Raw genomic sequence first — 69,594 nt, forward strand, 5'->3', positions numbered from 1 at the left:
AGAGCCGATGCAACTTGGTGGGCGTATCTGGGTGAAAGGCATAATTAATCACGATGGGATAGAAAGCTGATGACGGTCGAATCTGAATTAAGTTGACAAGCCGCTAACGATAACAAGTACATTCAGCTTTTCGATGACAAATATTCGGCGCATCATTCAGAGAATTAAAACCATCCTATCTGTTCAATCATAAGAGAGAAGTCGCCTTTCACCCCAAAGCTCTATAAATACCGAAGGCATCCTTCAGAAAAGAAGTTCAGCAAGTTCGGAGAGTTAGAAAATTTTGCCATAGTTAGAGTAGCTTTGTTCTTAGATTTCCTTTTATTTTAAGGCAGAAGGGAGAGAAGGAGGTTGTGCCGATAGATCGTTTCAGTGAGCTCGGGAGAGTGTTGGAAGCATCAAGATCAGAGAGAGGGCCAGCTCCTGCGGAAGCAGGAATATCTTTTGAACCGAATAGAGTTGCTAGTGTAAAAGCCTTGGGCATCAAGGGATTGCTACCAGGCTTTCTACCTTTATCTTCCATTGTCATTTTGTATTCAAACTCGTTTTTAGAAATGGAATTTACTTCTCTATATCTATTCCTTCCTTGTTTATTATGCATGAGCAGCTAAATCTGTTGAATGGGTTGAGAGGCACTTAGCCAACATAACTAGGGAGGTTAGCATCTAGGCTCAAGAGAGTCAGATTAGAACGCATAATCAAGAGATAGAAGCTTAGGAATAAGCACTCTTTGCTATTAACGCATCGCATGCATCCTAAAGATAGGATATGATTGTCTGCTGTCACCATGTCTTTGTGTTCATCTTGCATCATCGCATAGGAAAAGAGTAGAGACTTAGGAATAAGCTCTATGGACATTTTTGCATTCAACACATGTGTCCTAGATTTAGGAGCACTGCATTTACATTGAAAAATAACTTGTTGTGCATGAGTGTAGCATGATCGCATAGTCTGATGCATTGCCAGGTAACGCTAGTTAAAGACTTTCTCAACCCATTCCTCCGCATACTCAGTGCATCTATCGCATACTAAAACTTTTCTCAAATCCGCCGCATTTATTTATTTCATTACCGCAATCAACAATCACAACAACTATTGATTTATTTGGTTACCGCAAAGTCTTTATGAGAAATTACCATCGCATATAGTTTTCCCAAGTCCCTGAGTTTGATACTAGACTTACCAGGAAACTCAGTGGGATTTACACTTGGATTCCAATGAGAAAACTTGATTGCTCAACACAACCCCATTACACCATTTCATTCCATATTACCACCTCATAAAATAACGCATCACGTGTCACCCTAACGGATGGTTTTTGTGTAGGTTAATATCAATGTGGATGAAGAGAGTGTTCATAGTAAGTGGGACCGGGAAGTGTTACAGCATATCCCTCGGTCTCCCTCATTGGATTGAATAAAGTTACTGCACATCGCCTTGAGGCACCCTGGGCATCACCCAAATCTTTCATTTGGAACTGTGATGCTAACCATCTCTTTATGTCAGCAAGAAAGCTTGTCTCATTCCCAATGAGCAAGATATCATTAACATACAGAACTAAGAATGCTACAGTTTTGTTGACTATCTTCTTGTATACACAAGGTTCGTCAACGTTCTGTTCACAGCCATAAGATTTGATCGCAGTGTCAAATCTTATATTCCAGGATCTGGACGCTTGTTTCGTCCATAAATGGATCGATTAAGCTTACAGACTTTCTGTTCCTAATCCTGGTTTCGACAAAACCCTCTGGTTGAGACATAAAAATACTTTTCATCAAGATGCCTTCAAAAAAGCTGTCTTGAACATCCATTTGCCATATTTCATAGTCATTAATATGTGGCAATTGGCAAGAAGTATTTCCCTTATTGATATTTAATTCATGGCAATAGGAGAAAAAGTTTTCATCATAAATTAATCCTTCTTTTGGGTAAAACCTTTTGCCACGGCCTGGCTATTATAGTCTGTACCTGCCAGTTTTGTCTCATTTTCTCTTGTAGATCCCTTACAACTATAGGTTGTAACACCCATTTGTGGTTGATGCTACAAGTTCCTAGACTGAGTCGAAGTTACATAAACTCCATTTCATCGTCCATGGCTTTTATCCTGTTCCCTATTCAAACATCTTCCATTGGCTTTCTTGAAGGTTAATGGATCATCTAAACATCATCTTGTATGATGTTTTGAGTTTCTAATTAAACCCATGGTAAGCGTTCAGGTTGTTTGAATAACCCTCCCACCTACGACGAGGCATCCCCAACTCTTGCAGGATGGACGTGACAGGACAAACAACGCGTTGTTGATGGTGACGACCCGTCGTTGATGAGCTAAGCTATTATAGAACTGTCCAGCTTGATCAACAACTCTTGTTGATTTATCTGTAGTATCTTTAGAAAGTTCTTGCAATATTAGTTTACTGCGAGTTAGATGATTCTTAATATGATCCTCTTCCAAGAAAGTTGCATTTGTCGATACAAACACTTTATCTTCTTGGGGATCATAAAAGTATCCTTCTTTTGTTTCCATAGGATATCCTACAAATAGGCATAATTTCGAACGTGTTTTCAGTTTTTTAGGATTCTGTACCAACACATGTGCTGGACAACCCCAGATGTGGAAATGACGTAAACTTGCTTTGCGTCGTTTCCACAATTGATATGGTGTTTCTGAAACACTTTTGGATGGCACAACGTTCAGAATATAAACTGCAGTCTGTACTGCATATCTCCAAAAGGATTGAGGTAATTGAGCATAACTCATCATAGACTGAACCATGTCCAACAAGGTTCGATTTCTTCTTTTTTCAACACCGTTTTGTTGTGGTGTTCCAGGTGCTGTGAGTTAGGATTGAATTCCCTGATCTACTAAATAGTTCTGGAATTGTAAATCCATATACTCACCACCTCGATCAGATCGAAGTGTTTTAATTCTTTTACTTAACTGATTTTAAGTCTCAGCCTTAAATTCTTTGAACTTTTCAAGAGTTTCAGACTTGTGACTGATTAAGTAAATATAGCCATATCAAGAGTAATCATCAATAAAACTGACGAAGTACTGATATCCTCCTCGAGCTTTAACATTCATCGAACCACAAAGGTCTGAATGTATAAGTTCAAGAGGTTCTTTGGCACGAAGACCTTTGTTAGAAAAAGATCTTTTCGTCATTTTTCCCTCAAAACATGATTCACATGAAGGTATGGAACTATCTTTTAACTGATTTAGATGACCATTTTTTACCAATCTCTCAATCCTGTTGAGATTAATGTGACCAAGCCTGAGGTGCCAGAGATAGGTGTTAGGAGAAATTTTCGCTTTTTATTATGAGTTTCAGCTGTTTTAAACATCTCTATATTTAAAATAGCTTTTGCTTCTGTTGGTTGTAATATGTATAAGTTATTTGCAAGTCTAGTAGAACAAATATGAACACCTATTGAATAAATAAACACTTCATTATATTCAAAAGATACACTGTACATATTTTCTAAAAAACAAGAAATGGAGATCAGATTCCTTTTCATCTTAGGTACAAATAACACATTCTTGAGTAAGATAAAAGAATCTCCAAAAAATAACTTCACATCTCCCATTGCTTCAGCTGAAATGACTTCACCTGTGCCCACCTTGAAAGTCATCTCATATTCAGAAAGTCTTCTCCAAGAACTAATTTCCTGTAGAAAAGTACAAACATGATTAGCGGCGCCTGAATCTAATATCCAGGTAAGGTGAGAATTTTCCACTATACATGTTTCAACAACTAGTAAATCATATTTACCTTATTTATTCTTTTCTGCTTTCTTTTCAGCCAGGTATTTTGGGCAATTACGCTTCCAATACCCAACCTCTCCACAATGGAAACATTTTCCTTTGAGAGTTTTGTTTTTGTTTTTCTTCGCAGCGGTTTTCTTTTTCCTTTTTCCTTTCTTTTTCATCTGTATGGTTTTATCTTTAGAAGAAGAAGAAGGACTAACTTTCTTATCATCAACGGGTTTCGTTGCAGACGTTGACCCTTTGTAAACTTTTTCGGTTTAGAAATAACATTTATTTCCTTTTCCTTGAGTTTTATCATCGATTGATAAGTTTGTAGTTCATTCAACAACGTCGTTAAGTTATAAATGATTTTGTTCATGACAGCATTTGTCCTGAACAACAGATGGCTCAGAAAGAGATTCCAGTATCATGCTCACTTGACTTGTTTCGTCTATCATAGCCCCGTGAGCCTCTGCGATGTTAAAATGGACCATCATGTTGAGAACATGTTCTCTCACGTTGGTCCCATCCTTCATACGTGTCACATACACATATTTGATAGCTTCATGTCTAACAGACGATGACGGTTGCCCAAACATCTCCTGTAATGATGCCACGATCTCACGAACTGTGGGCATGACCTCATGTTTCTTGTTGAGTACATCAGATATACTCGCCAAGATATAGTTCTGGGATTTTTCGTTCGCCCTTACCCACCTATCATAAACATCCCAAACATTTCAGATTCTCGTTGAACTGGGAACTGGAGGACACTCCTCTGTTAACACAAACCTCAAGTCATCTACTACTAATATTGTATTGATATTTGATTTCCAATTGGAGTAATCCTCTCTGTTAAATTTATCAGAAGCAAGTAGTTATATAATCGAGTTTGACATTGCTGAAACATTTTAAACAAATTCTATTAAAATATGCTTCTAAATCCATTTTAGAAAAAACTAATAAAGTACCCAATAAATCTTTATTTATTTGCAACGATATTTAAGTGATTTAGAACAAATGCTACTGTAGGGCAGTCAAGAATTCCTTCACAGAAGCAAGACAGTTCTTGACCAAATACTATTATCTAGAATAACTCATATCCCAATAGTTCTTTTGGTTATCATTTTCAGTCAAGATCTTTATTAACACTTAGTAATTCTTATAAGTGTGATCCGCCATTTTTCAGATCTTATAGGACGGTATGAATATGCCTCCAAGAGAGAAGACCATATCCAAGACGGAACTATAAGACCCTATTCATTTTACTGATGCTTGGGTTATTCCGAATCCTATGTTACAACCCTTCGTAGGTATCGCCGCAATTAACAACTAGCTAGTGCCACATAAAAACGACAGCAGGCGCAACATAAGAATCTCACGGTTCAAACTAATGGAGGAGACCATGGGACAATGTTGTTCCTTCACCCACTTACTATGAACCACTTCCCTCATTCACCTTGTTATTGACCCATGCAAACGCTTTCCTTATAGAGCAGTCGAGGTAAATCGACAAGAAGCCGAGCATGGATCTCATGTGTGAACTCTTGAGGACGTGAGAGCTAACAACTATATATCAAATATATTGTTAATCTCCCACTAAGTGTTCTAAATGTTTGGGTAATTTACTTAGACATGATAACTAATTTCATACAATCTAAGTCTAAGTGGTTTATCCAAATATAACTCGTATAATTGGATTTAACCTACAATGTTTAGGTGATAAACCATTTTATTACCTCACATCACTCATGCAAGCTCATAAAATTAGTTAACAACTCTCAATTTTCGGTCATAATCCCCAGGTAGGAGGTGTTCTGTAAACCATCAACTTAAGCACCCCCAACCTTAGACAGGTTTATGAACCGATATGAGTTTGTAACCGTATTTTATAAGGCGACAATCTATTTTAACGATTAAAATTAGTTGTTAACCTAAGTGAGCATGCAGCTGTTCTTTGTTATGGATTTTAAACGTCTAATCAATTTTATAACAACTTACAAAATTTAGACATGCTTAACATCCACAACATTCAACAAAGGTATCTAATATAACTATTATATTAAACATAACCCTAACATGCATACTATATATTATAACAATTATAACATACTGTCAATGCATGTAACATACTTCCTATGGTGGGGTTTTCAATCCACATAACATACTGTATGCATATACATGAATTTATTTAATTATCACATATATCTCATGCATAAACAATTAAATACTAACTCTTATGGTTTTCATTTTGGCATAAACAAGTAAACAGACAGCTAACTATTACAAATAGCTTCATAACCGTCTTTGAACCACTTGAACCGCTCCAAACTGAACCCAAAAAACCTTGAATCGGGCTGGACGAGTTTGAACCGGACCAACAAAGCCTGAACCGGACCAACCACAACCATTTGAGGTTGAATTAGATTGAACCTTGAGTAAACCGGTCGAACCGGTTGCTCTTGGTCCAACCTTAATATGCTGCTAAGGCCGATCGTGTAACACCTGGAGGTAATCGTCTAGTGTCATCGCCTGGGATTGAGAGGAAGTACACGATCGCATAGTGTTTCCTGAAACCTGAATGATTGTTTAGCTCTATCGCATAGGATTAGACGATCGTTTAGTTCCATCGTAGTGCAATTACTTAGCTCCATCACATAGTACTAAGTGATCGTATAACACCACCGCCCAGTGCATTCAAGTCGACGTTTAGTATCTACCGTAGCTAAAACGATCGCATAGCTTCATCGTATAGAACATCATCGCATCACATAGAATTTATCTACACGATCTCTTAGCTCCGCGACCAAACGAACGCCCAGTGCTATCGCGTAGCACTTCATCGCATCGTTTAGCATGCATTGTTGCTGAACGATCGTATAATGCCATCGTTTAGAAAAATCAACGTATCGTCTGGTTCCCACGACAAAAGCTAAATGATCACGTAATGCTATCGTATAGCAAATGAATGCATCGCTTAGCTCTCGATGGTACATGATCGTTTAGCGTTCAACATCACAACGACCAGTGAATATTACTAAATGATCGTCTAGATTTTCTTCTCATCGTGTAATGTCTAGAGCTAAACGATCATTTAGCAACTGGACCTCAGCAACAAATTTAAGCAAAAGCTGAAAAATCTCGAACAACAGTTGAACCTCCTTTGCTCCTTTCTTCAATTACATCTTAATTTCAACTCTAATGACTCCAAATAAATTATAAACTCTTGCTAACACATAAATGCTCATCAAACAAGAGCCAATTACAAATTTAATTGAGAAATTAAAGAGAATTAAAATGCCAAAATAGAGAAAACTATAACAGTGCATCAGTTTCATATATATCATGAAAAAATCCTACCTTGGCAAAATTAGACCGAATTGAAAGCTTAAAAGATGCTTGGTGACTTGAAATTGGTCGTATGCTGTGCATGCATGATGATGTGCTACAAGCTCATGTTGCCATAAACTTGTAACACTAAATGTAATCTTATGCTATGTTAATGCTCATGCACATTTTTATGCGATACTACTTCTAGATATATGCATTGTTAATTATATGTTTGTAGTATGCTATGGAGTAATGTGTTGTCACAAGTTTCCTTGAGCTGAAACCAAGTATAATTCCAACGCAAGTTTCTTAGAGTAATTCGAGGTGGAACATAGGGATTGTTTTCGTTAATGTGCTACTTTCGTGATATATGCGACCGGTTTTACAATTAATAAAAGATTTGGTGTATACATGAATTTAAATTGCGATGAACATAAATTACGTTGATAAAATAAAAGTGCGTTAAAAGTAAAGTTGCGTTAATAAACTAAATTGCGATAAAGATAAACCTAAGCTAATGTGATACAAGATACAAGATACATGGTATATATGATGCTGAGTTCAAGACTGGCTGTGAAGTTTATACAAAGGATCGTGATATGCGATGGCAAGTCTTTATGGATGAATCAAAAGGAGAGAGAATAATTAGTACAAACATCGCAGGTTTGTTAATTACGTTAAAGATGCAACTAAGGTTCCGCTTTCCCTTGGCGTACTCCTCTCAGTGATCGGTCGCGTTCCCATATCTCTATGGTGAAACAGGAATGAACGTGGTGAACGCAAGGTTGCTTCCATCTTTGGAAGTAATCCTCGTTTTAGTTAACGCATTCTTCTAACCCTCTCTCGATAGGCAGAATAGCATCTTCACTTCTGCTTTCACAAGTGAAGATGCCGTCTAGCATGCCTTGACTAAACTTAATTATTTCCTTAACCCAATTACTTTACTTGCTTAATTCTTGTGAATTACCCATGGGATTAAGAAAACATCATGGAGAAAATGAATTATGGATGAACGAAAATAGACAGAGAAATGATAATGGAAATGATCATAACAATCAATACTAAGATTAAGCATCTGATATATGGTGTGAATGATAGACTAAGGAGATGAATACAAGTGATGATAAAGAGATAGAAAAAAATATAGAAGAGTGTCAACGTCCTGACACAGATCTGGACGGTGGTTATACTTGCCCGCGTGTGGAATAGATGAACAGAAGAGCTTCCCTCTCAGGCTTGCTCATCTGGTAGAGGTGACCTTCGTACAGAGCTTCGATGGCAGGGATCGGAAGGATTCTTTGCCCGGAGACTCATCTCTCGGCCTTGTCTCTTAATTCTTCCCGGATCTACTCTGATTAGTCGCTCAACCAGTCTCTCTTTCAAATTAGTATATACACTTTTTCTCTCGTATCCATTATATATTTCAATGGAATTGCATAAGCTATTTAAAGGAGAAGCTTTGACTCTTTGCATTGTGGTCCCTACTTTATTGTTAAGTTAGTTTCTGAAATGGTGGAGTGAATATTCCTTCTGTTACACAATCAATCCCGTCAGAAATGCATAACTGACAGCTGTACACGCGTCTGAATCCTCCGCAATTGTGTTGCTCTTTACATCTTCGATCGTTTGCCCGCATGCGGTGTTGTTTTTTATTACCGCATGCGGTTGAAGTTGCGTTGATCGCAAAGCTCTTGATCGATTGTTGCATGAGCCGTCATTGCATTGATCGTCTCTTCATTATTGAGTGACGGGCGTAATGCGACGTAGATACGTTGTTCCGTTTATCTTTGAGCCATGAACGCATGCGGTGACTTGATTTCCTAAAAAACAGAACTGAAACATTATTTTCTACCATCGCAATGGTGTCAGTGGGTGTATTGACGACAATTTATAATTCTCGCATTTCTTAGCCAATTTTCATACTATCGACGCAACTTTTCTTCCTTTTGGCCGTAATATCTAAATAAAACGGTATAAATAACCTGTATTTCTACAAGTTATCAATGCTCTGATACCAATTGAAAGAGTTAAACAACATGCAGTGGAAGTATCAGAGATTCATAAGCATTCTAATTCACTATATTTGGTAAAAACTAAAGCATACTCTTCTCAAAAAGTGGGTTTTTAGAACATTTCTTTGCTGAACTCTCCAAGAAAACGTATGTTCAGCTGCTGTCTTCACTTGTTATCAACATGAACCACCTCAAATCCTTCCCTACTATGCTCTTGGAGCTTTAGAAAGACTAATGGGACTCAAGAACAGCTTGAAGATATGAAGAAACTAGAAAATTCACAGCAATCCGACTGAAGAAGACAACTTCTTCTTCAGAAAATTTTCTCTCAAATTCTGTATTCTCTTCTTCTCCAAAAACTCCACTCTTCTTTATATATAATAGATGAACATGCAAAGAGATGGAGTGCATGGCTTGCAGCTCATGCTTGGAGAATCAAAATAGAGAAGATAATGCATTTTGTGTGAGCACAAAGATGATGGTAATGGAGAAAACCCATTTTCCATTTTTGTACAACATGCAAACAAATTTCCATTTTCTTTTTAAAACATAAAATGACTTTAACCATTTTAATTCAAAATTTGATTTTCTTAAATTAATTTTTGCACAATAATCATCTTTATATATTTAAATATATTTAAATATTTATTCTCTTGTTTCTTCTAATTTGAACGTTTCAAATTAATTTCTCAAGCTACCTTAAAGCTTATCCATTTACGAGCTAGTAGGGGGACCTCGCGGACCTACAAATCATAGGCTCCAATGATTCGAGATTAATCGGCTAAACTCATTAGTCTAATCTAACCCCCATTCGTTAACTAATGGGACACTCCACTATAGCCTATAGTTGAACTCCCCTCACTATAGATATATTATGTCCACTTAATAACCATAATCAGTAAGTCGATCCTTCACAGGTTGTTCGTAATCACAACTAGGTCAAAAATACCATTTTACCCCTGTGACTACATCCTGTTCCTTAAGTTCCTACTGATCCTCTAATAAAAAATTCTTATTCATAATCTCTATGAATCAAATCCTTTCTCTATCATGATAAGGCGGGGCTCCAATTGTTCAAGACTTGGAGTCAGAACAACCTATCTAATAACCTTAAATAGGGTAGGAATGAATTCCATCTTTCAAGGCTATGTCCCCAGCTATTCATCCGGTCTTATCCTTAAAATAGTAAGCTTATTGAGCAGTGTTGTTGGACTACTCTCAATGTTTGCCGATCAAAGGATAATCCCAAACAAATAGGAGTTCATAGCTAGCTCAAGATTAAGATCGAGTTAACCTAGGTTATATAATAAATGAAATAGTTAGTTTTAACAGTCAACGGTCGTTATAAAGAAAAGTGACTTTTTTCGTGGTCCACTCTATATGCAAACTCATTGCATAAGATGCCCTCACTCTCATGACTTAACATGAACGATTTCTGGATCACATCGTTTGTAGCACCTTACAACTTCTTGTAACAACTACAGAGTGGGTCGCATCCCATATGTTACTAGGATGAGATACCCAATTTCATCCATATACATATTAGACCATTTAGGCTATATACTGTCAACTTGATCCTGTTTATGTCACTACATAAAGTTATAACATTCAGACTATAGCCAAGGATACGTTTATTGGATTTTCATAATAAGATGCAAAATCAACAAGTCATTGTTATTGATAAAATAGAACGTTTAACATGAACTGCGAGTTCTAGGACATTCTCAACACCTCTGTTCGTGAACATGTATTTAATATGATGGTCCACTTCAATGTGGCGGAGTTGAATGGGTCTACCATCGATGAGGGCAGCCAGGTTAGCATAATCTTGCATTCTTTGCGGAGAGCTTTCTGCACTTTGTTAGTAATGTGATTCTTAACAAAGTGAAATATAACCTTACAACTCTCCTCGACGAGTTGCAGACCTACCAATCTTTACTGAAAAGTAAGGAGAGGAAGAAGGATGAGGCAAATGTTGTTTCATCTTCTAGGCCGTTCCATAGAGGTTCGACCTCAGGAACGAAGTCTATACCTTCTACTTCTAACTCTGAAAAGGGGAATAAGAAGAAGGGTGGTAAGGGAAAAGGAAAGGCGCCTGCTAACCCGCCGCCTATCGCCCTAAGAAGGGTCCACCACCTGTTGAAAAGGAAAAGTGTTTCCACTACAACCAGAATGGACACTAGAAGAGGAACTGTCCTCGCTGGCTGAAGGAAAGGAAGGTCGCCAAGGCTAAGGCCAAGGCAGATAAGGTAAATATGATTTACTTGTACTTGAAACTTGTTTAGTGGAGAATGATGATTTTGCCTGGATAATTGATTCGGGCACCACTAATCACGTTTGTTCTTCTTTTCAGGGGATTAGATCCTGACGATAGCTGGAGGCTGGTGAGATGATGATGCGAGTAGGCACTGGGCACGTTGTCTCAGCTGTGGCAGTTAGCTTTACATAATAGGTTTCTAGTTTTAAATGACATATATATTGTTCCCGAACTTAAGAGGAACCTCATTTCTATAAAGTGTTTGTTACAATGTAAATACACTATTTCTTTCAATGTGGATAAAGCGTTTATTCATAAAGATGATGTTACTATTTGTACAGCATATCTGGAAAGTAATTTATATATGCTAAGGCCGTTAGCCATTAATTCCCTCCATAACATAAAATTGTTTAAACTGCCATAACTCAAACAAAACATCAATGTATTTCTCCAAAAGAAAATGCCCATCTTTGGCATCTTCATTTAGGGCACATCAATCTCAATAGGATTGAGAGATTGTTGAAGAATAGACTTCTAAGTGAGTTAAAAGAAAATTCTTTACCGGTGTGTGAATCTTGCCTTGAGGATAAGATGACTAAACGACCTTTTACTAGAAAAGGTTATAGAGCTAAAGAGTCTCTTGAGTTAGTACATTCTGACCTTTGTGGTCCTATGAATGTGCGAGTCTGAGGTGGCTATGAGTATTTTATTAGTTTTACTAATGATTATTCTAGGTATGGGTATGTTTATCTTATGCAACGAAAGTTTGAATCCTTTGAAAAGTTCAAAGAGTTCAAGGCTGAAGTTGAAAACTCATTGGAAAGTTTTTGGACTCAACATTCCAGGACTATTTGATAAAACATGGAATCGTTTCTCAACTCTCAGCGCCGGGTACACCTCAGTAGAATGGTGTAGTGGAGAGGAGAAATAGAACCTTGTTGGACATGGTTCGCTCGACGATGAGTCACGCTTCCTTACCGGACTCATTTTGGGGTTTTGCAGTGGAGACTGCGATATACATACTCAACTGTGTTCCCTCCATGAGTGTTGCGAGAACCCCTCTGCATTCGAGGTTGCCCTGCATATGTGCTTGAGGCTAATCCTAAGAAGTTGGAAACACGGTCGAGGTTATGTCTCTTTGTAGGCTACGTCAAAGGTACATGAAGGGGTTATTTTTATGATCCGTCGGAAAATAGGGTATTTATTTCAACGAATGCTACTTTCCTGGAGGAGGATCATATAAGGGAGCACAGTTCACAAAGTAAAGTCGTGTTGCGTGAGCTTTTAAATGAAACTAATTAAACATCAACAAGAGTTGTTGGAGAGTTTGCTATATCAGCAAGAGTTGTTGCTGGGAGTTCATCTAATAGGTCGGTTCCACCTCAAGAGTTGAGGGAACCTTGACATAGTGGGAAGGTTGCGAACCCGCCTGTTCGCTATTTGGGTTTCATGGAAATCCTTGCTATGGTAGAAGATGGTGATGTTGAGGATTCATTGTCTTATTATAAGGCAATGGAGGATGTTGATCGGGATGAATGGGTCAAGGCCATGGATCTCGAGATGGAGTCGATGTACTTCAACTCAGTATGGGATCTTGTAGATTAGCCTGATGGGGTAAGACCTATAGGTTATAAATGGATCTACAAGCAAGGGGTGTTGATGGGAAGGTACAGACCTTCAAGGCTTGACTTGTGGCAAAGGGTTATACCCAGGTAGAGGGAGTCGACTATGAGAAGACTTTCTCGCCTTTTGCCATGTTAAAGTCAATCTACATCCTCCTATCCATTGCAACTTATTATAATTATGAGATCTGGCAAATAGACGTCAAGACGGCCTTTCTAAATGGCAATCTTGAGGAGATCATTTACATCGTGCAACTCTAGGGATTCATAGCCCAAGGTCAAGAGCAAAAGGTTTGAAAGCTGAATCGGTCCATTTATGGGCTGAAACAGGCGTCTCGATCTTGGAACATATGGTTTGATACTGCGATCAAGTCGTATGGCTTTACCAGAACGTTGATGATTCTTGTGTCTACAAGAAGATCATCAATTATTCAGTAGTCTTCTTAATACTGTATGTCGACGATATACTACTCATTAGGAATGATATAGGTCTACTAACTATAGTTAAGAACTGGCTAGCGACCCAATTCCAAATGAAAGATTTGGGAGAGGCTCAGTTTGTTCTAGGTATACAGATTTTTCAGGATCGTAAGAACAAAATGCTAGCACCATCTCAGGCATCATACATTGACAAAATGTTGCTAGAGTACTCGATGCAGAACTCCAAGAGGGTCTACTTCCTTTCAGGCATGGAGTCACTTTGTCTAAGGGCATGTGTCCTAAGATGCCTCAAAAGGTTGAGGAGATGAGACAGGTCCCATATCCATCTTCCGTTGACAGTTTGATGTACGCGATGCTCTGTACTCATCCAGACATTTGCTATGCTGTGGGCATAGTCAGTAGGTATCAGTCTAACCCAGGCTAGGGTCACTGAACTGTAGTGAAGAACATTCTCAAGTATCTTTGGAGAACGAGGGACTACATGCTTGTGTATGGATCTAGGGATTTGATCCTTACTGGATACACAGATTCTGACTTTCAGACTGATAAGAACTATCACAAGTCCATATCAGGGTCAGTCTTTACTCTTAACGGAGGAGCTGTAGTGTGGCGAAGCACTAAGTAGGGGTGCATCCCGAATCCACTATGGAGGTGGAGTACGTAGCGACTTGCGAAGCTGCTAAGGAGGTCGTCTGGCTCAGGAAGTTCTTTATAGAACTGGAAGTTGTTCCAGATATATCTAGACCCATTACCCTCTATTGTGATAATAGTGGGGCAGTGGTGAACTCCAAGGAGCCTAGGAGTCAAAGGCGTGACAAACACATTGAGGGGACGTGATCGTCACGAAAATCGCTTTGGAGCTCAATGTTGCTGACCCATTTACGAACTCTCACAGCTACAGTGTTTGAGGGTTACCTTCAGAGCATGGGTCTACAGGATCGCTCGCGGCTGCACTAGGGCAAATGGGAGATTTTCTTGTACTGGGCTTTTATGTTCTAGTTTATTGTTTTGTACTAATTTTATGCACATCCTACTTTGCTTTAGGACAAGTGGGAGATTGTTGGGGTTGATGCCCTAAAGTCTCGCCTGTAGTTTGTAAACATTTTGTACAAATGCTTGTGTTGTATAATATATGATATTTTACTTCACATCTTATTTGTGCTCAGTTGTATGTTTTATTTGCTTTACCACAAACCAATAAACATAAAATCTCTGGTTATCTGTATGTAACTTAAGCATGTATGTAGTGACATACAAGTGGATCATGTCTTGAGTGATAACCAAAATGGTTTGTAGTATATGGATATAGAAGGGAAACCTTATCCTGGTAACACTACGGAAATAACCCGCTTTGTGGAATGGTCACAAATGTTGTGACTTGTCACAGATGGTCTGATCCTGATCATTTGTGTAGGGGACATGTGAGCGAGGGCGTCCTATACAAAAGGGTTGGAATAAGACCTGACCACGAAGTGATAACGTCTCGTTATATAACACCATTCATGACAGAGACTTCACTTCACTAGGATGACCTTAAGTAACATGATCTCAATCCTGAGTGAGTTGGGAACTCTTTCCATTGAGGGCGGTCCTTTGATTTGTATGGGTGTGAGTGGCCAGGTCACCGATTAAAACCTACCGTTTTGGGGATTCGTCTGATTTGGGAGTGGAGAACTCAATTACATAAGAAGGAATTCACTCCTTCTCCGAGGCAGGGGCAAGTAGATAGATAGCTCTTTTAAGGGCTGATTCCAAGGCTGGAACGATGTGGTGCCACACACCTTCCCTTAGCCTGAGAGGTATTCACACATAGTTGGACTATGTTGTATTGTTCATTAGAGGAATCAATGATATTTAAGAAGTGAGATGTTGATGCGTTATTTTATGCGGTGAAATAATGAAAGAAGATTGCGGTGATGGAAAATGCATTGTGCGACAAGCTTTCTCAGCAGGACCCAAGTATAAATCTTACTAAGTTTCCTGTAAGTCTAGGGTCGAACTCAGAGACTAAGAAAAACAGTATGCGGTAATAATTTTTAAGATGACTTTGCGGTAACCAATAAATAAAAGAAGTTGTTAAGTTGTTATTTGTGGTATAAAATCTATGCGGCGGAGTTAAGAAAAGAGTTGATAATACGGAAGTCACGATGAATATGCAGGGGAACGGGTTGAGAAGGGGTTCAGCTAACACTTCCTAGGATTACGTTCATGTTATGCGATCATGCAACACATATACAATAGTAAATCATCTCTCAACGCAAATGCTACAACTTCTAGTTCTAGAACGCATGCGATATATGCAATAAAGTCTATCGGACGTACACATAAGCCTCTATTCTTGTCTATGCGATGACGATTGGCACTCACACATACAAGGCTATCGCATAATACCATGACCTATTTCTAGGGTGCATGTGATGCATGTTGGAAAACAGAGCTTATCTCTAAGTCTCTATCTCTTGCTTATGCAGATCTAATTTTGCTCTCTCGAGTCTAGATTCTAACCTAGCTCTCTCAAGTCTTAGTTTTTTTCTTTAGACTCTCTCTCGAGTAGCTCTAAAGGGGTGTTGGGCGCAACATAAGACAAGATAATCGCATGCAACGAAGATCCTAGGTCATGTTAGCTAAGTTCTTCTCAACCCATTCGATAAATTTAGCTACTTATGCATGCTTCTAAGAGAGTGAACAGATGTAGATAAGCAAGTTCCATTTTATAGATATACAATTGAAATACAAAATAACAATGCGAAATAAGAATAAAGAGCCTGGTAGCAATCTCTTTCTTGCCAAGGCTTTTTACACTGTTATTCTCTATTCTGCTTAAAAAATAATCTTGCTCTCGCAAGAGTCGACCCTCTCTCTTTCTTTCCATGCCTCCTAGGTTCTCTCTCGAGCTGACCAGGGGGATCTTCTGGCGTCTCTTCTCTTTTCTCGCTCTGCCTTCTAGGTAAAAGAAAAACTATGAACAAGGCTACTTCTATCTAAGGGAAAATTATTTAATTGTCGACTCCTTATTTATAGAGCTTCAGGGTGAAAGGCTTCTTCTCTCTTATGATTGCATTGATGGGATGGCATTAATTCTCTGTCTGATGCGACGAATATTTGTCACCGAAAAGTTGAGTGTACTTGCTACAGTAGTTCGTTAATAGTTTGTCAACTTAATTCGAAATCGACTGTCAACAGCTTTCTGTCCCATCGTGATTTATTACGCTTTTCACCCGGATGCGCCCACCAAGTTGCGCCGGTTCTATGTGGCAACCTTCTTGAACAAATATTTGCGAGCAAAAATGACCGCATATCCTTGCGTTAACGCAATCTTTTGATGCGCTCGGCCATTGATTTCTTTGGATCACATTTTCTGCCTTGCGTCAATGCATATTCTGCACAAAAATACATAAGTTAACTATTTTAATGCGATGGACGCATGCGACCGCAATATTGTGAACTTAATGCTTTTGGACGCAATCTTGTATATTTTTATCAACGCAAACCTGCATTTTTTTTATAACTTAGCACTGTAATAATGTGCATTTCTGCTCGTTATCAGACCCCCAAATTTAAACAATGCTTGTCCTCAAGCATAAGCTAAAGGTTTTCTTTAGAAAATCGACCGCCTTCTCCTTTCCTAGATTTCTCAAGGATACCTTATGCAAATCCTATATACCAAAATTTTCTTAATTCCTATCCAAGTCCCTTCTTAAAATATTTCTAGAATTTAGGGACCACAAGTTTAACCTTAAAAAAGACTTTACTAGATTCCAGAACATCGCATGATTTATTTCAAAAAAAAAAAACATTCACTGAGGTGTTAAATGATTTTTTTATCCTTGCGTATTTTAGACATTATTATTTTTTTTCTCTGACCTTGCACTGATCCAAGTGCCTCGCCTTCGTTTTGGCTTGCCCCCACATGTGTCATGCGGACATCCAACTACAAGCAAGGCACTCTTTCTCAGACTAAACTCATGCCTATTTGGCAGCGGAGTTGCGGTCATTTATTTATGCGTTGATCATGATTCCTACCTTCGTTTTGGCTTGCTCCCACGTGTGTCATATGGACATCCAACTACGAGTACGATCCGACTGCAACGTTATGGTTTTTTTTAACAGACAAGCAAGACTAAAAATAGCAAGGTCGAAAATGAATACCGCACCCTCAAATTTAAAATGCGGCAATGTCCTCATTGCTAAAAGAATGAAAGAAGTCATGCGATGTTCTTTGGAAGTTTTGTAAAGGGTCAGTTTGAAAGCAAGCTAGCAGACCACTAACTTTTAGAAATATTTCATGAGCTAACTGTCTTAAAATTAAGTTGACTCTAGTGTATACGAAAAAATATAAGCATGCATTTCATCATTGAAATCATAATTGGCAAAGAGGAATCCTGCGGTGACTTACTAAATTGATCAATGTTAAATGATTGCAGTAATCAAAGAGGATGCAGTGATAAAATTTTCAAAATTAAAATGCGATGCGATAGTGCAAAATTTGGAATAAAGTCAAGGAAAGATACAACCCCCAAATTTGCGTTGTCGCCGCATTACTTGTTGACGCATCCTACTTTGCGACGATCTACTTTCTTTAGATTGTAGTGACGGAATAAAGTAGTTGCATCTTCGTGTAGCGCCTCCGCAATTGTTCACCTCGATCGTTACAAGAAAAACATTGAGAGGGTCAAATGATAAAAAAAAACAAAGTTAACAAAAATTTTCTCTTTTTTTTTTTAAGCAAGAAATCAGATAGCGAAATGATCATACTAAAGGGAATAGAGATAAGTTCATGAATTTAGGATTTCAACGAATACTTCACAAAACTTGCCCCCTGCGTCCCTGATGAATTTGAATCGCATGATAACGCAGGGACCACCCACTTCTTTCTCATTCAGAGTTTCTCAGGTTCACGGAAGCGACTTTGCGATGCCACTCTTCTCCGCAATATACTTTCACTCGTTGTCCATTAACCTTTGGTTCCGTCGTCATTGGATAACTCGACCGCGCCATGCGGGAATACCTCTCTGACTATGAAGGGTCTGAACCAATGTGATTTTAATTTCCCAGGGAAGAGTCGTAGCTGTGAATTAAATAGTAAGACCTTTTGCCCGACTTGGAGATTCTTTCCGCATAATTGTTTGTCATGCCAGCGCTTTGCACGCTCCTTGTAGATCTTTGCGTTCTCATATGCGTTAAATCTTCATTCCTCCAGCTCGACCAATTGAAGTTTTCTCGCTTCTTCTGCGGTCTTTAAGTCAAAGTTTAGCTTTTTCGCCGCCCACAGCGCTTTGTGCTCCAGTTTCAGCGGTAAATGACACGCTTTACCAAATACCAATGCATACGAAGACATGCCTATAGGTGTCTTATAGGCGGTTCTGTATGCCCACAGTGCATCGTCTAGCTTCGTTGTCCAATCCTTTCGCGAAGGCTTTACCACCTTCTCCAATATCAGTTTGATCTTTCGGTTGGACACTAGAGCCTGACCATTTGTCTGTGGATGGTATGCGGTAGCCACTTTATGGAGGATATTATATTTTCGCAGCAATTCTTTGACAGTGTGATTGAGAAAGTAGGTGCCTTCATCACTTATTATGGCACGTGGGGTGTCAAAATGAGTGAAAATATTCTTCTTCAGGAATTTGGAGACTACCGCTACATCGCTTGCGGCGCATGCTATTGCTTCTACCCATTTGGACACGTAGTTGACGGCTAACAAAATATAGTTTTGACCATTCGATGGTGGGAATGGTCCCATGAAATCAATGCCCCAGACGTCAAACAACTTCAGTTTTAAAATGGTGTTCATGGGCATCGCATGTTTCCATGAAATCTTACCCGTGCGTTGGCATCGGTCTCGCTTCATCGTGTAGTCTCTTGCATCCTGAAATAGTGTTGGCCAATAATACCCACTTTGTAATACTTTCGCTGCTATGCGCTGGCCTTCAAAGTACCCGCCATATGGTGAATCATGACATTGCGATAATATGCGTTGTTGAGCAGCATCCAGTACACACAGTCGCAGAATCTGGTCTGACCCCCTCTTATACAGATTTGGCTCATCCCAAAAATAAAATCTGCATTCATGTCTGAGCCGCCTCTTTTGTTGGTCGGTATAATCTTCAAAAAATTGTTCACAAACCAAATAATTTACCACGTCTGCATACCATGGAAATTCTTCAATCTGAAATAGTTGCTCGTCTGGGAACATTGCACTCACCTCCAACTGATTGAGCAAGATTCAAAGTCTTACTCGCATATGCGATGGGATGCAGTATTGTTTTTCTCTTCTGCGCCAGCACTGCTCCCATCGCATACCTGCTCGCGTCACACATTAATTTAAAGGGAAGTGTCCAATCTGGTGTGATTAACACGGGCACGGTTGTTAATGCATTCATTAAAATCATGAATGCGTTGCAGCAATTGTCATCAAAGTAAAATTTTCTATCAACCTCCATCAATGCACTCAGTGGTTGTGCTATCTTTGAAAAGTCCTTGACAAAACGTCTGTAAAATCCGGCATGTCTCAAGAAACTCCTGACAGCCTTTACACTTGTTGGAGGTGGGAGTTTTTCAATTGCTTCAATTTTTGCCTTGTCCACCTCCAACCTGTCCCTAGATATCTTGTGCCCTAGCACAATGCCCTCCTTCACCATAAAATGGCATTTCTCCCAATTAAGCACGAGGTTCATCTCCTCACATCTTTTCAATATCTTCTCCAAGTTGTCAAGATAGACTTCGTATGTATGCCCATATACAGAGAAGTCATCCATGAATATTTCTACAGATTCTTCGAGATATTCTGAAAAGATGGCCATCATGCACCTTTGGATAGTGCTCGGCGCATTGCAGAGACCAAACGGCATGCGGCGAAAATCAAATGTTCCATACGGGCAGGTGAATGTGGTCTTTTCTTGATCTTCAGAAGCAATCATGATCTGACTATAACCGACATACCCATCCAAAAAGTAGTAGAAGTCATTTCAGCTAGACGATCCAGCATTTGGTCAATAAAAGGTAAAGGGAAATGATCTTTCTTTGTTGCCGCATTCAGTTTACGGTAGTCCATGCAAATCCACCACCTAGTGACAGTTCTTTGCTGTATCAGCTCGTTATTTGCATTAGGGACTACCGTCATCCCACCTTTCTTCGGCACGCACTGAATGGGGCTGACTCACGTGCTGTCTGCTATTGGATAGATGATGCCCAAGTCTAACCACTTGATTATATCCTTCTTTACAACCTCCTTCATCGTAGGGTTGAGTCTGCACTGATGTTCGATCAATCTTTTGTGGTTTTCTTCGAGACGAATTCTATGCATATAGTATGCGGGGCTAATTCCTCGAATGTTTGCGAGCGTGTAGTCAATTGCTTTTACATATTTTCTCAGAATGTTAAGCAGCACATTTTCTTGGTTTTCATTAAGTGCGGAGGAAATGATTACCGGTAGCTTCTCATTCGGCCCCAGAAATGCATACTTCAGGTGGTTAGGAAAGGTCTTCAGCTCTATTATTGGTGGTTGTTCTAAGGATGGTTGCGTTATTTTTCTTTCTTCATTCACTGTCTGCTCATCTTCTTGGGTTGCGATCATCTCATCTTCCTTGTTTGTTTGTTTTTTGTGATCGCATTGCATGCAACAATGGATGTGATCGCATCTTCATCTTCGTTTTCATCTTTAGGCTTCTCTTCTTCATTCAAACTCTGTTCATCGTCGGATTCATTAAAGTCTTCTTCATCAGGATATTTCATGGCACGAATAATGTCAAACTTGAGCTTCTGTCCATTCACACTCAAGGTGATCTCTCCTTTGTGCACATCAATCTGGGCATGACGAGGATGATGGGCACATCTTTGTCTACTTCATAGTCCAAGATGATGAAGTCTGCTGGCAGTATAAATTTGTCGATTGTAACCAGCACGTCCTTCACCTTCCCCTCTGGATGTACTAGAGATCTATCGGCTAATTAGAGAGTCACTGTCGTGGGCGCAAGTTGTCCCACATTCAGCTGCTTGAAAATTGACAGAGGCATCAAGTTGATGCTGGCTTCAAGATCGCATAGCGCTTTCTGATGTATAATCCTCCAATGGAGCAAGGGATAGTGAAACTCACAGGGTCGCGCATTTTCGATGGGATTATAGATTTTGAGCTCTGGGTCAAAGCCACCGTGGCGAACTTACCAGTGCCTCTCTTCTTTTTCACCAAATCCTTTAGAAACTTCGTATATGCGGGCATCTCCTCAATTACTTCAGTGAACGAAATATTAATATGCAATTATTTTAACATATTCAAGAAGCGTTGGTATTGTACCTCATCATTTTTCTTCTTTCTGAGTCTCTGGGGAAAGGTGGCAATTATACTCTCACGGTCCCCTGTTCTCTTGGCTCTGAGGTGGACGCAATCTTTGGCTCTATCACCTCTTTTTCTCTTGCTTCTTCTAGAGTCACTGCAATCTCTGGTTCCAGCGCAATTAGAGTAGTCTGGCTAGGCTCCTTTTTCTCCTCTGCCACAGTCTTTCCACTCCACAATGTCACGAATTGACATTGCTCTTTACCCATACCCCCTGGGTTGCATGGGCATTCCGTTGAACTCGGCAGGGCTCCTTACGGTCTGTTCTTGAGTTCGCCCGCAATCTGGCCTATCTGAATTTCCAAGTTGCGGATAGATGTTGCTTGGTTTTGAAGCAAAATTTCATTCTTTTCAATATATTACTTCAACAAACCTTCCAAAAAGGAAGATTGCGGCGCCTGCGAACTGTTGGCTTCATTACTCGTCTGACCGTTGCTTCGCAGGAAAAATCCGGGTGGCCCTTCTTTTTGCACCATTGATTAGAAATTTTGTTGTGATTTTTCCATACAAAGTTTGGGTGGTTTCTCCACCCAGGGTTGTATGTGTTGGAAAACGGGTTGTTCTTTACAAAATAAATTGACTGTGAGTTTTACAGGCATTCCTCTATTGTGTGTCCTTCACCGCAAGTAACACACCTTGCGATAGTCTAGTTGATTGCGTTTACTTGCCCACTATGCATTGTTGGGCTGTTGATTGTGATTTCCTGTATCAAGTTCATCATCGCAGTCATCTGACTATGAAGGGATGCGATAGCACCATTATTCGCATCATTATCCTTTATTCTCAATCTTTGATTGCTCTCTCTCCAGTTCTCGTGATTTTTAGAGATATGATCAAGGATGTTCTTGGCCTCATCATACGTTTTATCTAGTAGACCTCCAGCGGCTGTCGCATTGGCAGAGGTCTGTGAAGCAGGGTTTAATCCGTGATAAAAAATCTCCATTTGTAAGCAGTCTGGTAATCTGTTGTGTGGGCAATCTCTTACCAGCCTCTTAAACCTCGCCCAAGCATCGGTGAGCGATTCGTCCATATCCTGTTCAAAATTGATTATTAATTTTCTTCTCCTGACACTCTCCCTTGGTGGGAAATATTTATTCATAAACTTGTCTACCACTTGCTCCCATGAAGTAATCTCCCCTGGTTCGAGAGAGTACGCCCATTTTCGTGCCTGGTTACACAACGAAAATGGAAACAAAGTTAGTCGAACTTCTTCGGTAGAGATATTCGGGAACACAAAAGTGTTGCAGATTTCTATGAAGCTCCGGAGGTGGGCATGCAGGTCCTCGCCACGCCTTCCTCCAAACTGTCTAGCAATCTGGATCATTTGCAACATCACCGGTTTCATTTAGAATCTTGATCCGTCAAGAGCGGGCCTCATGATTCCTGGGGAGAAATCGTAGAGGTTGGGTGATGCATAGTCTCGAATGGGCCTATTACGATCGTTCGCCAATAGGATGGGATTCTCCATGACGTTATTTTCATTTGGTTCTCCATTTTCAGGTTGTTCCGCCATGTTATCTTTGTCTAGTTGTTGTTGTTGGCGGCTATCTATCAATCTTTGTTGGAACATCCTTTCAATCTCTAGGTCGTAATGCGTCAGAGATTGAAAGCTGCAAAGAAAGCAAAAAAATTACCGTTAGCACACTGTCTTGCCGAAGTCCCCGGCAATAGTGCCAAAAACTCGATGCGTTATTTTATGCGGTGAAATAATGAAAGGAAATTGTAATGATGGAAAATGCGTTGTGCAACAAGCTTTCTCAGCAGGAGCCAAGTATAAATCCTACTGAATTTCCTGGTAAGTCTAGGGTTGAACTCAGGGACTGAGGAAAACAATATGCGGTAATAATTTTTAAGATGACTTTGTTGTAACCAATAAATCAAAGAAGTTGTTGGGTTGTTGTTTGCGATATAAAATGTATGCGGCAGAGTTAAGAAAAGAGTTGATAATATGGAAGATGCGATGAATATGCAAGGGAATGGGTTGAGAAGGGGTTCAGCTAACACTTCCTAGGATTTCGTTCATGTTAGGCGATCACATAATACCATGACCTATCTCTAGGGTGCATGTGATGCATGTTAGCAAACAGAGCTTATCTCTAAGTTTCTATCTCTTAATTATGAAGATCTAATCTTGCTCTCTCGAGTCTAGATTCTAACCTAGCTCTCTCAAGTCTCAGGTTCTTTATTTAGACTCTCTCTCGAGTAGCTCTAAAGGGGTGTTGGGCACAACATAAGACAAGATAATCGCATGCAATGAAGATCCTAGGTCATGTTAGCTAAGTTATTCTCAACCCATTCGATAAATTTAGCTACTCATGCGTGCTTGTAAGAGAGTGAACAGATGTAGATAAGCAAGTTTCATTTTATAGATATACAATTGAAATACAAAATAACAATGCGGAATAAGAATAAAGAGCCTGGTAGCAATCTCTTGCTTGCTAAGGCTTTTTACACTGTTCTTCTCTACTCTGCTTAAAAGATAATCTTGCCCTCGCAAGAGTCGACCCTCTCTCTTTCTTTCCATGCCTCCTGGGTTCTCTCTCGAGCTGACCAGGGTGATCTTCTAGTGTCTCTTCTCTTCTCTCGCTCCATCTAGGTAAAAGAAAAACTATGAACAAGGCTACTTCTATCTAAGAGAAAATTATCTAATTGTCGACTCCTTATTTATAGAGCTTCAGGGTGAAAGGCTTCTTCTCTCTTATGATTGCATTGATGGGATGACATTAATTCTCTGTCTGATGCGACGAATATTTGTCACCTAAAAGTTGAGGGTACTTGCTACAGTAGTTCGTTAATGGCTTGTCAACTTAATTCGAAATCGACCATCATCAGCTTTCTGTCCCATCGTGATTTATTACGCTTTTTACCCGGATGGGTCCACCAAGTTGCGCTGACTCTATGCGGCAACCTTCTTGAGTAAATATTTGCGAGCGCAAGTGACCGCATATCCTTGCGTTAACGCAATCTTTTGATGCGCTCAGCCGTTGATTTCTTTGGATTGCATTTTTCGCCTTGCGTCAATGCATATTCTGCACAAAAATACATAAGTTAACCGTTTTAATGTGATGGACTCATGTGACCGCAATATTGTGAACTTAATGCTTTTGGACGCAATCTTGTATATTTTTATCAACGCAAAACTGCATTGTTTTATAACTTAGCACTGTAATAATGTGCATTTCTGCCCGTTATCAGATGTAACTACAGGGTCAAAATAGAAGCTATTGTAGCCTTTTACTCAGAACTATGAGGGCTAACAAGCAAAATATGCGTTGATAATTCTAAAAATTCATGTGAAAAGTGAGCTTGCGTCAATCAACACAAAAAATCCTCACTAACCCTGTACCATGCATTATTCCGCGTCAAAGTGTCCATTTTTGCAGATATTACAGGAATTGATCGCATGCGTCGGTCCCAAACCGCTGCAAGGTTGACCGCATAGGTTGATTGTCATAAATATTAGTTTGCCGCATGGAATGTTGCGTCCACAGAGTGATAAATATGATAGAAGACTGCTCGCAACGTAGATGGAATGCGTTGACACCTCAGGAGAAATAAGCTCGAACGCATACCTTGGAAGTATCAGCAAGATAAGGTGATGTTGACATTGCCCATACCGCAACAAAAGTAGCAGTGAGTCAAAACACAATCATCAATGTGTCGGCATTTGAGCTCTATAAATAGCGCCTTGGAGCTTCACTTCAAAACATCTGAGCTTCTGCCTTGAGGCGGATCCTTGTGATCAAAGATGAGAGCATGAGCAGACACTTTTTTAGGATTCTCCACCTCCACAGACCCTTTTGAGTGACGACCAGATCTACGCCGGAGATAGAGCTTGAGAGAGACTTGTCCACCATCCATCCATGGCGCCACCAGTAGCCTTGTCGCATTTCTGATGAAAAGCAAGAGATTGCCTGCATCTAGCCTTCCACCTCTCCTCTTATCTTTGTATTGTATTACATTTTGGCTTAAGACATTAATACATTTGTAATCAATGCATCTATTAGTTTCTTCAGCTTCATCTTCTTCATCTTCTTCTCCTTTATCATCATTTACATTCATCGTTTAGTTATCAAAGGTAGTCACATACTCAATCGTGCAGCCTAGAGATAGAACACATGTAGCAACCCATCGAGAGGTGTGCGTTGCGGGGGTATAGTGAGTTATCTTCTTCACTTGGTGTGAGGCGATAGCAACGCTTGTCTATGAGTCGTTGCAATGCTTGTCTATGAGCTGATTAGCTGCAACTAACCACCTGAGAGGGTGAGTAGTGGAACACACTAAAGCAAAGTATGCATTGTTNTCTTCTTCACTTGGTGTGAGGCGATAGCAACGCTTGTCTATGAGTCGTTGCAATGCTTGTCTATGAGCTGATTAGCCGCAACTAACCACCTGAGAGGGTGAGTAGTGGAACACACTAAAGCAAAGTATGCATTGTTTCTAGAGATAGGCATGATCTTATGCTCGACGCAACCATGCATTATAGAGATATAGGCATGATGCTGGCCACCGAGAGGTGTACGATGCATTAGTGTGGAAAGCTAGGATTACTCGGGCGACCTAACATAATGAATATAATTATGTGTTAACAACTGCTGCATCTTTACCAATTCCCATAGTTAAACTTCCATTACTCAATTTGTTTAGTTAGGAATAGAAGTAGCGCATAATCCTTTTAACTTTTGTCTTTTTACTTTTATTCATCGCCTCAAACGCTTACTTCATAAATATTATTGAGTTACAAGTCCCCTTGTGTTCGACCTAGGATCACCCTGAGAAACTTGGTTCTCGTTATACTTTGCGAGAAAGCAAGAAAACTTGTGACAGGAGCGCATGGTCATCGTATACATGCTTAAACACATATTGTATATTTTCTAGTCCAACACATGACCATCGACGGGTGGAGATCAATGCATAACATAAGATGCATATTTATTTTAAACACATAATGATCAAGCACTTTGTCTATATGATAGACTTAGCTTTCTCTCACTTGCTTGATCATTGTATACTATCTCTTTTCCTCCTCCCCTCTACCAAATCCTTATAGAGCCCACTCTTTGGATTCTCACACCGAAAATACTAAGGGTTCCAAGTGGTAGTGTCGTCTTCATCTTCCTGTTGTTCGTGTGGAGGCCGTTCGTGGTAGACGACCGGAGTTTTGGTGAATGATAGCTTGTCGTTCCAGCGAGATCGAGAGCATCCGTTCGTAGAGATAGCAAGATTTTCCAAGAAGAAAGAGTCTTCAACTTGTAAGTTTATTGTTCTCTTGGTTGTTTATTTCTAAGCAAGCCTGTAATTTTATAGTATGATACATATCTGTTTGTTACAATGTAAATGTTGTAATTTTATCATAATGTCTTTGGAAAGATCGGCTTCCGCTCAGAGGTACTCTTGTATAAGAGTTCCTTCAGTGACTACATCCATAAGATGCATATCCAAACTTTCATACACAGTTAGGCTAATTAAATATCTTAGTATAATCGCATCCACCATTGGAGAATATGTCTCCTCATAATCAATACCAGGTCTTTGTGAAAAACCTTGTGCAACTAGTCTTGCTTTGTATCTTGTGACCTCATTATTTTCATTTCTTTTTCTCACAAATACCCATTTGTACCCCACAAGTTTGACACCTTTTGGTATTCGGACTACTGGTCCAAAAACTTATCGTTTTGAAAGTGAGTTTAATTCAGCCTTGATAGATTCTTTCCACTAAAGCCAATCTTTTCTATATCGACATTTTTCAACAGATTTTGGTTTAGGATCCTCATTTTCAGATATAATGTCAAGAGCAACATTATATGCAAAAATGTTATCCATAATTACATTAGTTCGATTCCATATTTTTCCTATCACGACATAATTTACTGAAATCTCATTGTTATCTTCAGGTATTTCACCTTCCTTACTAGTCATGTCAAGGATTTCTTTATGGGTATTTACATCCTCAACAAAGTCTTTTTCACTATTAATTATTTTTTGTTTTCGAGGTTTTTATCTTTGGAACCCACTGGTCTACCACGCTTCTGGCGTGTTCCAGATTCATTAGTGACAACTTGTTGTGTTGAGATATCAATTTTTGATGGAATATTTGCAATTGGTATATGTGACTTAGTTACTTTCTTTGTATCTATAAATGCATCTGGTAAGATTTGTTATATTTTGCAAATGAATTATTTTCTGAACTTCAAGTTCACATTGATATGTACGGGGATCTAAATGAGACAATAACGATGCATTCTATGGAATTTCGTTTTCCAACTTTTTAATTCCTCCCCCTAATGTTGGAAAATTTGTCTCATTAAAATGACAATCAGCAAATCGTGCAGTAAATACATCACCCGTCAAGGGCTCAAGATATTTAATAATTGATGGGGAATCATATCAAACATATATTCCTAACCTCCTTTGAGGACCCATCTTAGTGCGTTGTGGTGGAACAATTGGAACATATACTGCACATCCAAAAATTCTCATATGGGAAATATTTAGCTCATGACCATAAGCTAATTATAATGGTGAGTACTTATGATAAGCTACTGGCCTAATGCGTAAAAGTGGCATTGCATGCAAAATAGCATGTCCCCACACAGATGAAGGAAACTTAGCTCTCATAAGTAATGGTCTTGCAATTAATTGCAAACGTTTTATAAATGATTCTGCTAAACCATTTTGTGTATGAGCATGAGCTACATGATATTCAACACTTATCCCAATCGACACATAATAATTATCAAAAGCTTGGAATGTAAATTCACCAGCATTATAAAGACGAATGGTCTTAATTGTATAATCAGGAAATTGTGCTCTTAACTTAATTATTTGAGCAAGTAATCTTGCAAATGCAATATTTTGACTTGATAATAAGTATATGTGTGACCATCTGTTAGATGCATCTATTAATACCATAAAATATCCAAATGGTCCACTTGGTGGGTTAATGGGTCCACATATATCACCATGAACTCGTTCTAAAAATGCAGATGATTCATCCCCACTTTAGCTAGTGATGGTCTAATTATCAATTTTTCTTGAGAGCAAACTGAAGGATTGTATCAACAGTAGTAGAAGCACAAGGATCATTTAAGCACTCAAATTCATTAATTTTGGCAAAATATAAAGCATGCTTTTGCAGGAAAAAAATGAGTTTCAAAACATACCTCTTGTAGAACTTCTTCAAAGCTTCTTCACTAGCTGTTATCTTCTCCAAATCTTATTGTAGACCATCTCAAGATCTTCCCCACTATTCTCTTGGTACTCTAGATTGAGTTGTGGGACTCAAAACAAGCTTGAATCAAGGGTAGAAGGAGAAATGCTCACTGCAGAAAATCAGCTGAAGAACTCTTTCTTCAAACCAATTTTTCTCTCAAAATCTCTATAGATTGCATGTCCGATTTTAACTCCAATCGCTTCATTATATTGCAAATAAACATGCAAAGAGAAGAGTTGTATGAGTTGTAGCTCATGCTTGGAAAAGACAAGGCAATAATAATGTCATTTGAGTGAGCTAATTGATGATGGAAAATGGAAAAACCTGTTTTTTCATTTTATATGTTTTATTTGTTTTATTTTCCTTTTTCAATTTTATCTCAAAAAATCAAAATTTGATTCTATTAAAGCTATTTTTATTTTAAAATGAAATATTTAATTAATTTCATAAATTAATTATTAAATAAAACTTAATTAATTTAATATCAAATATTAAATTAATTTTGACACATATCCATCTTTATATATTTAAATCATATTTAAATATATAAATTCTCCTATTTCGTTTAATTCTAAAATTAAACATATAATTATATCTCATATAATTATTAATTCCCTTAATTCTAATTTGAACGTTTCAAATTAACTTATCACGCTATTCTAGAGTTAGTCCGTTACGAGCTAGTAGGGGGACCACGTGAACCTACAGATCATGGGCTCTAACGATCCGAGATTAATTTGCTAAACTCATTAGACAAAATTAATCCCCCATTCGTTAACTAATGGGCCACTCCACTAAAGCCCATAGTTGCACTCCCCTCACTGTAGATATATTATGTCTACATGATTTAACTATAATCAGCAAGTCAACCCTTCACAGGTTGTTTGTAATAATAGTTGGGTCAAATATCTGTTCTACCCCCAAGATTACGTTTTATTCCTCAAGTCCCTACCGATACTCTAATGAAAAACTGGTTTGTGATCCAATCACTAAACCAAACCCTCTTAGCCCAGTGGGTGGGGCCCCTTGTTCAAGACCTGGATTCAGTACTTGAGAGAACAACCTTTCTCCAATCCCTAAATCGGGTAGGTGTGAACTTCATCTTGCATCCTATGTCTCCAGCTATCTATCTGGTCTTACCCCTGAAATGGGAGTCTTATTGAGCCGGTGCTGTTGAACCAACCCTGAACTATGAAAATCTAAGGGCAATCTCGAATAAACAGGAGTTCATAGTTAGCTTAGGATTAAGATCGAGTTACCTAGGTCATCTAGGTGAAATAGTCAGTCTTAAATAGTAAACAACATTATAAATTAAGAGTTACTTATTTCTTGGTCCTAATCTTATGCAAACTCATTGTATAGGACGCCCCCACTCCTCATGTCATAACATGTACGAATTAGGATCACGTCGTATGTAGCACTTTACAATTCTTTGTAACAACTACAGAGTAAGTCACATCCAATGGTATTACCAAAATAAGGTACCTAACCACATTCATGTACCATAGATCATTTTGACTATTTACTCGATCCCGATCCACTCTTAGATCTCCACATAAAGTTCAAGTACTCATACAATAGTCACGAGTCTTAGTTTATTGGATTTAGACTTTCGTACAATTATGAAATCAATAACAAGTATATTGATAATAGAAAATGTTTATCATTTTACAAACTGCAAGTTTTTAGGACATAAAACCCAACAATACTCCCACTTAGACTAAAACTCCAGTGGATCAATATACAGAAATATATACAACGTTGATTTTACATGGAGAGAATAAAATGTACAAATACAATAAACTAGGGTATTACAATACCCATAAATTCTCTCACTTGCCCTAGTGATATAAAACTCGTAGACCTAGTCCTACGAGGTGACCCTCGAAGACTTTAGCCGAGAGGGCCTTTGTAAATGGATCAGCTAAGTTGTCTTGAGAAGCAATCTGAGTGAGAATGACACCTGCTCTGTGTACAATCTCCCTGATGAGATGGTACTTTCGTTCGATATGCTTTCCCCTTTTATGGCTTCGTGGTTTCTTTGAATTTTCAACTGCTCCACTATTGTCACAACAGAGAGTGATAGATAGGTGCATATTAAGAACTACTTCCAGATCTGTCAAGAACTTTCTAAGCCATACTGCTTCTTTTGTTGCTTCGCTTGCAGCTACATACTCAGCTTCCATTATAGAGTCCACAATATAACTATGCTTGATGCTTCTCCACACAACTGCTCCTCCGTTAAGAGTGAATACTGACCCCGAAGTTGATTTCCTCGAATCAATATCGGTTTGAAAGTCAAAATTAGTGTATCCAGTAAGGATCAGATTCTTAGGACCATACACGGGTATATAATCTCTCGTTCTCCGAAGATACTTGAGAATGTTTTTAACAGCAGTCTAATGGCCATGACCAGGATTGGACTGAAATCTGCTGACAATTCCTACGGCATAACATATATCGGGATAAGTAAACAACATTGCATACATCAAACTACCAACTGCAGATGCATATGGAATTCGATTCATCTCCTCAACTTCTTGAGGTGTCTTAGGACTCTATTCCTTAGATAGGTGAATTTCATGCCTGAAAGGTAAAGATCCTTTCTTGGAATTTTGCATTTTATATCTAGACAATATTTTGTCTATATAAGATGCTTGAGATAATGTTAATATTCTATTCTTGCGATTCTGAACTATTTGGATTCCAAGAACATATTTTGCTTCTCCCAAATCTTTCATTTCGAATTTGAAGCTAGCCATCTCTTAACGTCAGCTAGATATTCTACCTCGTTCCCAATGAGTAGAATATCATCAACATACAATACCAGAAAAGTGACAATTTTGTTGATGATTTTCTTGTAGACACAGGGTTCGTCAATATTTTGTTCAAAGCCATAAGATTTGATTGCAACATCGAATCTCATATTCCAAGATCTAGAAGCTTATTTTAATCCATAAATGGATCAATTAAGCTTGCAAACCTTTTGCTCTTGACCCTGCTGTATAAACCCTTCTGGTTGTGACATATAGATACTCTCTTCAAGATAGTCATTCATAAAAGCTATCTTGACAGCCATTTTCCATATTTCATAATCATAAAATGTGGCTATGGATAAAAGTATTTGGGTAAACCTTTTTGCCACTAGTCTAGTTTTGTAGGTTTGTACCTTACCAGCTTGGTCTCGTTTTCCCTTGTAGATCCATTTGCAACTGATGGATTTTACTCCTTCAGGTTGATCTACAAGATACTAGACAGAATTGAAATACATAGATTTCATTTCAAGGTCCATGGCTTTGATCCATTAGTCTTTGTTCACATCGTTAATTGCTTGATTAAAAGACAATGGATCCTCTAAACCATCATCTAGTATGATGACTTGAGTTTCAATTAAACCCATGTACCGGTTAGGCTATTGCACAACCCTCCCACTACGACGAGGCATTCTCAACTCTTGAGAAGGATGTGAAGTATTAATTTCATCAACAACTCTTGTTGACGGACCTGCTCGATCCACAACTCTTGTTGATGGACCTGCTTGATCAACAACTCTTGTTGATGCATTTGTCGTTTCTCTGGACATTTCTTCTATTACTAGCTTACTACGAGATTGATGGTTCTTTATATAATCTTCCTCCAGGAAGGTAGCATTTGTGATACAAACACATTATCTTCCTGAGGATCATAAAAGAAACCACCTTTTGTTTCTTTTGGGTAGCCTACAAATAGACATACTTTTGAAGGTGTTCCAGCTTTTTAGGATTTTGCATCAACACATGTGCTGGACAATCCCAAATCCTGAAGTGACGTAAATTTCCTTTACGTCCCATCTGAAGCTTGTAAGATGTTTCAGAAACGCTTTTCAAGGGAACCATGTTCAAAATATACACCGTAGTCCCAACTGTGTGTCCCCAAAAAGAATTTGGTAACTGAGCGTAACTCATCATGGAACGAACCATGTCCAACAAGGTTCTGTTTCTCCTCTCTACCACACCGTTCTACTGAGATATGCCAGGGGCTGTGAGTTGAGACTGAATTCCATGTTCTATCAAATAGTTCTGGAATTCTATGTCCATATACTCACTACCTCGATCCGATCGAAGCGTTTCAATCTTTTTACCTAATTGGTTCTTAACCTTAGCCTTATACCTGTCTCTTATACACATCTAGATGTGTATAAGAGACAGGCCTTATACTCTTTGAACTTTTCAAAAGTTTTAGACTTTTGGTGCATTAAGTAAACATGCCCATACCTGGAATAATCATCTATAAAACTGATAAAATATTCATACCCTCCTCTTGCTCTAACATTTAGAGGTCCACAAAGGTCTGAGTGAATCAACTCTAGGGATTCTTTGGCTCTAAGACCTTTTCTAGAAAAAGATCTTTTTGGCATTTTACCCTTAAGACAGGACTCATATGGTGGTAATGAACTGTCTTCCAACTTGTTTAGATGATCATTCTTAACCAATCTCTTAATCCTGTTGAGATTTATGTGACCCAGAATCAAGTGCCAAAGATAGGCATTTGGAGAAATCTTCCTTATCTTATGATTCCCAGCAGTTTTAAACATCTCTATGTTCAAAACAGCTTTGACCTTAGTTGGTTTTAACATGTTCAACTTATTTTCTAATTTTGCATAGCAAATCTGTTTATTTCCCATTTTGATGAACACTTCACCATTTTCGAAATAAACTTTATAATTTTGTTCTAGCAAACAAGAGACAGATATTAGATTCCTTTTCATAGAAGGAATATCATATACATTTTTCAAATAAATGTACTTATCTCCTATAAATAACTTCATATCTCTCATTGCTTTGGTTGAAACAATCTCCTATGTCCCTACCTTAAAGACTGTTTCACCTTCTGTCAACTATCTCCAAGAACTTGTTTCTTGTGAGATAGTACATACATGATTAACGGCATCTGAATCAACTATCTAGATTTTATCGTTTTCTACTAAATATGCTTCGATAACAAGTAAATCGTATTTATCTTGTTGTTCGAATTTAGCATTCTCATCTATATAATTCATGATTTTAGATGAGTTGGGAGATAGAGGACAATCCTCTGTTAAAACTTTGCTGGTGTAATCAACCGTTAGTAATTTGTTTGTTGATTTGATTTTATTGTTAATAATATCGGAAGTGAGTATTCTAGAATTCGACATGTTGATAAAATTCAAAAAAATTCTAATTAGCAAATTGTAACTAAATCCAAAATCAAATTTTTAGCAAAAATTAATAATGTACCCATAACCATTCTTTATTTGCAATGATATTTTAGTAAGTCAGAATATGTGCTACCGTGGGGCAGTCGGATACTCCTTCACTAAAACAAACAATTTTGACCAAACACTATCCCCGGAATAACTCGTATTCCTATAGTCGTTTAGTTATCGTTTTCGGTCAAGATCTTTACTAAAAACTTAGTAATTCTTGTAAGTGTGACCCGTCGTTTTCAGATGCCCTTCACCCACTTACTATGAATACTTCCTCCATTTACCTTGATATTGACTCATACAAAACACTCTACTTAGGGAGGTCACTTCTAGGGTGACACGAAGTGTCATATGAATCTCACGGTGTAAACTATGTGGAGACATGGTAGCTGAAATCTATTTATCGTATAATAGACTTATGTTTGAACAACTTTCTCTTATTCACCGAAATCTAGATTTAAGCTAAAAATACTTTCTGTAGAGAGGCCATTTCTAGGGTGACACGAAGTACCGCTTAAATCTGGATTGTGAACTCTTAGAGACGTGAGAGCTAAAAATAACGTATCATATATGTTATTAATCTCTCACTGGAGTATTCTAATAACTCTATCATATAAAAGTTATTAAATTGCCACTGAAGTGTTCTATTTTGGGTAGATTTATACATAGGTTCTTTTCGGCTAATAAAATAACCCTAAGTCTATGTGGTTTATCCAAGTATAACTCTTATAATTGGATTTTAACCTACGATGTTTAGGTGATAAACCATTTTATTACCTTACATCACTCACGTATGCTCATAAAATCGGTTACCAACACTCAATTATTCGGCCATAATCCCCAGGAAGGAGGTGTTCCGTAACCCATGAACTTAAGTACACCCAACCTTAGACAGGATTATATACAGATTGAGTTTGTAACATAGGTTTTATAAGTTTTAACAATTAAAACAGATGGTCAACCTACGTGAACATGTAGCTGTTGTTTATGGATTTTAAATGTCTAACCCAATTTTATAACAACTTATAAAACTTTATACATGCTATTCATCCATAACATACATGAGACATTCAAATTTAATAGAACATTTATATTAAATACAAGAAATCCTAACATGCATACTATATATTATAACAATTATAACATACTTTCAATGCATGTGACATGCTTTCTGTGATGGGATTTTAAATCTAAATGGTATACTATATGCACATACAAGATTTATTTGATTATAACATACATCAAATGCATAAATAATTAAACACAGACTGATATGGTGTTAGTTTTGACAAACAAGCAAACAGAAGCCTAACTACTACAAATCAGCTTCAAAACCGCCTTTCAACTGCTCCAAACCAAACCCAAACATCTTGAACCGGACTGGATGAGTATGAACCGAACCAGCCAAAACATTTTTAAGGCTGAATCGGATTGGACCTGGAGAAAACCGGTCGAACCGGCTACTCTCGGTCCAACTCAAAATCTTGCAAAGTCCAATTGTATAGTGCTAAAGATTATCATCTTGCTCCATCGCCTTGTATTGTGGATGTACTACACGATCACTTAGTGTTTGCCTCAACTAAAAGATCGTTTAGCTTTATCGCATAAAGTTACACGATCGCTTAGTGTCTGTCGAAGCTAAATGATCGCTTAGCTCTATCGTATAAAAATACACAATCGCTCAAACTCCATCACATAGCTATCTCTTAGCTATCGTATAGCTATCGCATAACTATCGCCTAGTTCTATCACATAGAACCAAACGATCGCTTAACACTATCGTCTAGCGCTTCATGTCATCGTTTAGTATCCGCCGTAGCTAAACGATTGCTTAACTCCATCGTATAGAACATCATCGTATCGTTCAGCATCGTAGGTAAGCGATTGTTTAGTTCCATCGCATAGAAACTTCAACGCATCACTTAGCACTTCGTCTACAGGATCGCTTAGCTACGCTTCTAAACGATCACTTAGTGTTATCGCGTAGCACTTCATTGCATTGCGTAGCACACATCATTGTTACACGATCGCATAGTACCATCATATAGTAAATTCAACATATCGTTTAGTTCCCACACAAAAGTTGAATGATCGCTTAATGCTATTGTATAGCAAATTGAACGTATCGTTTAGCTCTCGCAGGTACACGATTGTCTAGCGTTCAACATCACAACGACCAGCGCCAATTGCTATACGATCGTCTACCTTTTCTTCACATCGTGTAGCTTCTAGAGCTAGATGATCGTTTAGCAACTGGAACCTCAATAATGATTCTGAGCAGAAACTGAAAAACTGGAACAGTAGCTCGACCTCTTTCACTTGTTTCTTCAATTACATCTTAATTTCGACTCTAATTACTCAAAATAAATTACAGACTCTAGCTAATACATATATGCTCATCAAACAAGAGCCAATTGCTAATTTAAATGAGAAATTAAAGAGAATTAAACATCCAAAACTCAAAAAACCATATCAGTGCATCAGTTTCATATTTCTCATATAAAACACCAACCAAACCAAAATTAAACCAAATTGAATGCTTATTTAATGCTCTGATACCAATTGAAGGATTATATCAACAGTAGCGGAAGCACAAGGATCATATAAGCATTCAAATTCACTAATTTTAGCAAAATATAAAGCATGCTTTTGCAGAAAAAAATAAGTTTCAAGACATACCTCTTGTAGAACTTCTTCAAAGCTCCTAAATAAGTTTCAAGACATACCTCTTATAGAACTTCTTCAAAGCTCCTTCACTAGCTGCCATCTTCTCCAAATCTTGTTGTAGACCACCTTAAGATCTTCCTCATTATTCTCTTGGTGCTCTAGATTGAGTTGTGGGACTCAAAACAAGCTTGAATCAAGGGTAGAAAAAGAAATGCTCACTATAGAAAATCAGCTGAAGAATTCTTTCTTCAAACCAATTTTTCTCTCAAAATCTCTATAGATTGCATGCCCGATTTTAACTCCAATCTCTTCATTATATTGCAGATCAACATGCAAAGAGAGAAGTTGCATGAGTTGCAGCTCATGTTTGGAGAAGACAAGGCAATGATAATGCCATTTGAATGAGCTACTTGATGATGGATAATAGAAAAACTTCTTTTTCCATTTTATGTGTTTTGTTTTTTTTTATTTTCCTTTTTCAATTTTATCTCAAAAAATCAAAATTTCATTTTATTAAATCTATTTTGATTTTAAAATGAAAAATTTAATTAATTTCATAAATTAATTATTAAAAAAAACTTAATTAATTTAATATCAAATATTAAATTAATTTTAACACATATCCATCTTTATATATTTAAATCATATTTAAATATATAAATTCTCCTATTTCGTTTAATTCTAAATTAAACATATAATTATATCTCATATAATTACTAATTCCCTTAATTCTAATTTGAATGTTTCAAATTAACTTATCACGCTATTTTAGAGCTAGTGTGTTAGCTAGTAAGGGGACCTTGTGGACCTATAGATCATGGGATCCAACAATCCGAGATTAATTGGCTAAACTCATTAGACCAAATTAATCCTCATTCGTTAACTAATGAGTCACTCCACTAAAGCCCATAGTTGCAGCCCCCTCACTGTAGATATATTATGTTCATATGATTTAACCATGATCTGCAAGTCGACCCTTCACAGGTGGTTCGTAATAAATGCTAGGTCAAATATTTGTTTTACCCCCGAGATTACATCTTATTCCTCAAGTCCCTACTGATCTTCTAATGAACAACTGGTTTGTGATCCAATCACTAAACCAAACTCTCTCAACCCAGTGAGAGGGTGAGGCCCCTTGTTCAAGACCTGGATTCAGTACTTGAGAGAAGAACCTTTTTCCTATCCCTAAATCGGGTAGGTGTGAACTCCGTCTTGCACCCTATGTCCCTAGTTATCTATCCGATCTTACCCATAAAATGGGAGTCTTATTGAGCCGGCACTGTTGAGCCAACCCTCAACTATGTAAATCTAAGAGCAATCCCGAATAAACAAGAGTTCATAGTTAGCTTAGGATTAAGATCGAGTTACCTAGGTCATCTAGGTGAAATAGTCAGTCTTAAACAGTAAATAACGTTATAAAGTAAGAGTGACTTATTTCTTGGTCTTAATCTTATGCAAACTCATTGCATTGGACGCCCCCACTCTTCATGTCATAACATGTACGTATTAGGATCACATCGTATGTAGGACTTTATAACTCTTTGTAACAACTACAGAGTAAGCCGCATCCAATGGTGTTACCAAAAAAGGTACCCAACCTCATTCATGTACCATAAATCATTTTGACTATTTACTTGAACCCGATCCACTCTTAGGTCTCCACATAAAGTTCAAGTACTCATACAATAGTCGTGGGTCTTAGTTTATTGGATTTAGACTTTCGTACAATCTATGAAATCAATAACAAGTATATTGATAATAGAAAATGTTTATCATTTTACAAACGGCAAGTTTTTAGGACATAAAACCTAACACAAGCATTACATGATAATTCATTAGATTGAAGAATCTCCTGGCTCTTCAATGGGTATCCATTTGAATTCTCAATAATTCTCCTCATCATTATAGATCCTTGACGACCCAGTTGGTCATGCCAAATTATAAATATGTTTGGATTCATGAACTTCAGCTTCATTGTTACATATGTTTCAATTACTCGTATATGATTATAATATAGTCCAGAAGATAAAGTAGACAACTCTTCGAATATACGTTTTTCATTTGATAAAGTGGATACTATATATAGATATTCCACATTATTCTTACTATCAGTCTAATATGATAACCATTGCAATGTATATGTTTAAAACTTAGAAGATTTCTCTTTGATTGACTAAAGAACAATGCATTGTCAATTGTAAATTTTGTTCCTCTAGGCAAAATAATATTTGCTTTTCCAAAACCTTCGATCAAGTTTGCAGAACCTAATATTCTATTTACTTTTGCCTTCAGCATTGTCAATTTGGAAAAGTATTTTTTTTTATTTGTAAATATTGTATGTGTAATTGCACTGTCTGCCAAACATAGATCTTCTTTGCTCATTTTTTAAACACCCAACATATGAAAATGATCCATGTTTCTTCATTGAAAGAAAATAATTACTATAAGAAAAACAACACTTAAAATATACAAAAGTTACTAAAAAAAAAACATGAAGATAGATAAAAGAAAACAACAACATTAAGTCTTGATATTCTCAAAGTCAAAAGAAACATTTGATGTGCCACCAATTGTGTCAATCTTCTCTTCAGGAGATTTAAAGAAGTCTGCCACATCTAAATTTATCATATGGGAAGGGTCAAATATATCATTATTCTGGTATGCAAAATTTGCTTCCACATTTTTCTCTTTTTCTTTCAGAGAGAGGCTTGATAGAGGTCAACTAAGTGTTTTGACATACGATAGGTATGTGACCAATGCTTAGTCATTTCACATCGGAAACATTTATTTTCAACACTCTTTAAACTTTTATCTTGTGGAGCTTTTCTTTTATGATCATCATTTTGTGTGGTTCTTTTGAAATTTAAATGATTAGAATGACCACCAAGAAAATAATAATAATTTCTTCCTCTTCCACGGTCATGACCTCAACCTCGACCTCGACCACGATTATTATTAAAATTCACAGCATTCACTTCAGGGAATGGTGTTGTTCCGGTTGGTCTAGATTCGTGGTTCTTCATCAATAACTCGTTATTTTGTTCGGCCATGAGAAGACATGAAATTAGTTCAGAATACTGTTTAAAACATTTCTCTCGATATTGCTGCTACAGGAGCATATTCGAGACATGAAATGTAGAAAATGTCTTCTCTAATATATCAACAGTAATTTTTTTCTCCGCATAACAAAAATTTTGAACTGATTTTAGATAATGCGGAATTGTAATAACTTACTGATTTAAAATCTTGTAGCTTCAAATGCATCCACTCATAACGAGCTTTAGTAAGAATAACTGTCTTTTAATGATCATACATCTCTTTTAATTTTTTTCACAAGATATGAGGATCTTTTATTGTAAGATACTCCATTTTTAATCCTTTGTGGATATGATGACGAAAGAAAATCATAGTTTTTGCTTTGTCCTGATTGGATATCATATTTCCTTCTTTAATAGTCTCTCCAAGATTCATAGCATCCAGGTGGATTTCGACATCAAGCTATGACAAATAATTATTGTCGTTAATATCAAGGGCGGAAAATTCTAATTTTGTGAGATTTGTCATGGTAGCACTATCATAAAATGTTATACTTATGTTAGAAATTTAATAGATATTGAATATGCAAAATAACATTAAATTTATTAATTATAATGAAAAGAAAAAAACCGGCATACCTTTAGAACCTACCTTTAGTGGGAAAAACGACAGGAGCTCGTGCTGATAACGTATTGTAAAATTGGGGAACACAACGGGAATACAAATATGAAAAAATATAGTATAATAGTAATATATAATATAATAAATAGCAAAAGAATATAAAATAATAAATATATATATATATATATTAGGAGAATTGACATGTAGGATGGTGCTATTAGGACACTAACTATATATAAATTTGTTGATACATGAAGTAACGTATTAAGGACACATGGTTGGATGGACAACTATATTGTATAATAATTAAAAATTAATTAATTTTATTAATTATGTTTGTTGATCTCAAACTATTTTCGGGGTACAAATGCAAAAAATTCCGAAACAGAAGTAGTTTTCATTGATTTTCCGTTCAAACGAACCATTTTGAGCAAAATTTAGTAGGAAGGAAAAAAAGCTTAAATCGCCGTTGCCGGGGATCGAACCCGGGTCACCCGCGTGACAGGCGGGAATACTTACCACTATACTACAACGACTTGATGATGTTTTCATGAGTATGTTAAAGTTTAAAAATGAAATCTATTTAAGGATGACATTAACTAACATGCCAAAATCTTGGAACAAAAGTTTTTTTGGTTTTTGGAATTTAACTAAGAATTAAACCATTGTAATTAAAGAAAAATGCAAATTTGTAAGAAATTGAGAGAAAATATGCTTAATTTTCAGAAACCAAAAATAAAAAAACGTAATGATTACCAAATGAGACTTTAGGGGCCTACAACTTACAAAATTGATCTATTAAACATTATTGAATTTTAGAGATCAAATATATAAAAACGTGTTAGTTTAGGACTAACCTTCAAATTTAAATGAATAAAAATTAAATCTTTCTAAAAATATATATATAACTAATTATTTTTTCAAAAAAGTAAAATAGAAAAAATCTCTTGCATCTCCTTCTCTCCTACTTATCCTATACCAAAAATAAACATAGTTGATGATCAATGGCTCTTGCATCTCCTACTTATTACAGCATCTCATTTCTGGTCTTCAAATTCAATTGCTTGATGATCAATGGCTCCATGTTCAACCCTCAACCCAATGCTCCTTTATTGTCATAGCTGGCGATGTGCTCAGGGTAACCACAAACCAATCCCTTTTCTGTTTTTCGTATCAAAATTCAGTCCTTGAACTTTTAAATCTTCGTCGGTATAGATCTTTAAACCATCAAACATGTATATGGTAAAAGAAATAAGTTTATCTCGTAAAACCATGTGATTGGAGGCTACAAGGTTGGATTGCAAAAATTGGTTGCAATCTAGCTAGTAGCAAAATGGTGTACTTAAAAGATATATGAAAATATAAATACGAAATTAAAATGGTGTACTTAAAAGATATATAAAAATATAAATACGAAATTATAAATTATGTCTATCAATTTTATGGAATATTTGTATTTATTTGGTCCATGAACTTTTTTTAAAATTTTTTTTAAGAGGTTAAATTATAAAAAAAATATAAATATTTGAATTATGGGGTTGGAATTTCATTTTAATTTTAAAGTTTGAAGCTTATTTTAAAATAACTCTAGTAAGCTTTTGATGTTAAATCCATAGATTGAAAAGTTTCTACATATCTTCTTATGCGAACAAAATCTAAAAACATACCTGGAAGAAAAATAAAGACACATGGTATACATTTGTGAACAATAGAGTATGTTATCGTCTTTCTCCTTTAAACTCCACACCTCCAATTTTCTGTTCTATCATTTATTATATTTTTCCAACCATAGTTAACCATCAAATTTACTTTTTATATGTGTTTAGATTTGTTCACTTAAGTAACACAAAAATATACATGAATTTTTCCATCATATTCATGGATTTATCAACAAAAATCTTTAATGGTTGTTAAAAAACAAACTTTAAATTTCAAAAATTAAAATGAAATTCTTCAGAGTTTACAAATATAAATGAAACCAAATCTATATTTTATACGTATTTTTGATAATTTAATATTTTTAAAAATTTATAAATCCACTAGAAACAAGATTAATAAAAATCTACTCGTAAAAACGAGAACTTCAAAATATGGACCAAACGTGTAATGGTAGAAATGATGTAGGCATGGAGCAAAGAGAGAATATAGCCATTTAATCACCATGACTTCCTTGTCTCTCCTATCAAGGATTATTGTGGCCTTTGAATCAACAAGAACTTCTTCATGCACTCATCACCAACCATCCTACCTATATTTGACCTTTCCAATTCACTTATCTATTAAGCGTATATTAAATATATAGTTATGTTTTTCTTTCTTCCTTCTATGTGTATACACATGTGTAGTAAAAATACCTCTTAGTAGATTACTACTCTTTGTATAATTTGACACTGATTAAAAATGAGCATGTTCTTGATAACCATATATTAGATCAAGTCTTTAGCAGTTTCTCACTTATTTATATTCAAAATGATATAATATTTAGAAAAATTGTAATGGGTAGCAAAATAAATTAGGTATTTTGCAAATATGTCTTTGAAATTTGTGATTTTGCACATGTAGCAAAATACTCAAATTCAGATTTCTATTTTCTTTTCGTATTTCTATTTTACCTTTTTTTAATAAACAGTGGTCCCTATTTTCCTCCCTCGTTGTCTCTAATCCGTTTTTTCTTTTTTTCTTTTCCTCCAAAAGTTGGTAGTAATTTAGGATTTATGAGTGGCACCCCTCCCGACCCTTACTCTGACGCCAACCAACACTAAATACTAGGCTCTATTATTTAGTCGCTATGAGATTTCCCATTTCTTTTACCTCTTAATCATCCAGAAATACTCTTTTAAGGGGGTGTTTAGCTCACTAACATGAGTTGAGTTGAGTTAGTTATAATATATCAACTCATTCTTTGGCCCACCAACTTTAAAGCTTGGTGGAGTTGAGTTAGTATATTTTACCAACTCACCCCGACTCTCCATTCTTTCCAGGTTTTCAGTGACTCCACACATCGTCCATTATCACACTCCAAGAACTAACTCTGGGCTCCGACAATCACCTCTGATAGGCTCCAATAACCACCTTCGATGACAATTCCGACGACGAAATTCAGACTTCAACAACCACCTCCGATAACAGCTCTGGCAACCAACTCCAGGCTTCGACAAACTTCGCATGACCAACTCCGACAACCACCTCTGGTGCCCCAACTCTGATGACCACCTTCGCGCTTCTAACTCCGACGACCAATGGCTCTGACAACAAACTCCGATGACCAACTTCGACAACCACCTTCGTAGGCTCCGAAAACCATCTCCAACAATAAACTCCGATGAAAATCACCTTCGATGATCACCTTTGGGCGAGCAACTCTGACGACCAACTCAAGGCTTCGACGACCACCTTCGACGATAAACTCCAACAACCAACTATAATACCACCTTCATGTGACTAACTTTATGCTCCTACAGTCACCTCCGACTATAATCTCTAGCGAAAATCATATTTGATGATCAACTTCGATGACCACTTTCGGCCGCTCAATTCCGGGATTCGAAAACCATCTCTGATGACAAACTTCGACAACCAACTCCAACACACCTTCATGTGACCAACTTTAGGTTCCAACAACCACTTCCGGCTACAAACTCTAGCAAAAATAATCTTTCATAATCAACTTCGACAACCACTTCCGACTATTATAAGACTAATAGACAGTTAAAGTATGTTGTATGATTGTTGATTATATAAAATATATTATTTTGTCTACATTAAGTGCAATATTTATATATAATGAATTCACATGTCAAATGAGTGTTAAGAATATTTAGACAAAAAGTATGTATGTAGTTGAAAAGTATGTAACATATAACAAAAAAAAAAAAAACCATAAAATGAATTTTTTTTCTTTGAATATTTTCCAATAAGAATTAGTGAAAAATAAAGATTTGTTCTCTGATGATCCTCTAAATTTAGAGAAAATTAAAGTGAAACTGTTGAAGAAATATGGTGACATTCCATTGGCTTTTACGATGATAGGGGAGATTTAATTAAAAAAAAAAGAAATACAAAACATAGTAAAAATATAAAGCAACAATAAGAAGAAGAAGAAAGAAAAGAAGATGATAATGAAATTTATGGAGAAAAATTGACTAGAAAGTTTTGATTTCACTTTAGTTTCTCATTTTATTTGACTATATAAATGTAATGGGTTAATTGTTGTTCATTGCGAAAAAAGAAAAAAAAAAGTTCTAAAAATTAAAAGAAAAAAATTACAATCCATATTTTATTCAAATAAAGATGAATAGAATTATTAAATAAAAAGTTTCAAAACAAAAATAGTAATTATAAAAGCATATTATTTAGTGTTCAAAAAACTCGCCAGATACCCAATATGAACTCACAGATATATGAATTCTAAATATCTTATCTCAATTTAACGCTCCATACAGCGTCTTTGTGATGACACGATTTTTTTCACTCTCAAGGGCTTTAAAGTAGTACTTCAATGCATCTAGATTTATCCATTCAAAAGTTCTTATTTTCTTTCCGTGTTCTTCATTTTGTATTTTTAAATCCTTTATTTGGAATCAAATGGAAATGGATGGGTTGATTTTTAGATTCTAAACTTTTTTCCCTCCTTTAATGAACTAATCTTTTAGGCTATGTTTAATTATTTTATTTTATTTATTTGTTTTTTAAAATTAAGTTTATCGACACTACTTCCATTTCTAAATCTCTTTCTTTGTTATCTATTTTTTTACCAATTGTTTAAAGAACAAGTCAAGATTTGAAAATTAAAAAAAAAATAGTTTTTAAAACTTTGCTTTTGTTTTTGGAATTTAGCTAATAATTCAACCATTGTACTTAAAAAAGATACAAATTATGGTGAGAAATAGAGAGAAAATAGCTTTCATTTTCAAAAACCATAAATAAAAAAAACAAAATGATTAACCAACAAAATCTTAAAATTTTTGGTATTTGATTTTTACTAGAAGCCCGTACACCTTTGGTTTGGTTTACATAAGCATTAAGCACAAGGTTCTGAAAGTAAAATTGGAATGATCAATTGCTATAATAAATTCATCGAAATGTATTTTTATTGGACATGAGTTTGATTGTGTAGCACCTCTGCTTAAATCCACTCCATGTGTATTAATAGTGTGATCATTTCACTCCATTCACATAAATTCAACCTTAAAACTAATTTTCAAATCTCAACTTATTAAACTTCCAAAAAATGTATTCTGGTTCTTATTATTTCTTTTCCTTTTTCTTTTTCTTTTTTTAAATTTGTTTGGGTTCCTATTCTGGTTGGTAGAGCCCAAAATTTTATATAGGAGAGCACTATATGCAAAAAAAAAAAAAAATATATCTATAAATGAATATAAAAAGTATTCATAATTTCATAAATTAACTAATTTAGTATATTATAATTGCCATCTATGAGTTTTTATGTTTTAAAATCTATCCATGATAACTTCAATATCTAACTTATCAAATAAATCATTTTCAATATAGGTTATAAGACAATCATTCATCCATTGATCTTGTTGGGGTTGATGTCCTAAATCTCGTAGGATTCTATAGTTTGTAATTGTAACGTACAAACATCTTATTTATTTAATAAAATATATGATGTTTTATTTCATTTTTAGTTGTATTAACCACAAACCAATAATCTAAGATCCAAGGTTATTTTGTAGCTTAAACATGTATGTAGAGACAAACGGGTGGATCATGTTTTAAGTGATAACCTAAATGGTCTATAGTAGATGGATAAGGCTGGATACCTTATCCTGGTGACATTACGAGTATAGCCTGATTTGTAGAGGCTATAGTTGTTGTAAAGTGCAACAAATGATATGATCTTGATCATTCATGTGGAGACATATGGCGATATCCTATACAAAGGAGTTTGTATAAGATCGGACCATGAAATGTTTAGTTTCATTATATAACGTCGTTAATAATAGAAACTTACATTTCACCATGATGACCATAGGTATCATGACTTGAATCCTGATTGAGTTGTAAACTCCTACCTATGAAGGCGATCCTTTGATTTGTATGGGTGAGAATGGTCAGATTGCCGATTCAACAAGCCTACCATTTTGGTGATTCGTCTGATTGAGGAGCTGAGAACACAACTACACATGAAGGAATTCATTCATTCCCCAACATCGAGGTAAGTAGATAAAAATGTCTCTCTTAAGGGCTAATTCCAAGGCTTGAACAATATGGTGTCACACTCTCTCCTGGCCTGAGAGAGGTTTGATCATAGTTGGACTATGATTTATTGTTCATTAGAGGGATCGATGGTACTTAATGAGATAAATGTAACTATAGGGGCAAAATGGTAATTTTGGCCCAGTTGTACTTACGAACAATTTTTGAAGGGTCATGATACTGTTGATTGGTTATATCCAATGGACAAAGAAATATATCTATAGTGCGAAGAGTGCAACTGTCGGTCTTTAGTTGAGTGCCCGAAAATTAATGGATAATGAATAATTAATAATAATTTAATTAAAGAGTTTAATTAATTATTCACGTATCGTTGGAGCTTCAAGCTACAGGTCCATGAGGTCCCCTCTGTAGCTCAACGAGAATAAATGAGAATCAGTTTTTAAATTAATTTGAATTATTCAAATTAATTGAGGGAGTTAATTATATATAATATAATTAATTTAATTTTAATTATATATGATATAATTACTATAATGTATTTGATACATTATATTATAAAGTATATTTGAAAGGAGATAAATGATTGAATGTGATTCAAATATTAATTATATGAATTTAATTCATATGATTAAATTTAATATAAATGGTATTTATATTAAATGTCATTAGTGAAAGAATATAATAAGTTATATTGTATATGATACAATATAGAAACAATAGGTTATATGTTATATTTGATATAACATATAGTTTAATATATATTATATGATAAGGTACTTATCATATAAATTTATATATTAAATAATTAATTATTTAATTTATTTAAAATCATTTTTTTTGGGAAGGAGTTGTAACTCCTTCCCCCTCTTTCTCTCCACTACGTGATAGTGGGACAGAATGTTTCATGTTCTTTCTCTGGTGTTTTCTTTCACAGAGTATACAGAAAGTTTTGAGAGATCTCACATTACTGTCATCTTCCTTCTCTCTTTTCTTCTCTCTAATTCCCTCACCAAAATAGCCAGAGCCCACAAATTCCTGGGTTCTCATCCCAGAGAATACGAAGGTAGCCATTATGGTGGTGTTCATTGGTTTGAGTGATTCAGTTGAAGAACTGTTCTTCAAAGGTAATGGGTTATGAATCCTAATTTCTTCTGTGTAATTTAGTGTAAGCATGTTGTAAATTCATTAGAGGCATAATTTTATTCTTTCTCTGTAAACTTCTGTGTTCTGTGAATATTGGGATTTGGGTTCGATTCCCACTTCCACTCAAGGTCCTTTAACAGGGGTCCTTCAATTGGTATTAGAGCCAGAGTTTTTGTCCAAAATTTTTCCAATATTTCAGAATAATTTTACAGTTTATGGTGGGTTTTAGCATTCTGTATTGTTCATGAGATGGATACTATGAATGTTTGTTTGCAATTAATAGATGGTTTCGGGATTGGGCAGTATAGATTCGTTGTTTAATTTACAAAATTGCTTTGTAAGGGCCCATGTTTTGGGGCATTAAATTGCTATAGAGTTTGTAATTTTATGTTCTTGAGTCGTTCATGATGTTCCCAGTCAATTTCTGGAGAAAATAAGGTGAAAATCGAAAGAGTTTCGAACAAGTTTGAAACTGTACAGTAGCGTCGCAACACTGCGATGCGGCGGACGAAAAAAAATCTGTGTAGCATCGCAATACTAGGACACGGCGTTGCGAAACTCCGAGACGGAGATCTCATGCAGTTCAGCTCTGGTTCGCGCATGGTTCGTGGTCCATTGGTCCAGTTCGGTTCGGGGTTTCTTCGATTCGAGCTATTTGGGTTCATCTGGGCTGGTTCTGAAGGAACTCTTATACAAGAGCACTGATAATTTGTAGAAATACAAGTTATTTTGGCTCTTAAGTTGGAACAAATAAGGTTTTTAATGATAAATTCTCCTCATTTTTAAAATAAACCCATGGAATTACTCAAACATTAGCAAACTCATGCAAAATAATGTTTATTACTAAAATACTGTGGCATTAAAGCATTATATTGTAGGATTTCAACAAGAGGCTAACGCATGATTACGAAGTGTCGTAGGAAAAGTTCTAATGCATGGGCCATGCGTCGGAGGGATTCAACGCAAGAAAGATTCACTGATTCAGGCTGTTTGTGTCAAATCACCACTTACAAGCATGGGCACCTGCAGCAGGCGGCGTCTGAAAAGCTTCTGAGTGTCAGGCGACTGACAAGGGCATGGACTTTAATGCTGCCCATCATCAAGCTAGAGATGACCAACACCTATAAATAGAAGAAATCCGTCCAGAGTTCGAAGTTCAGAAAATTTCAAGTTCTCACTCTCAGTATTAGCTTAGTCGTAGTATTAGATCTTTAGAGCTGTGCTATGGTGCCAAGAAGAGTAGAAGGGAAGAGAACCACCACCACCGCCGATCAAGGAGCGGAGGAAGCCGAGCTTGGGAGAGACACTTCGTCCAATTCTTATACAAGTGATTATACATAACTAGAATTGAGCCAAAAAGGACAAGAAATTGCTCTCTGTGGCTTGACTCAGTTCCTTTCATCTTATTTATCGCTTTCATCCTTTCATCTGATTAAGTATTTCTTTTGTAAAGACAATCTGTTTCTTTATAAATTCACATATTTGATCTATCACATTTTGCCATTGTTTATTCCTTGTTTATGTTGGATGCATCTATACTTCATGCAAAATTCCATTTCAAACGCTTAAGCCAACTAAAATTGATAAAAGCATCTTTAGCTTAGATTATTCGAGAGAATAAGTAAGCCAGCATCATGTAGAACGCAAAGTACATCAAGAGATAGAATTACTGGTATTTTATTGCATCCTGTGTTTGACGCATACATCCTAGAGATAGGTTTTGTATGTTATTCGCATTGAGAAGTATCGAATATAGTCTAACGCATAAACAAAGATAAGCAAGCCATCTCATTCACATCACATTCTAGTTTGTGTACATTCAACTTAGATCGACGCATACCACTCGCATCAAAATCCATTTTCACATGATCCATCATTCTCTACACAATCCTTTTATATCTTCTTGCACACACACAGCACCTTAGTGTAAATAACCCATTTCTCCATACATTTAGGAAATCCCTACAATAGTTACAACGCAGGGTCTGTGTTAGCTTAATCTGAATCCTTGAGTTCGATCTTGGACTTACCAGGAACCTAAATTGGATTTATACTTGGGTCTGATTTAGGAAAACTTTAACGTCAATAGAGGAATGTCATGCGTTTTGTTGCACATCTCTAACGCACCAACGCATTACGAATACATCAACGCATCAACGCATCATTCATACTTAGACACAACGTTTTGGAGGGAAAATAACTGTTGCGAAGATTCTTCAAAGTAGATACTTCTGGCCTACCCTCTTCAAAGACGCAAGGGAGTATGTTCGAAAGTGTGACCCTTGCCAACGCACCGAGAATATCTCATCAAGGGACGCAATGCCCTTGAACAATATTCTTGAAGTTGAATTATTTGATGTCTGGGGCATTGATTTTATGACCTTTTCCCCTATCCAGCAGTTAACAATATATTCTGCTTGCAGTAGATTACGTATCAAAGTGGGTAGAAGTAGTAGCTTGTGCCAGAAATGATGCATCGACTGTTTCTAAGTTTCTTACCAGGAACATTTTCACACGCTTTGGAACGCCAAAAGCCCTGATAAGTGACGAAGGTACGCATTTCATTAATCGCATCATTTCTAAATTACTTGCCAAATATAATGTTAGGCACAAGATTGCTACCGCATACCACCCAGAAATGAACGGTCAAGCTGAGGTATCAAATCGGGAAATAAAATCAATACTGGAAAAAGTTGTCAACGCATCGCGGAAAGAGTGGGTACAGAGGCTGGATGAGGTACTCTGGGCCTACAGAACTGCCTACAAGACCCATATAGGTATGTTTCCATACTCTTTAGTATTTGGAAAAGCTTGTCACTTACCCCTAGAGTTGGAGCACAAAGTTTTTGGGCAGTAAAGAAGCTAAATTTAAACTTGGACGCCGTGGGCGATCAACGCAACAGCTCAATGAGCTTGAGGAGTGGCGGTTGAACGCATATGAGAACAACAAGCTCTACAAGGAGAAGACAAAACATTGGCATGACCAACGCATTAGTCAGAAAGAGTTTGTTGTTGGCCAAAAAGTTTTATTATTCAATTCACAATTGCATTTGTTCCCAGGAAAATTAAAGTCAAGGTGGTCAGGACCATTCATTATCAAAACAATCTTTCCCCACGGAGTAGTAGAATTAACACAAGAGGATGGCACAAATACTTTCAAAGTAAATGGGCAGAGAGTGAAGCCTTACTTTGAAGATGGCATAGAACGACAAAAGTCATCTCTCGTATTATGCGAAGTCAACTGAGACTTGCGTCAAAGCATCCCTGCATTCAGATCGACACATATTCCAGGGACGCTTCCTCTTCCCTAATTCCTTTTGCATTATGTATTTTATCATTGTGTTTGAGTTTACTTTGTTTGTCTGTCTTTGCGTTTTAAGATTGATTGTTCATTGTTATTGCCTTCATAGTTAGAGATTTACTTGTTTTAAATTAAAAAAAAAAACAAAAAAAAGTTGTGTATAATCGGGATGGGAACAAACGGACGCGTTAGACTTAAGTCTAACGCATTGGCCAATCGAAGCGACGGTCTACGAAAATTCAAAAACACTCGAGTGCTTGGAAGTCCAAGACACGTCCCTTCGACTTTGCATTAAATGCAACGTCAGGCACCATCTGAAGTCACCTCTCCTCTCTCCCAGCCTAATAAAAGTTGAAACCCTTCATTTTCTTCTTCTTCCATCACCTTTCAAGCCCTCGCGTAAAGAGAAAAAACCCTAAAGCGCCCATCGCTTCCTTCCACCGCCGTTTGAGCATTTCTCCGGTCATACCTCGACAACGATGTCTTCAATGTCTGATAGCCAGCAATCAATCATGAGCTTTGGAGACGTGTCGCCGGTAAGCTCTTTCTCTTCCTCGTCTATTTCAACTATCGCTCCCCCAAGCCTCGATAGACTTAAAAAACACCGTTCCTACTAAATCTTGCACAGTGGGTCATCTTCCACCTCCCCAGCGACGTCTCGGTCGAACACCACCCAAGCACACACAGACCCCTTTCCTAAGGCCCACCCAATAGCCCACAAACCACCAAAAACCAAAACCTTAAAACCCCCTTCAAAACAAAGGCAGGCGTCCTTCATCATCTCGAATGGCTGCCACGAAAACCATATACCAAGGCCCGCCCCACCACCCTTCATTCCCGAATATTTCTCCTTTGGTGGTGCGATGCAATGACCCCATCCCAGCCTACCTCCATAACGCACCATCGCCTGCCGTACGTCCACCTCCTCCACTATCCATACAACCCTTGGCCACCATCTACCCAATTGAAGCAGACGCGTCCAGCCAACCGCCGCGTTCACCCATCATCATCTCATCCCCTAGGTTGCTGCATACCCCATCCGACACCCCACCATTCACTCCACCAAGGCCCAGCTCTGACAGTACTGCGTTATAGCAAAACCTCGAAGAATTAGCGGAATTGGCTCGAAGGGACGAGTAAGAAGTGTTTGGAGCAATCTTGGCAAGTCTGAATCAAAGCCAAGAAGAAGAGCAAGTGATACATTCTGACCCACCCAACACATCACTTGAAATGGATGAAGCAGAGCGCTATGCAATGATGCTCGAAGCGGAGTTAGAAGAAGAAGATGAAGAAGATGAAGAAAGGGAAGTTGGCCCAGACGCCTCACAATCTCGCCAAACTGACACGAATAAAGGGCTCTCAAAAGCAAAGAGAGTAACGAGAAAGAGAAAATTAATCTTAGAGAAAGAGAATGAGTAGACCACATCCGGTCCTGAGGATGCAACGCGTGGAAGCTACTCAAGGCACAACGAGTTAGAGCAGGAATTGGAACATTATTAGCCCACAAGGCAGGAGTGAAGGAAGTCAGCTCTCCAAAGGGAATTGGAAAATGAATTAAGAGAGCTAGTGTAGGAAGCCAAAGCATATGAGGGGGGCAAGCGCAAGGTAACCCATGCGTTACCTAAAAAGACCACAGGAAAGAAGTGCTAGTTTAGTGATATTCTTGCAAAAAATGGCTTCTTTCCCGAACGCCACCCATTGCCAGCATACATAACTGAAACTGTGGAAGCAATAGGTTGGGGTCAGCTATGCGTTGGGCACACAAGAATTTGGTCTAACCTTATCCGCCAGTTTTACAACAATAAGTTCGACATGGAGAAAAATACAACATTTTTTTATGGGGTATTGGTGCGCTTCTCAGCTGATAAGATCAATGAAGTGTTCAATATCACGAGTAATCCAAAAGCAGAAGGAAACTACATCTTAGAACAACCAACGCCGTGAACCAAGTAGAAGATGCGTTAAGAGTGGTAGCCAAGCCTGGAAGCAAATGGAAAACGTCAAGAAATGGAGAAAAGATGCTAGCTTCCAAGAACTTAAAGCCAGGCGCAAATTTATGGTATTATCTGATTAAGAAAAGCATCATGCCTACAATGCATGATGAGATATTATAAAAAATACGCGTCTTGGCTACCTACTATATCATGTAGTGCATCCCTCTAAATGTAGGGAGAATAATAAGGGATCAGATCAAAGCCATCAAAACACAACCACGAAGACAACTTTATTCTCCATGGCTGATCTGCGCACTGTGTGAACGCGGGGGCATCCCTCTGGGGGATGATTATGAAGAGATCGACGGTCTGATGGACATCAAGTTAATCAGGCATTTGCTTCACGGTTCGCCGCATCAGCCTACCCTACCTCGCAAAGAAGTGGTAGTGAGACCTCGATCATCCAAATGCGCCCCCAAAAGAAGACGCGTCCGAATAATTGAACACAGCGATGAAGCTTCAGAGAATGAAGATTATGAAGTGGAGTTTGCACTTACGGATGAAGAAGTGCGGCCAAAACTAAACCTCACTCTCCAAAACTCACCAATGGCCCCGCGAGAAGGGAGTCTTGATCCAACGCACCAAGAGCCTACTGATGTAGATCAAGACATCCCTTGTCCCCTTACTTCACCCTCACCAATTCCAATTCCCACTTTTGTGCCTCCTCCAGCCATTTTTGAACCAACTGGGTTAGGGTCGAGTAACGCAGGAAATTTTGAAGACCCATTTGAAAGAAGTGAAGAGCCAGCACCACCATAACGTGGCACTGACATTGAGGAGTTGAAAACTTTCATTAGTAATCAACTTAGACCATTGGTCGCGTCCATTAAAGGTCTTCAACAACAAAACAGGGTTCTAAGGGATTACTTAAGGCATCAAACAAGAAGAATGCAAGACCAGTTTGTTTATACAACACAGTACATTAATCAGGTCTTAGTGGAAATGTTTGCCCTGCCTCCCCTACCTGCTCATCTTAGAAACCCTTCGCGCTTTATGGATGAAGACCCTGCAGAAGAACGTAGGGATGACGCGCCAGCACAATAAAGTTTTAGGGTGTTGGTTATTTGTATTTTGATTTATTTGATAATCTTTTGTATTTGTTTGCCTTGTTTGTTTATTTCATGTTATCCTATGAAAATGAATGAAAAATTTCTCTCATTTTTTTCCTTGCGTTCGACCTTAGCATACTTTTTTTGTTCTTTAGCTATTTTCTAGTCTTGTGCTTTGCCTTCCCTCAATGATATCAATAATATGAAATCTATAAGTATAGAGTAGGCGTTAGGAAGTTCAACAAAGCCTGAACTTCTCTAAAAAGACTACATGTTTTCTTTCTAACACATGCAAGCTTTAATTCAAAACTCCTTTCGGAACTCTCAAAGCCTTTTCGAAATTTTGTTTCTCTCTTAGCAATGAGGATTTAGCTCATCTCCACATTTGGGGATATGGGAAATCCGAGTTCAGATGCATTAATCGAGTACATAAAAAAGAAAGGAAATAAAATAGAAAAATGTTAAATGCAACTCCTCTGTCATTACTCTAAAGGAAAAACCTCAAAGTGGCATGAGTTAAAAAGTTGGAACAGGCACTTAGCCGTAGTTGGATGCTCGCATGACACCCATGGGGGCAAGCCAAAACGAAGTTAAGTCTCCTAGACCAATGTGTCCCATAAAACTCCTCTATCTAGTTTAAAAAAGTTGTATCATGAAACGCATGAATGTTAGATATAAGTTTAGTTGTGAAGGGTTCTCACCCGTAGTTGGATGCTAGAATGACACCTGTGGGGGCAAGCCAAAACGAAAGTGGGATACCTGGAACAACGCATGGGTAATTGAAAATTCATTTTTTTTCTTTTTATCTGGCATCTATTTTAAAAAGAGCATCCAATGCATTGCTGGTTTAGAAAAAATGGGAATGTTTTGAGAAACGAAAGGAGTTGTTGACAAAAAACTTGCTGCACTTGAAATAAAACATTATTCCTTTTAGAAAAGAATCAACCTGCATTACATTTTCCAAATTCTTGTCTCAAGCTTATAAGTGAATATGATGAGAGGTGAACACTGCACACTAAAGACAAGGGAGATAACAAAGAATTATTTATGGAATGCTTGAGGACAAGCATTGTTCAAATTTGGGAGTGGTGATAGCTTGTAGAAATACAAGTTATTTTTGCTCTTAAGTTGGAACAACTAAGGTTTTTAATGATAAATTCTCCTCATTTTTAAAAGAAATGCATGGAATTACTCAAATATTAGCAAACTCATGCAAAGGAATGTTTATTACTAAAATACTGTGACACTAACGCATTATATTGCAGGATTTCAACAAGAGGCTAACACATGATTACGAAGTGTCGCAGGCAAAGTTCTAACACATGGCCAGGCGTCGGAGGGATTCAACGCAAGGAAGATTCACTGATTCAGGCTATTTGTGTCAAATCACCACTTGCAAGCATGGGCACCTGCAGCAGGCGGCATCTGAAAAGCTTCTGAGTGTCAGGCGGCTGACCAGGGCATGGACTTTAATGCTGCCCATCATCAAGCTGGAGATGACCAACACCTATAAATAGAAGAAATCCCTCCAGAGTTCAAAGTTCAGAAAATTTCAAGTTCTCACTCTCAGTATTAGCTTATTCGTAGTATTAGATCTTTAAAGCTATGTTGTGGTGCCAAGAAGAGGAAAAGGGAAGAGAACGACCACCACCGCCGATCAAGGAGGGGAGGAAGCCAAGCTTGAGGGAGATACTTCATCCAATTCTTATACAAGTAATTGTACACAACTAGAATTGAGCCAAAGAGGACAAAAGATTGTACTCTGCAGCTTGACTCAGTTCTTTTCATCTTATTTATCGCTTTCATCCTATTAAGTATTGCTTTTGTAAAGGAAATTTGCTTCTTTATAAATTCACATATTTGATCTATCACGTTTTGCCATTGTTTATTCCTTGTTTATGTTGGATGCATCTATACTTCATGCAAAATTCCATTTCAAACGCTTAAGCCAACTAAAATTGATAAAAGCATCTTTAGCTTAGATTATTCGAGAGAATAAGTAAGCCAGCATCATGTAGAACGCAAAGTACATCAAGAGATANTGAAATAAAACATTATTCCTTTTAGAAAAGAATCAACCTGCATTACATTTTCCAAATTCTTGTCTCAAGCTTATAAGTGAATATGATGAGAGGTGAACACTGCACACTAAAGACAAGGGAGATAACAAAGAATTATTTATGGAATGCTTGAGGACAAGCATTGTTCAAATTTGGGAGTGGTGATAGCTTGTAGAAATACAAGTTATTTTTGCTCTTAAGTTGGAACAACTAAGGTTTTTAATGATAAATTCTCCTCATTTTTAAAAGAAATGCATGGAATTACTCAAATATTAGCAAACTCATGCAAAGGAATGTTTATTACTAAAATACTGTGACACTAACGCATTATATTGCAGGATTTCAACAAGAGGCTAACACATGATTACGAAGTGTCGCAGGCAAAGTTCTAACACATGGCCAGGCGTCGGAGGGATTCAACGCAAGGAAGATTCACTGATTCAGGCTATTTGTGTCAAATCACCACTTGCAAGCATGGGCACCTGCAGCAGGCGGCATCTGAAAAGCTTCTGAGTGTCAGGCGGCTGACCAGGGCATGGACTTTAATGCTGCCCATCATCAAGCTGGAGATGACCAACACCTATAAATAGAAGAAATCCCTCCAGAGTTCAAAGTTCAGAAAATTTCAAGTTCTCACTCTCAGTATTAGCTTATTCGTAGTATTAGATCTTTAAAGCTATGTTGTGGTGCCAAGAAGAGGAAAAGGGAAGAGAACGACCACCACCGCCGATCAAGGAGGGGAGGAAGCCAAGCTTGAGGGAGATACTTCATCCAATTCTTATACAAGTAATTGTACACAACTAGAATTGAGCCAAAGAGGACAAAAGATTGTACTCTGCAGCTTGACTCAGTTCTTTTCATCTTATTTATCGCTTTCATCCTATTAAGTATTGCTTTTGTAAAGGAAATTTGCTTCTTTATAAATTCACATATTTGATCTATCACGTTTTGCCATTGTTTATTCCTTGTTTATGTTGGATGCATCTATACTTCATGCAAAATTCCATTTCAAACGCTTAAGCCAACTAAAATTGATAAAAGCATCTTTAGCTTAGATTATTCGAGAGAATAAGTAAGCCAGCATCATGTAGAACGCAAAGTACATCAAGAGATAGAATTACTGGTATTTTATTGCATCCTGTGTTTGACGCATACATCCTAGAGATAGGTTTTGTATGTTATTCGCATTGAGAAGTATCGAATATAGTCTAATGCATAAACAAAGATAAGCAAGCCATCTCATTCACATCACATTCTAGTTCGTGTACATTCAACTCAGATCGACGCATACCACTTGCATCAAAATGCATTTTCACACCCCTCATTCTCTACTCAACTCTTTTGAATCTTCTTGTACACACACAACACCTTAGTGTAAATAACACATTTCTCCATACATTTAGGAAATCCCTACAATAGTTACAACGCAAGGTCTGCGTTAGCTTAATCTGAATCCTTGAATTTGACCTTGGACTTACCAGGAAGCTAAATTGGATTTATACTTAGGTCTGATTTAGGAAAACTGGAACGTCAATAGAGGAGTGTCATGTGTTCTGTTGCACATCTCTAACGCACTAACGCGTTACGAATACATCAACACATCAAAGCATCAACGCATCATTCATACTTAGAAATTATTTTCCAAATTATTTTATACAATACACTCCTAGCTTGAATCACGATAGCAATGAACAAGCATCTATGAGTAGAAGTAGATCTTTCCAATTTATTGTGACAGAATTTTCACATTTACATTCACACAAACAGATATGCATTCAGACTACTAAATTACCGGCATGCTTCAAGATAAATATACAAGAGAACAAGGAACTTACCAGTTGAACACTTTCTTCTCAAAAAATCTCACTCTCTCCACAACGAACTCCTCTTGCTCTCGCTAGAACAGCAAGCAATCATCTAGCAACACCCTGGTCGTCTACCACGAACGGCAGAAAATGGGACGACACCACCACTTTGAGCCCTTATTATTCTCAGAGTGAGAATCCAAAGTGTGGGCTCTGTTTGGATTTGGTAGAGGCGAGGAGGAAAAGAGATCGTGTACTACGATCAAGCAAGTGGGAGAAGGTAACGACTATCGTCTAGTGTGGATGCTTGATCGTTTAGGCGAGGTACACGATCATGTAGGAAAAGCTAGGTGATCGTTTAGTAAAGCTCGGGCCCTAAGCAATTATTTAGTAAAATGTCAGCGATCGTTTAGTACAAGCACGCGCAGGTGTAAGCGGTCGCCTAGTAAACTGGCGCTATCGTATAAGCTCTGAATTACCAAGCGATCGAATGCCAAACATTCCGTAAGCAATTTTGCGTGTTCTTTATAAAATGAAATCAATTTTCATTTTATTCTTCAGTTAGGAAAACCGAAATGAACTTCCCACTAACACACGGTTACGGAGAAAACGTCGGGCAATTATTCCATAACTATCCAATTAATAAAATAATAAATATAATCATATTATATTCATAATCTATAGTTGATATCATATATCAATCATAGAATTTTCTCCTCCACTAGATATAAATCATATTTATATCCAATTTTCTCCAAATTAATGTATCTCATATATTTAGTCAATCATATCATATATAATTAACCAGTTCAATTATATCATATATAATCGAACTCCCTCTTGTCAATTTGAATATTTCAAACTGACCCAAAAATTGATTCTCAACTTGTATCCAAGCTACCAAGGAGACTTTATGGACCTATGGCTCAAAGCTTCAACGGTATGTGAATAGCTGACCAAACTCTTTAGCCACAAGATCCACCATTCATTAACTGCCAAGCATTCGACCAAAGATCGACAGCTAAACTCTTCTTACCACAGATATATTTTTGTGTCCATCGGATATAACCAATAATCAGTACGATAACCCTTCACAGATGCTTGTAAGTACAGCTGCCGCTAATTTACTGTTTTGCCCCTGTAGTTACATCTTACTTCTTAAGTACCACTGATCCCTCTAATAAACAATACAACATAGTCCTACTATGTGTCAACACCTCTCGGGCCATGAGAAGGTGTGTGGCGCCGCATCGTTTAAGCCTTGGGATCAGCCCTTACGGGAGCTATCTATCACTTACCCCTACTTCGGGGAAGGAGTGAATTCCATCATGTGTAGCTGAGTTCCCAACTCTCAAATCTGATGAATCCCCGAAGTGGTGGGTTTGAGTCGCGACCTAGCCACTCGCACACATGCAAATCAAAGGACCGCCCTCAATGGCAGGAGTTCCCAACTCACTCAGGATTGAGGTCATGTTACCTACGGTCATTCTAGTGAAGTGAAGTCTCTGTCATGAACGATGTTACATAATGAGACGTTAACACTTCGTGATCAGGTTTTTTACAAACTCATTGTATAGGACGCCCCCGCTCGCATGTCCCCACACGAATGGTTAGGATTAGACCATCTATGGCAAGTTACAACACTTGTAACCATTCCACAAAATGGGTTGCATCTGTAGTGTTACCAGGATAAGGTTTCCCTCTTATATCCATATACTACAAGCCATTTTGGTTATCACTTAAGACATGATCCACTTGTATGTCACCACATACATGCTTATGTTATATAGAGACAATCAGGGATTTTAGTTTATTGGTTTGTGGTAAAGCAAATAAAACATCCAATGTGCAAAGTCAAGAATTGAAGTAAATATCATATATTATACATCACAAGCGTTCATACAAACTGTTTACAAACAACAGGGCACGAGACTTTAGGGCATCATTCCCAACAATCTTCCACTTGTCCTAAAGCATATGGGGTGTACAAAAGCTAGTACAAAACAATAAACTAGGGCACTAAGGCTCAGTACAATAAAATCTCCCATTTACCCTAGTCCAGCCGCGGGCTATCCCGTAGACCCATGCTCTGAAGGTGACCCTCAAACACTGTAGCCGTGAGAGCCTTCATAAATGGGTCAGCAACGTCGTGCTCCGAAGCGATCTTCGTGACGATCACTTCCCCTCGATGCACTATCTCACAGATCAGATGATACTTCCACTCTATGTGTTTGTCGCGCCTGTGACTCCCGAGATCCTTGGAGTTTGCTACATAGACATATCTGGAACAACTTCTAGCTCTTTTAGGAACTTCCTGGGCGAGACGACCTTCGTAGCAGCTTCACAAGTCGCTACGTACTCGTCCTCTATAGTGTAGTCGGCTATGCACCCCTGCTTAGTGCTTCGCCACACTATAGCTCCTCCGTTAAAAGTAAAAACTGACCCTGAAGTGGACTTGCGAGAGTTCTTATCAGTCTGAAAGTCAGAATTCGTGTATCCAGTAAGGATCAAATCCCTAGATCCATACACGAGCATGTAGTCCCTCGTTCTTCGAAGATACTTAAGGATATTCTTAACTATGGTCCAGTGACCCTGGCCTAGGTTAGACTAATACCTACTGACAATTCCCATAGCATAGCAGATGTCTGGCTTAGTATAGAATATCACATACATCAAACTACTAACGACAGATGCATATGGAACCCATCTCATTTCCTCAACCTCTTGAGGCGTCTTAGGACACATGTCCTTAGACAAAGTGACTCCATGCTTGAACGAAAATGGGCTCCTTTTGGAGTTCTGCATCGAGTACTTGAGTAATATCTTGTCAATGTATGATGCCTGAGATAGTGCTAGCACTTTGTTCTTACGATCCCGAAACATCTGTATATCCAGAACAAACTGAGTCTCGCCTAAATCATTCATTTGGAATTTAGTCGCTAGCCAATTCTTAACTGCAGTCAGTAGACCTACATCATTCCCAATTAGTAGGATATCGTTTACATACAACACTAAGAAAACTGTTGAACCCTTGACAATCTTCTTGTAGACAGGTTCATCAACGTTTTGGTCAAAGCCAAACGATTTGATCGCAGTATCAGACCGAATGTTCCAAGATCGAGACGCCTGTTTCAGCCCATAAATGGAGTGATTCAGTTTGCACACATTTTTCTCTTGACCTTGGGCAATGGATCCTTCGGGTTGCACCATGTAAACGGTCTTCTCAAGATTGTCATTCAGAAAGGTCGACTTGACGTCCATTTTCCAGTTCTCATATTTATAATAAGCTACAATGGACAGGAGGATGCAGATAGACTTTAACACGACAACAGGCGAGAAAGTCTCCTCATAGTTGACTCCCTCTACCTGGGTATAACCCTTTTCCACAAGTCGAGCCTTGAATGTCTGCACCTTCCCATCAGCATCCCATTTCCTCTTGTAGATCTATTTATAACCTATAGGTCTTACCCCATCAGGCCGATCTACAAGATCCCATACTGAGACGAAGTACATCGACTCCATCTCGAGATCCATGGCTTTTTCCCATTCATCCCTGTCAACATCCTCCATTTCCTTCTGATAAAACAGCGGATCCTCAATGTCGCCATCTGTTACCATAACTAGGATTTTTGTGAAACCCAGATAGCGAACGGGCGGGTTTATAACCATCCCACTACGTCGAGGTTCCCTCAACTCTTGAGATGGAACGGACCTACTAAATGAACTATTGTCAACAACTCTTACTGATGACGACTCTTCAATAACTCTTGTTGAAGTTTCAGTAGTTTTGTTGGAAAGCTCACGTAACACGACTTTACTACGTGGACTATGCTCCCTCATATGATCCTTCTCCAGAAAAGTAGCGCTCGTGGAAACAAAAACCCTATTTTTCGACGGATCATAAAAATAACCCATTCGTGTACCTTTGGGGTAGCCTACGAAGAGGCATAACCTCGATCTTTGTTCCAACTTCTTGGGATTTTCCTCAAGCACATGTGCTGAACAACCCCATATGCGGAAGTGACGTAAACTAGCTTTACGCTCATTCCACAACTCCAGAGGTGTTCTTGCAACACTCTTGGAAGGAACACAGTTGAGTATGTATACCGCAGTCTCCACTGCGAAACCCCAAAACGAGTCCGATAAGGAAGCGTAACTCATCATCGAATGAATCATGTCCAACAAGGTTCTGTTTTTCCTCTCCGCTACACTATTCTGTTGAGGTGTACCCGATATTAAGAGTTGGGAAACGATTCCATGTTCTATCAAATAGTCCTGGAATCCTAAATCTAAAAACTCTCCACCTCGATCTGATCGAAGTGTTTTGATCTGTCCATCCAATGCATTTTCAACTTCAACCTTGAACTCTTTGAACTTTTCAAAGGATTCAGACTTCTGTTGCATCAGATAAACATACCCGTAACCACCTCGGGCTCGCAAATGTACTAACTCAAGAGGTTCTTTGGCTTGATAACCTTTTCCAGTAAAAGGTCTTTTAGACATCTTACCCTCAAGGCAAGATTCGCACACCGGTAAGAAATTTTCTTCTAACTCACTTAGAAGGCCATTCTTCACCAATCTCTCAATCCTATTCAGATTGATGTGCCCTAATTGAAGGTGCCAAAGTTGGGCATTTTCTTTTGGAGAAATTCGTTGATGTTTAGACTGAGTTACGACAGATGTAAACAACTCTGTGTTATGGAGGGAACTTAAGGCCAATGGTCTTAGCATATACAAGTTATTTTCCAGTTTAGCTGTACAAATTTCAACACCATCTTTATGAATAAACACTTTATCCACATTAAAAGAAAGTGTATATTTACACTGTAACAGACACTTTAATGAAATAAGGTTCCTTTTTAATTCAGGAACAACAAAAACATCTTTTAATACAAAAAACCTATTATGTAAAGTTAATTGGATGCCTCCACTACCACAGCTGAGACGATGTGCCCGGTGGTTACTCGCATCGTCATTCACAAGCCTCCAGCTGTCGCCAAGATCTAATCCCCTGAAAGGAAGAACAAACGTGATTAGTGACGCTCGAATCAATTATCTAGGAAGAATCAACATTCTCTACTAAACAAGTTTCTAGCATAAGTAAATCATATTTACCTTTGTCTTCCTTGGTCTTAGCCTTGGCGACCTTCCTTTCCTTTACCGAGCAAGGACAATTCCTCTTCCAGTTCCATCCTAGTTGTTGTGGAAACTTTCCTTTTTCAACCTGTGGCGAATGCCTCCTCGGGGGGACAAGTGGCGGGTTAGCAGGTGCTTTCCCTTGCCCTTACCACCATTCTTCTTCTTTCCCTTTTCAGAGTTAGAAGTAGAAGGTGCAGGCTTCATCCCTGAGGTCGAACCTCGATGGAACATCCTAGAAGATGAAGTAACATTTGCCTCACCCCTTTTCCTCTCCTTACTTTTCAGTAAAGATTGGTATGTTTGCAACTCGTTAAGGAGAGTTGTAAGGGTATATTCCACTTTGTTAAGAATCGCATTGCTAACAAAGTGGAGGAAGCTCTCCGACAAAGAATGCAAGATTATGGTAACCTGACTGCCCTCATCGATTCTAGACCTATTCAAATCCACCACATTGAAGTGGACCATCATGTTAAGCACATGTTCATGAACAGAGGTGCCTTCCTCCATTTTGGAGTTGAAGATGTGTTTGAGAGCCTCGTGCTTGAGCTGTCCAGATGGTTGTCCGAACATCCCCCGTAGGGACTCCATGATCTCACGCGCTGAGACCATGGGCTCATGCTTCATTGCTAACACGTCACTAAGACTGGCCAAGATATAAGCTCGGGCCTTCGTTTGCCCGTGTCCATCGCTCGTACGCCTTCTGAACATTTTGAGCGGCGTTTGGAGCTGGAATAGGAGGACAGACCTCCGAGCACCGAGGAAATGTGATCGTCACGAAGATAGCCTCTAAAGCCAACCTTGCTGATCCATTTACACAGGCCCTCTCGGCTAAAGTGTTCGAGGGCCATCTAGTTGGACTAGAACTACGAGCAACATAATCTAGGGCAAGTGGGAGAGTATCTATGGTACTATAGATGCACTAGTTTATTGTATTTTCTTTTTATTCTCACTGGAGTATTAGTCCAAGTGGAAGATTGTTGGGAAGGACCTAGAACTCGTAGTTCGTAAATTTTGGGTTAAAGATTTTATTTATCAATAAAATATTATTGAGTATCTTATTCGATAAAGTTGTTGATATTGCATTCTATTATGAAAATCCAATAAACATATCCATGGCTATAGTATGAATACTTTAACTCTATGTAGTGACATAAACAGGATCAAGTTAATGGTATATAGCCTAAATGCTCTATAAGTATATGGATGACATTGGGTAACTCGTCCTGGTAACACTATTGTATACGACCCATTTTATATAGTTAATACAAATGATGTGATCCATGGATAATTCGCATAGAGACATGTGAGGGGGGGCATCCTATGTAATGTGTTTGCATAAAGACTAGACCACGAAATAGTCACTTTTCTTTATAACGACCGTTTACTGTTAAAATTGACTATTTCATACTAAAATAACCTAGGATAACTCAATCTTAATCCTGAGCTAGCTATTAACTCCTGTTTATTTGAGATTGTCCTTTGATCTGCATGGGTGAGAGTAGTCCAACAACACTGCTCAATAAGCCTTCCATTTTGGGGATAAGATCGAATAGATAGCTGGGGACATAGCCTTGCGAGATAGAATTCACTTCTACCCATCTTAGGGTTAGCAAATAGATTGTTCTTTTAAGTGCTGATTCCTGGTCTTGAACAATCAGGGCCCTGCCCTCTCATGATAGAGAGGGACATGATTCATAAGTGGTATTATGAGTCAGTTGTTCATTAGAGGGTCAGTGGATGCTTAAGGAACAAAATGTATTTACAAGGATAAAACGGTAATTTTCACCCAGTTGTAAATACGAACAACCAGTGAAGGATCGACTTACTGATTATGGTTAATATGGAAAGAAATATATCTATAGTGAGGAGAGTGCAATTATCGAGCTATAGTGGTATGTCTTGATGGTTAACGAAATGTAATTAATTTGGTTTAAAGAGTTTAACCAATTGATTACAAATCGTTTGAGCTCATGATCTATAGGTTCAGTAGGTCCCTCTACTAGCTCATAAATTGGAATAATAAATTGAGTATTGATTGGATGAATTTTGAATTTAGGGTTATGAATTTGAAATGTTCAAATTCAGTTTTAGGGTTTTCAATTGATTGTATATGATGCAATTAAAATATTTAATTTAGTTGAAATTAAAACGAGATTGGAGAATCGATTAATATTTAAATTATGATTTAAATATTGATTATATGAATTTGAATCATATTGGTAGAATTGATGTTTTATTAATTTAATATTGAGATATTTAATTAATAAATTAGTTTTATTCAAATTAACTAATTTGAATTAATTATATAAAACTAAATTTTAAATAAAGTAGTTTTATTTAAAAGCAAAATCAATTTAATCGAAATTGATTAGAATTAATGGATTTTTCCCAAAAATTAGAAAAAACCACTAACATCATTTATGGTATTTTATCATCAAATTCTACCATAAGTTCTTTAATTAATTCTAAGTAGGAGCTGCCCTACATGCAACCATCTTCTAATGCATGAAATCAGTCTATATAATGAAGCTTCATGCATGGGATAGAATTCTGAGTTCTTTATCTAAGTTGCTGCAAAACTGAAACCCTACTACACCCTCTAAAGTTTATCCTTAATTCAGCTTCATGAGAGTGTTTCCACCACACATTCCTTCTTGAGCATAGAGCAGAAGATCTCGTTGGTGGTCTATCTATAGAATCCAGGTCAAACTTGTGGAGATTCTGTTGAAATGGTGAAGAGAACTACAAAGGTATTGTCTTGTTCAACCCCTCTTATGAAAACCTCATAAGTAACATGTTTAAAACTCAAATTAAGTGTAGTTTAAGTGCTTATTAATTCTTAATTCTTTCGTTTCATGTTATATTACTCCTTCATAAAGACGTTGAGATCTGCATGAGATCAAGATCGACAAGCAGATCTGACTCACTCACTCACGATTGATGGACGAGTGGTGAAGACAACAATGAGTGAAGGCAATGGCAAGAGAGTTTTGGAGGAGAAGAGTTTTTGTGAGAAAGAAGAGAGAAAAAAGGTGGAGAAATGAAGAGGGCATATTTTTACTAAAGGGAAAAAAATAAATGGGTAGCTACAATGTCGGTTCTAAACGAACTGTCTAGTTAAAATATATCTTTAATTTTGGTTATCCATTTTTTTTTTTTTGTGAAACCGACATTGTACATTTGTTTTTAGTTTTTTTCCAATCGACATCAAAAGCTAAATTTCTTGTAGTATTCCTTTCATCTCCATACCTCTAATTTTCTATTCTATCATTTATCATTTTTTTTCCCAACCATAATAAAATTTCAAATTTACTTCTTATATGTGTTTAAATTTGTTCACTTAAGTAAAACATAAACATACATGAAAATTTCCATTACATCCATGAATTTAACAACAAAAGTCTTCAATGGTTGTTAAAAAACAAACTTTAAATTTCAAAAATTAAAATGAAACTCTTCAAAGTTCACAAGTATAACTTGTAGTTGTACATTGTGTGTATTGATGATGTAGGCATGGAGTAACAAGAGAATAAGATCTTGTAAGGCACCAAGTGATAATGAGAGGAGGGGAAACAAGATACTCAATTGGGATGTTGATAACTTGTAGAAATACAAGTTATTGTGACTTAAAAGTTGGAACAATTAGGGTCTTTAATGATAAAATCTCATCATTTTTAGAGAAAAAGCATGGAATTACTCGAACACTATCAAACTCATGCAAAAGAATGTTTATTGCTAAAATATTGCGGCACTAACACATGATATTGCAGGATCTCAACAAAAGTCTAACGCATGATTAAGAAAAGTGTCGCAGGCAAAGTCTAATGCATGGGGCATGCGTCGGAGGGATTCAACGCAAGGAAGATTCATTGATTCAGGCTGTTTGTGTCAAATCACCACTTGCAAGCATGGACATCTGCAGCAGATGGCGTCTAAAAAGCATCTGAGTGTCAGCGGCTGACTAGGGTATGGAATTTAATGCTGCCCATCATCAAGTTGGAGAAGATCAACGCCTATAAATAGAAGAAATCCCACCAGTTCAACGGATCCTTTTGATCTTAATCTTTTAGCTCATTGCATAATTCTGAAATTTTGAGATCGTAGAGCTGTGTTGTGGTGCCGAGAAGAACAAGAGGGAAGAGAACCATCACCATCGCCGATCGAGGAGCGGAGAAAGTTGAGCTCGAGAGAGACATTTCTTCTACTTCTTCCACAAGTGGTTGTACACGAACTAGAATTGAGCCAAAGAGGACAAGAGATTGTACTCTGTGGCTTGACTCCTTTCATTTCATCCTACTTACCGTTTTCATCTTCTCAGTTGATTAAGTGTTGATTTTGTAAAGACAATCAGTTTATTTATAAATTCACATATTTGATCTATCATACTTTGTCACTGTTTATTTCTTATTTTATGTTGGATGCATCAATAACTTCATGCAAAATTCGATTTCGAACGCTTAAGCCAACTAAATCAATTGGTAAAAGCAGCTTAAGCTTAAATTATTCGAGAGAATAAGTAAGCCAGCATCAAGTTAGAAATACAAGTACATCTAGAGATAGACGCACTGGTGTTTTATTGCATCTTGTGATTGACGCATACATCTTAGAGATAGGTATTGTATGATATTCGCATTGAGAAGTGCCGAATAGAGTCTAACACATAAGCGGAGATAAACAAGTCATCTCATTCGCATCATATTCTTGTTCGTGTACATCTAACTTAGATCGACGCATATCACTTGCATTAAACTCCATTTTTCACACGACCCCTTATCCTCTACTTGACTCGTTTGTATCTTCTTGCCCATACACACACAATAGCTTAGTGTAAATAACTCATTTCTACAACAGTTACAACGGAAGGGAAAGCACCCTTGAACTTATATACGACCCCGAAGTTGAAAGGACCTTCTGACGAAGAAATTGATCTAATCGTCGTAGTAGGTTAAGGCAACAACTACTTAGACAACAAACCAAGCAACAACAAATAGCGGACGAACAAGCGAACCATAACTTAGCTCAACAGCTAGCCCGCTGTGCAAAATCCTATCATAATGGCAAACAGTAGTACGCGTCCCATGCGGGAGTATGTGTCTCCTGGGTTGTATGATTTCTCAATAGGGATCATATATCCAACACCAGATGGGACAAGATTTGAGATGAAATTTGTGATATTACAAATGCTCCAAACAGCTGGACAATTTGAGGGTGCTCGGGGAGAGGACCCTCACGCCCACATGAAACATTTCCTGGAGACGTGCAACTCGTTTGTGATTCTTGGAATCACTCCAGAAGCTATCAGGTTATCTTTATTCTCAAATTCTCTACGTGACGATGCATAGCAATGGGTAAGTACTTTAGAGCCTAGAGAGATAACGACCTGGGAAAAGTTGATGGAGAAATTCATGCAGAAATACTTCCCACCCACCACAAACGCAAGGAGGCGGAAAGAGATCATGAACTTCGAGCAAGAAGAAGCTGAAACCTTGAGTGCCGCATGGGAGCGCTTTAAAGAATTAGTCAAGAATTGCCTCAATCATGGATTACCGTTAACCATCAGATGGAGACTTTCTATGGAAGATTAAACAGAGCGTCTCAAATGGCAGCCAATGCAGCTGCAGCTGGCGGTATCATGGACAAATCTTATAATGAAGCTAAGGAAATACTGGACCGCATAGCCAAGCATAATATGGAATGGGTGGATGACACTTACGACGCAAGAGCAGAAAAGAAGAGACGATCTCAGAATGTGAATTCTATTGACTCTAACGCAATAGCCACGCTCTCTGCAAAAGTGGCTACTATGACAAACCTTTTGCAGAATATGTCATTGGGAAACACATCAAACTCGAAAAAGGTAAATCAGGTAGAAACATGCGTACAATCCATGGTTAGCTGTGTGGGCTGTGAAGATCCCCATTCCTATTCTGATTGCCCACAAAATCCACAATCGATATGTTTTATTAAAAATAACCCATTCTCAAACATATATAATCCCGGATGGAGGAACCATCCAAATTTCTCTTAGGCAGATAAACAACTGGAGCCACACCACCCAGGGGTAAACCAGCAGCAAAGGTAAGGACCGCCGCCTGGATTCCAGCCAATGCAGCAGCCGCACCAACAATCCTTTAATAGAGGAGGTCATGCGTCGAGTTCAGCATCTCTGCTTGAAAACCTCTTGAAGGAGTATATCGCCTAGAACGACGCATTGCTAAAAAGCCAGGCGTCTTCCATCAGAACTCTGGAGATACAGGTGGGGCAGATTGTGAATGAGTTGAAAAATCGGTAGCCAAGAGTCTTGTCCAGCAACACGGAAACCCCAGGGAATATCAACAGAGTAGAAGAGTTGACGCAGGAGGATGGCACAAATACATTCAAGGTAAATAGGCAAAGAGTGAAGCCCTACTTTAAAGATGGTGT

At 37.6% G+C, this 69,594-nt stretch overlaps 2 non-coding genes across 2 annotated transcripts; both read right to left on the reverse strand.

The window, feature by feature from the left end:
• Positions 1-40,964: 40,964 nt before the first annotated feature.
• Positions 40,965-41,036, reverse strand: TRNAD-GUC. Its single transcript has one exon. It is a non-coding gene; the product is annotated as a tRNA-Asp (tRNA).
• Positions 41,037-68,612: 27,576 nt separating this feature from the next.
• Positions 68,613-68,716, reverse strand: LOC120087474. Its single transcript, XR_005484615.1, has one exon. It is a non-coding gene; the product is annotated as a small nucleolar RNA R71 (small nucleolar RNA).
• Positions 68,717-69,594: the final 878 nt, after the last annotated feature.

This window comes from Benincasa hispida, chromosome 9 (genome assembly GCF_009727055.1).
Source record: "Benincasa hispida cultivar B227 chromosome 9, ASM972705v1, whole genome shotgun sequence".
In the NCBI taxonomy this organism is placed as follows: Eukaryota; Viridiplantae; Streptophyta; class Magnoliopsida; order Cucurbitales; family Cucurbitaceae; genus Benincasa; species Benincasa hispida.